Source organism: Sinocyclocheilus rhinocerous, unplaced genomic scaffold (genome assembly GCF_001515625.1).
Source record: "Sinocyclocheilus rhinocerous isolate Xijiao unplaced genomic scaffold, SAMN03320098_v1.1 scaffold779, whole genome shotgun sequence".
NCBI lineage: Eukaryota > Metazoa > Chordata > Actinopteri > Cypriniformes > Cyprinidae > Sinocyclocheilus > Sinocyclocheilus rhinocerous.
The window spans coordinates 1,361,392-1,431,167 of record NW_015652150.1 but is presented as its reverse complement, the minus strand read 5'-3'; the positions used below and the strand labels follow the sequence as shown (position 1 = coordinate 1,431,167).

The 69,776-nt window shown below is 36.1% G+C and overlaps 8 protein-coding genes across 11 annotated transcripts in view; 7 read left to right on the top strand and 1 right to left on the bottom strand.

The window, feature by feature from the left end:
• Nucleotides 1-20,470, top strand: part of LOC107713840 (calcium-transporting ATPase type 2C member 1) — a 42,067-nt gene extending 21,597 nt beyond the window's left edge. For all 4 annotated transcript variants that reach the window (XM_016519473.1, XM_016519475.1, XM_016519476.1 and 1 more), the window contains 22 exons: nt 80-141; nt 1,839-1,947; nt 2,410-2,565; nt 3,270-3,338; nt 3,442-3,517; nt 3,672-3,738; nt 3,841-3,965; nt 6,440-6,537; nt 7,893-7,988; nt 8,077-8,166; nt 10,333-10,437; nt 11,065-11,221; nt 11,875-12,045; nt 12,867-12,964; nt 13,257-13,307; nt 13,926-14,092; nt 14,202-14,270; nt 16,702-16,818; nt 16,939-17,086; nt 17,577-17,672; nt 17,912-18,053; nt 18,861-20,470. In XM_016519473.1, the coding sequence (XP_016374959.1) occupies nt 80-141; nt 1,839-1,947; nt 2,410-2,565; nt 3,270-3,338; nt 3,442-3,517; nt 3,672-3,738; nt 3,841-3,965; nt 6,440-6,537; nt 7,893-7,988; nt 8,077-8,166; nt 10,333-10,437; nt 11,065-11,221; nt 11,875-12,045; nt 12,867-12,964; nt 13,257-13,307; nt 13,926-14,092; nt 14,202-14,270; nt 16,702-16,818; nt 16,939-17,086; nt 17,577-17,672; nt 17,912-18,053; nt 18,861-18,982 (2,391 nt within the window). In that variant the 3' untranslated portion in view covers nt 18,983-20,470. The remainder of the gene's footprint in view (nt 1-79; nt 142-1,838; nt 1,948-2,409; nt 2,566-3,269; nt 3,339-3,441; nt 3,518-3,671; nt 3,739-3,840; nt 3,966-6,439; nt 6,538-7,892; nt 7,989-8,076; nt 8,167-10,332; nt 10,438-11,064; nt 11,222-11,874; nt 12,046-12,866; nt 12,965-13,256; nt 13,308-13,925; nt 14,093-14,201; nt 14,271-16,701; nt 16,819-16,938; nt 17,087-17,576; nt 17,673-17,911; nt 18,054-18,860) is intronic.
• Nucleotides 20,471-21,337: 867 nt separating this feature from the next.
• Nucleotides 21,338-24,628, bottom strand: LOC107713841 (protein asteroid homolog 1-like). Its single transcript, XM_016519477.1, has 4 exons — nt 23,282-24,628; nt 22,992-23,205; nt 22,580-22,739; nt 21,338-22,046 (listed from the first exon to the last, which is right to left on the bottom strand). Exons 1-4 carry the CDS (start codon nt 24,584-24,586, stop codon nt 21,602-21,604), a joined length of 2,124 nt encoding a protein of 707 aa, XP_016374963.1. The 5' UTR covers nt 24,587-24,628; the 3' UTR covers nt 21,338-21,601.
• Nucleotides 24,629-25,598: 970 nt separating this feature from the next.
• LOC107713820 (uncharacterized) lies at nt 25,599-33,662 on the top strand. Its single transcript, XM_016519437.1, has 7 exons — nt 25,599-25,613; nt 26,158-26,192; nt 26,957-27,024; nt 27,151-28,341; nt 30,527-30,688; nt 32,884-32,983; nt 33,433-33,662. Exons 3-7 carry the CDS (start codon nt 26,985-26,987, stop codon nt 33,590-33,592), a joined length of 1,653 nt encoding a protein of 550 aa, XP_016374923.1. The 5' UTR covers nt 25,599-25,613; nt 26,158-26,192; nt 26,957-26,984; the 3' UTR covers nt 33,593-33,662.
• Nucleotides 33,663-37,738: 4,076 nt separating this feature from the next.
• Nucleotides 37,739-40,216, top strand: LOC107713819 (IgGFc-binding protein-like). The gene is made up of 3 exons (XM_016519435.1): nt 37,739-37,812; nt 38,050-39,255; nt 39,495-40,216. The coding sequence occupies exons 1-3, from the start codon at nt 37,773-37,775 to the stop codon at nt 39,929-39,931; spliced, it is 1,683 nt and encodes a 560-aa protein (XP_016374921.1). The 5' UTR covers nt 37,739-37,772; the 3' UTR covers nt 39,932-40,216.
• A 3,088-nt stretch (nt 40,217-43,304) lies between these two features.
• LOC107713839 (ribonuclease P protein subunit p25-like protein) lies at nt 43,305-44,923 on the top strand. Its single transcript, XM_016519472.1, has 2 exons — nt 43,305-43,591; nt 43,986-44,923. The coding sequence occupies exon 2, from the start codon at nt 44,002-44,004 to the stop codon at nt 44,650-44,652; it is 651 nt and encodes a 216-aa protein (XP_016374958.1). The 5' UTR covers nt 43,305-43,591; nt 43,986-44,001; the 3' UTR covers nt 44,653-44,923.
• LOC107713838 (uncharacterized) lies at nt 44,115-52,807 on the top strand. The gene is made up of 4 exons (XM_016519470.1): nt 44,115-44,193; nt 47,772-47,876; nt 49,027-50,247; nt 52,082-52,807. The coding sequence occupies exons 2-4, from the start codon at nt 47,837-47,839 to the stop codon at nt 52,492-52,494; spliced, it is 1,674 nt and encodes a 557-aa protein (XP_016374956.1). The 5' UTR covers nt 44,115-44,193; nt 47,772-47,836; the 3' UTR covers nt 52,495-52,807.
• Nucleotides 52,808-56,413: 3,606 nt separating this feature from the next.
• Nucleotides 56,414-60,556, top strand: LOC107713818 (CKLF-like MARVEL transmembrane domain-containing protein 7). Its single transcript, XM_016519434.1, has 5 exons — nt 56,414-56,656; nt 58,394-58,570; nt 58,703-58,801; nt 59,071-59,152; nt 59,830-60,556. The coding sequence occupies exons 1-5, from the start codon at nt 56,540-56,542 to the stop codon at nt 59,841-59,843; spliced, it is 489 nt and encodes a 162-aa protein (XP_016374920.1). The 5' UTR covers nt 56,414-56,539; the 3' UTR covers nt 59,844-60,556.
• A 6,914-nt stretch (nt 60,557-67,470) lies between these two features.
• LOC107713799 (CKLF-like MARVEL transmembrane domain-containing protein 6) overlaps nt 67,471-69,776 on the top strand; it is a 3,904-nt gene continuing 1,598 nt past the window's right edge. Inside the window, exons 1-3 of the mRNA XM_016519412.1 lie at nt 67,471-67,500; nt 69,247-69,423; nt 69,696-69,776. The exon at nt 69,696-69,776 is cut by the window's right edge and continues 18 nt beyond it. Of these exons, the coding sequence (XP_016374898.1) occupies nt 67,471-67,500; nt 69,247-69,423; nt 69,696-69,776 (288 nt within the window). The remainder of the gene's footprint in view (nt 67,501-69,246; nt 69,424-69,695) is intronic.

Genomic DNA, 69,776 nt, shown 5'->3' with positions numbered 1-69,776 from the left:
GTCTCATAGATTAATGAGGTGTAGTGCGAGTGTAAGTGTGGTGGACATTTTCTGTCAGCTCTGTTCTGCATCATTTCAGGAATACCGCTCAGAAAAATCCCTGGAGGAGCTGGGGAAACTTGTGCCTCCAGAATGCCATTGGTGAGCATTATTTACAAAACTCAAAAAGTGCTGAAAGCTTTAATAGATTTCTATGTCAAAAACAAATGGATTTTAGAATTGGATCTAGCTTAACAAATAAATTACACAAACTCAGTCCTGATTTAAAAAAAAAAATATATATATACTACTGTTCAAAATTTGCAGTAGCCCCTCACTGCGGAACACAAGATCCAGGGGGGTTTCCGTGGTTGGATCCACATCTACGGGTGGAGATTGGTAGGTTTAGGGGTGGAGATGGGTGGGTTTAGGGATTAGGGGGTGGAGACGGGTAGGTTTAGGTATATGTAAGGTGGGAGGAGTTGGATTTGCATCCACGCCCCCTGGACTTGTGTTCTGCAGTGAGGACCATCTCAAAATTTGTGGTCAGAAAGATTTTTTAAAGTAAGTTTGTTTTTGAAGTAAGTCTCTTATGCTCATCAAAGTTGTATTTATTTGCTGAAAAATACAGAAAAATATTTCAATTTAAAACAACCGTTTTCTATTGTAATTTTTTTTTAATGAAATTTATGTAAAAAATTATGGAATTGATTCCTGTGATGGCAAAGCTGAATTTTCAGCAGCCATTACTCCAAATGTTTTTGGTGAAAACCGTGATACCATTATTTCAGGATCCTTTCATGAAAAGAAAGATTAGAAGAACAGCATTTATTTAAATGAAGATCTTTTCATCTTAAAATATAAATCCCCTATTAATCATTACTGTCACTTTTAATTTAATTCCTCCTTGCTGAACAAAACTTAATTTCCTTAAAAAAAATCTTACCAATCCCAAATTTTTCAACAGTAGTGTATGTTCCATTTAAATTATTTATTGAACAAAATGTCATTTACTTTTGATTCTGTTTAATGCGTATGTTTTTACTATCAGATTAAGATCCCACCATATGTGCCTCATGCCAGGATCACCGTGTGTAAAACATATTTAATTAGACTGTGATATTTATAATGAGAAAACTCCTTTATTCTACTGAAATCATTGATGTTTATTAAAAATGAATCTTAAAATATTTTATATATGTTTTTAGTAGAGATGCACCGATACTGAATTTCTTTGCCGATACCAACAGCCGATTATTCAGAATGATATCTGCCGATACCGATAGTTTGATTTTCTTAAGCAAAAAAATTCAGTGCATCTCTTAGTTTTTAGTTATTTTATCTATTATTATATATTAACTTGGATCTTGCCTTAAAAAGATAAGAAAGCTTTTCTTTCTTTCTTTCTTTCTTAACTACATTAATGATAAATGGTGTCAGGGCTGTGGGTGTGAGGTCTTGCTGTCTTAAGTGTATTTTCCAGAGCTTTACACCCACCAAATGCATAAAAGGCAGCCTTTCAGACGACATATGGAGAGAGTGAGAATGGGAGGCTTAATTTCCACTTCAAACACACAAAGTCTCACATTTGCACTTCAAAATGGGCCGTGCCACAGCCTTGAGCCCTGTTCCCAGACACCTGTAGAACATCCTCAGCGTACACCTCCATGTGTTATGCTGCTTTTTTCTGTCACTCTTCCTAATCGGGCACAAATTTCCCTCAACAAGCATTTTTTTTATTGTCAGGACTGTTGGAAGTACATTAATAATTCTGTTTGACCTCTGTCTAGCCCACAGGGCACCAATCTCGCCCTCTTCATTTCTCTTTCCAACTCATCTTGTCTCTCCCTGTACTCCAGTGTTCGAGAAGGACGTCTGGAGCACCTTCTGGCACGAGAGCTTGTGCCTGGAGACACCGTCTGTCTGTCAGTCGGAGAGAGAGTTCCAGCCGACCTGCGCCTGTTCGAGGTGTGAAAAGATATAGACACATAGTAACATCTCTAATTTTTGCTTTCTCCTCTTCCATGCACATACTGACTGCGTTTACATGCACAACAATATTATTTGTCATTTGGTCATATTCTCATTATGTAAGCATCATATAAAACTATTAACCTTATTAATACCATAAGCACATTATGCCAATACTCCAGTTTCTAGAAACACTTGATGGTAATTTTAGATAATTAAAGGTAGCTTTGGGTGATATTAGATAAAGGTTTATTCAGAGTTGGACTTAACTGGAAATTGATTCACGTGTAAACTGTTACTGTTACATTGTTGCAGTCAAAAACATCCTAGAACAATATGTGCTTTAAGATTTACCAGATTGCACATTCAAATGTCAGTAAGTGTAGAAATGCTTGTGCCTGAAATAGCAGCAGTGTTCTAATGGCCTGTTAGTGAAGCTGTCCCTTCACTGCCCTGCAGGCGGTGGATCTGTCAGTTGATGAGTCCAGTTTGACAGGAGAGACCTCCCCCAGCACCAAGACCTCTGCCCATCAGCCGGCTGCCACCAATGGCGATATCACGTCCCGCAGTAATATTGCCTTCATGGGTACGCTGGTGCGCTGTGGGAAGGCCAAGGTACAGTTACATCTGATACTTCACTAGACCTGCACCCCAATCTACCCCCCACAGAATTCCTCAGAGAACACATAATTCAAACTGCCTTCATTCATAAAATGTTACATATCCCCCACTGCTTGCTTGTTTGTTTTTCTTTTTCTTTAGTATAACTGAATTTTGAAGGGGTTTTAGATAAATGTTTAAATAAGATTTCAATTTCACTGGTGCCCTGTGGGAAGGCCAAGGTACTATTACATGTTTGTAATTGCTATTTGATGAATCGGACCACAAGGTACCACCAAAAATAACATCATTACCCATTGCAAAATGTACAAAAGGCCCCTTTTTAACATGTTTGTGCATAATTATTAGTGAGTTTTGATTTGTGTGAAATGTGCTGAAGTTTAATGTTAAGTCACACAGTTTGTTTTCCTGATCCTTCATTGCTGATGTCCAAGTACTGAGATATTTAATTAATCATTTGTTGTTTTATTTTTTTGTTTAGCGAGAATTAATTGAATGTTGATCCATTCTTTATTTTATTAAATTAAAATAGTATTTATTGATTGATTTAATTTATTTATTCTTCAGATTTTCCCACATAATTAGAAAATGTGAAAAAAAGTGATTCAAGATTCTGATTCAGACATGTCTATTTTTTTTCTTTGGATAAGACAAATGATTTACACACATTTGTAATCATTTTGCTTTTAAATTTGTAGGGCATTGTCATAGGTACTGGAGAAAATTCTGAATTTGGCGAAGTTTTTAAGATGATGCAAGCAGAGGAGGTAATCAAGCATAAACCAGAGAGATTGGCATTGTATATTAAAAAAAAAAAAAACATCTTTGCTTCACATTTAATTTTTTTCTTTCTTTTTGTTATTTAAACAGGCTCCTAAAACCCCATTACAGAAAAGCATGGATTTGCTGGGAAAACAGCTCTCCCTCTATTCCTTTGGGATAATCGGTAGACATCTTGTTAAGATTGTCCAATTAACATTCATTGCACTTTCATGAGTTAGTGATGCATACCATCCCATTAAATATGCAATCCCTAATTTATTTTCTGTCATGTCCTGTATTCATTCTCTGTGACGGCACTAATATATTTCCATTTTCAGGGGTGATCATGATGGTCGGATGGCTTCAGGGGAAGCACATTCTAGACATGTTCACCATAGGCGTCAGGTATGTCTTTAATCAGTGAGTCCAGCACAGAGACAGATGTTTTCGTGACATGTAGTGCAGGTTTTGGCCTTTTAAATGTTGCGTCATTGCTCTTCTCTTCAGCCTGGCTGTGGCAGCTATCCCAGAAGGCCTCCCCATTGTAGTGACGGTAACTTTGGCACTGGGAGTGATGAGGATGGTGAAGAAACGGGCGATCGTTAAGAAACTGCCTATAGTGGAGACGCTGAGTATGTTCTACATTTGTTTCATGACCCAGACTTTGCATTGGACATCATGTGGTGACCCAGTGTAGTACCAAAATTGTTTGGCTTGCAAAAAGTAAACAAAAGTGTCTTTTAAATCAAACGTTGAAAAACGACTGCATAGGTTTGCATTAGTCTCTCGTGATTTAATGGTTTCAAAGTACATTGTAGTGGCCAAAAAACAATGTTTATTCATCCAAGTTTGAGGGCATGACACGTAACCCGCCTGTGTTGCTATCTGGCTAATTTGGCTACAGTGAATTTGAGCAAAATGCCAAATGACTTTCCTTTGATGAACATATTTATTTTTCTGTGCTAATTACAGAATTGCTGTGGGTCTTAAAAAAATCTTAATTGGCCCTTCCACAAATGAACACCCCAGTATTTTTTTGTTTTCCAATAAAAAATCCAAACCTCCTTAAATTAAGATACATTTACTTGAGATGCAAATTAAACATATGGAGTCTTGTTTTCTGAGAAATTGAACAAAATTAAATGAGTTTATGCTTAAAACAAGATCAGACATGTTAAACTGTCAGTGGGGAATGAAAACTTGTTTTCCTTTTGTTTCAAGTGGATTTTTCTGACCCCGTTGGCAGGTATTTGTTCTAATTTTAATCATAAACCCACTTAGTTGTGATCAGCAGGACTTCTTCTCTTATGTCATTTTGCTTCTTAAGTAAATGTATCTTGATGTAAGAAGAAAAATTCTGGCGAAGAACATCACTTTATTGCAGTGTGATCAGAAGAGTAAAAGTTATTTCTGTATTCAGGTAGTTAAGAGCATATATATATTCAAGCATTCAAGCCATTTGTAAAATATAAAATATATTAACAAGTAATTGAGATCTATTGGAAATTTTTTTTTTTTACTTTGAAGTGTTGGTAATACAAGACATTTTCATTTAGAGACCATATTGGCGTATTGTTACATTCAGTTTATTTCTTAAATTTACATTCATAAAAGTTTTAATTTCCATTCTATCTGCGACCCTTTCAGAACAGAAAGAGTGAATGTTCACAAAACATACTGATCAATTGAATACAAGGGCACGCCATATATGATCTGTAATCTTTTGTCAAAGTACCTCTCATCTAATGTTCAGACAAAGACCTTGTGCAGTTCCTTCCTATTGGACAGCTCACAGGAGAACAAAAAGGTCACTTTGGTACTGAACTGCAGTGGAAACGCAAACCGAGCCGAGCCGAGCCGTGCCGTGCCGTACCGTACTGAGCCATGCCGAGCCGAGTCGTACCACGCAGTGGAAAAGCGCCAAAAGGCACAGGTCCCTAAACAAGGCCATATCTGCTGATGAAACTTTTTTTTTTGTAGAAGCATTTTTTAAATGTGAACTAGCACCTCATGACTACACCACATTATGTACAAGAAGCTGCAAAAGACACAGGCACAAATGGAATGTACAAAACATAGTGACATTGATTCTTAAGTAAATATAATGGGCGATATATTGCGTCACCAAAAATTATTGCGGTCATGTACATATATTGCGCGATAAGTCGATATATTGATTATTGCGACAGGCCTATTTGGTGGTTTCTTCCCTCAGTGGCATTACATAATGAGTCATATGAGAATCAGTCAGCCCACAGAGTCAAGTGACCAGCCACAGTCGCACTGAACATGCACAATTTGATGCAGAGTAGGCGCATTAAATCAGGACCAAATATTCTTGTGGATGTCAGTAACATTTTAACATTTTTATGAAATGTTTATTGCTATGGTTAGAACCATTTTCAAACGTGATGGACTTAATGGCTCTTTACTAAATATGAAACAACACTTTTGCCAAGTAGAGGAATAAAACCCTTGAGGCTACAGTATATTGTTAACGGGGTCACGACTAGGATTGTTTTGGCACAATTCACAGAAGAGTTTATCTACAAAATATTTGAATGTAGCTTTGTGTTAGACTAATTGCAGATGGTAATACAAGAATGCTTAGGGCCAAGGAGTGTAGAAAAGCTCTTGTAATAATTGGTCATATTTGATAAAATATATGTAATTATATTTTATGTAACTAAAAGTTATGAAATCAGTAGTTTCAACTCCAAAATCTTATTAGATGAGCCACATGTAAAGCTGTTACCACTTGAGACCATGCATTTACATTTTACCATAGTTAAGAGTGTGTTTTGTGTTCATATGTGAACATATCATTGTGTAGGTGTCTTGGAGAGTATTTTTCAATCTCTTGAAATGTGATTTCTGTTAAATAAAATATCTTCTTTTGAAGTGGACTTTGAGCTTTGTAACTTTGGAGGTCTTTTTTATGCTCAAACAGCAACATTACAGACTAACTAGAGTTGAAAAAGTGAAAAAGCATAATAGGACCTCTTTAATACTGGGCCTCATTTCCATTTTCTCTTGACAGATATGAATGATTTGATGGAAATCAGAATCTCTTGGTTGTGTGTATTAACCTCCCTCTCCTCCCTAGGCTGCTGTAATGTGATCTGCTCCGATAAGACAGGCACTCTCACTAAAAATGAGATGACAGTCACTCACCTGTTCACCTCTGATGGACAGCATGTTGAGGTAAGCACTACACCCATATGTGCTTTTGAATGCTTAATTTATTAATTATTATCTTAATTTATTGGCATTAACAGGCAGTTAATTAGTACTTCCCGCCAGCTCCCACTTCTGGATGATTTTTCCACTACACATTGTAACCTGAATGCAGGGATTTGCCCCCATTCAGATACATGAGCATAGGGTCAAACACTGATGGTGTCTGTTACTACATGAGGATTTGTTCAGTTTGCAAGAATGACTCGTGATAGTCTTGGGAGCATTAGTTAAATGTGAATGTGGGTTAACACTACTGTTTAGCAAGGACGCATTAAATTGACCAAAATCGACAGTAAATATGTCTCTGTTTCCACAAACATATTAGGCAGTGCAACTGTTTTCAAATTTGATAATAAGAAATGTTAATTGAGCAGCAGATTAGCATATTAGAATGATTTCTGACTGAAGACTAGAGTAATGGCTGCTGAAAATTAAGCTTTACCATCACAGGAATAAATTACATTTTAAAATATTGAAGATCGAAAACAACTGTTTTAATTCTGTAATAATATTTCATAACATTACATATTTTACTGTATTTTTGATCAAATAAATGCAGCCCTGGTGAGCATAAGAGACTTAAAAAAACATAAAGAATCTGTGAACTAGACATCAGGACAAAATGTTACCTGCTCTGTCAGGTGTCATTTGTCCAGAAACCAGCACCATATTGGCAATGTGATCTTAAGTGTTAATAGCTGCAATGTTTCATGGGCCCTATGGATCTGAAGAGAAGCCTCTGGGTTTCCCTCTGAGGAACAGGAGGAATGTCTCAGAGGCCTAATGGTATCAGTGCAGAGTCCTGAATTCATTGCCGCGCCATCGGCCTGCTCTAATAAATCTTCAAAGCAGACAGCTGAGGAGTAGATTGAGGCTCTCACTTTTCAAACTTACTAGGTCACTTCTCCCAGGTCTATTACATCATGCTTTTTTATTTCATATCCTGCAAACAGAGCGCTGTCAAAAGACTGCTAAAGTCATCTAGCATCAGTGTTCGAGCCTTGTGTGAATGTTAACATTTGTAATCTTTCATCAAATTGTAATAACTTCCTTGGAACGAACTTTCCTTTTCGGCTGACAACACCAAGCCATCTTATTTTTAAACCCTCACCTCCAAATACCTGTGTATATAGGCCACTTTTCATGTATCTTATAGAAACACTTTTCAATTTCTTATAGAAAATAAAGTCCCACCCTACATTCATATTCTGTTTCACTCATAAATGTCACATTACTTAAGTTAAATAGGTTGTAAATGCCATTTCATGTTGACTTTAAGGTGTTAGGATCTCCTTGACCTGATTTGTTTTCTTTTACAGGTCACTGGTGTCGGGTACAACAATTCCGGCGAGGTATTGCTGGATGGAGAGGTGGTGCATGGCTTCTCCAACACCTCCATCAGCAAGATTGTGGAGGTGAGGTTGAGCAGAGATGATTATGAAATGCAGAGCTGTTCAGGTACTATTATATGACATATTTCATTTGGTGTCTGAAATCCCGTAGGCTGGCTGTGTGTGTAATGATGCAGTGATCAGGAGCAACACCCTGATGGGCCGTCCTACCGAAGGCGCCCTCATTGCCCTGGCTATGAAGGTACAGTATGTTGCTGTTCTGCATGATATGCTGCTAATTGTTGTTTTTTGTGATACTACATGCAAATACTGTATCATAACTAAACCCAAACAATGTGCTTGGACGTGCCTGGTGGCTCTGGCCACCTGTGCAAACAAGAGGCAGCAGCCTGTGGGAATGATGTCTGCATGGTACTGTCTGTCACCTTATGTCACCTCATTTTGGCAAACAGTGTGTTTGAATCGATTCTGCTCACTCATGCTAATTAAGATGAGCAGACACGCTTTCACACCCCATAGAACAGGTTACTGTGGCTAGGGCTGGGTATCGTTCAAAAATTTTCGATACCGATACCTTGACTTTGATACCGGTTCCTGTACGATACTTTTTTCGATACCAATTTTATGAAATCAATTTTAACAAGATTACATTATCTAAAAAAAAAAACTTTGGTTTTATTTTTCAGCTTGTTGATGTTTATACAAACTCAAAGACTCATCTCCTGAGCCACTGCACAAAGGAACAAAATGTAACCAACACAATAAATCAGTGCAAAATAGTTTTAATAAAGCTCAAATAGTCTTCAGTTTACACATCTGTTAGGCTACATTTACACTAGTTAGTGTTCGTTTTAAAACGCTTAGCTCAGACAGAATCATGATTTCTATTTATTTTCCACTGGTTTACTGATGAGCATGAGCTTCCAGCTCTGTCTGCTTGTGTTATCTCTTCCATGATCGCTGCTCTGACTCAGAGGTAATAACATATTTAATTTCAGCAACATTACATGGCCAAAACACACATTAGACGGCAATCGGAAGTTATTACAAACACTCAATGGTGGTTTAAAGTGAGTTTTGAGTAAAAGCGGAATATAAATCTTATTTATTGTCTTATGTAGCATGATGCTACAGTTTGCATGAATGGTCACATAACACACGCTTTCGGTCGTGTAACGTTAGTATGAACGGACATCACGACGAGGATCGTTTTCATTTTAAAACATAAGCGCGCCAGTGTAAATGTAGCCTTACATCTATGGGGGCTGGGACGCATTCACACTACAGCTTCACGTGTACGCCACATCTCTGAGTGTAACCGGTGTAAACTAGTAGGTGTGTTCGACTTGACGCCGACCGACTGTGCACGCTTTCGAATTGCTCTCGTGGATGATCGATCTGAGCTGTACCTCTTCTAGTCGAACACACCGGCTAGTGCTGCAGGCTTATTGGCTCACTGACGCTGATTAGATTAACCCCTTAGGTATCGAAATTTGGTACCGAACGACGAGACGTTTTTCAGTACTCGATGGTATCGAGGCAATTTGGTCGGTGCCTAAAAAAGTATCAAACTCAATACCCAGCCCTAACTGTGGCAACAGTGTCTACCTTGAGGGTCCCAGTTGTGTTAACATCTGGTACACTAATAACATTGTTTTCTCCACAGGGATGTTTACATGGGGATTAAACTGAGAGAAATGTAATCCAAATTCAAGGATAAAAAGAACTAGATTTTTATGTTTTCTGAAGAAAATGTGGGTGGTTCTCTTCTGCACAGAACTCACTGCCACAATGCTAGAGTGTTCTGGGTCAGGCGAAAGCCAGTGCGAAAATTTCAGAACAGTTACTTGCTCTATTGGGCACTGCTTAAAGGGATAGTTCACCCGAAAATGAAAATACTGTCATCATTTACTCACCCTCATGTCATTCCAAACTTTTATGACTTTCTTCTGTGAAACACAAAAGAAGATATTTTGAAGAATGTTGATAATCAAACAGTTTTGGTTCCCATTGACTTCCATTTTATTTTTTTGTCCTTATAATGGAAGTCAATGGGAACGGAAACCAACATTCTTCAGAGTATCTTCTATTATGTTCCTAAAAAGAAAGTCAGTCATATAGGTTTGGAATGACATGAGGGTGAGTAAATGATGACAGTATTTTCATTTTTGGCCATCCTTGCTTCAGTTTTCCACAACGAGTGCATCTTTGCAAAGACTTTGTCTTGCTTGACCTGGCCTTGCCTTTCTTCATATGCTGATTTTATATCTATCCACTCTGTTTTATTTCATTGAGCCAGAACTGATAGGTATCTTTGAGATTACATCAGACTTTCTGTATTTTCTTTGAAGGATTCAAGGGAGCCAAGTATGTGACCACATGTGCCTTTGTTTTCTGTTGTTTATAGATGGGTTTGGAGGGGCTGCAGCAGGAGTTTGTGCGTCTGGAAGAGATTCCCTTCTCCTCAGAGCAGAAGTGGATGGCGGTCCGCGTCGTCCATCGCACCCAGCAGGTAAGCTGGTCTACATGGTAGAAAACACTTTGTAAATGTGAAGGAGTCAATGGTGCAAGTTACTGTAATTGGAGCTGAAAATTACTTAGCAACATCACAATAGTGCACGTTGAAATTCACTTTCACATCACTGATCCCATTGATTCACATGCAACACATGCACCCCTCCCCCCTGTCTTAAAATTGATAGAAAGTGCCCAAATGGTTTCCCTCTTTGCTGGCTATTTATCACTACTCTCAGGCTCACACTGAGCTCTCTCAAAGAACTCCTTCGAAATCTTAAGATCCAATCTAATTGTCTACTTTCATGCAGTTTATGGGTGTCAGGGTGCACAAGTGTTTATCAGTCCACCAGGAAACAAAAGTGTGTTTAGGCGCCAGGTTGCTGCATAGAAAGAACTCTTTTCTGGGTTTACTGCTTTGTTTTCTGTGTTATGTCTTGAAAATAATTTGTAATTAATAATTAGACTTAAATTCTGAGCATAGAGTCTACAAGCAATTGTTTCAGCTGTATTGTCTGTATGACCGTTCACAGTCAGAATAAGCTGTAAAATTTTGCTGGGAGTCAAAATTCTGGATATGTGAGACTAACTAATTATCTTTCATTAATTCTGATTTAAATGACAGGACAAACCTGGCATATTCTTTGTGAAGGGTGCCTATGAGCAGATCATCCGCTTCTGTACTACTTACAACAGTAGAGGCGATGCTCTGCCTCTGACCCATCAGCAGAGAGAACTCTACCAGCAGCAAAAGAGCTACATGGGCACTGCGGGTCTCAGAGGTACAGCACTTTCGTTTCTCCAATAAATGTCAAAGATCATAAAACAAATAAGATCCGCACACGTGAAATAGGCTGACAAAGCTCATATGTATTTATTGTCCAGAGGCCACAAATAAAGTGCAAAGTGCACATGTGTTTTCATGTTACTTCTGTCAGTACTTAAGAATGTGGCTTATACTTTATTGAAAGTTACTACTAGCTTCTTTATGTAAAGCTCTGATGTCCTACTTTTTTCCGAATTGTCTGAATCTTCAGTCACAGCTTGCTACTACTCTTAAGAGCATCTCTGAAAAGTTCTATACATAAAACTCAGCTCGTTTGGGTTGCTGTGGCTTAATGTCAAACAGCTTTCCTGCCATAATCATATCACACACAACTTTGAAATGACACCCAAGTGTTTTTCTGTCAACTAATGGTGCTGCCTCAGTTGCACCCTGGCAAGTCTTTCCCAGCTTACAGCTGTATGCATGTCATTTGGCTTGTTTTGATAAGATTAAGTTGTCTCTGAGGATGCGGAAGAAGTGCTTTCACTCGTTGACATTCCTCTCTATTAGCATCCTTTAATTAAAGCCATTTCATGGAGGACACAGTAATAATATTGAGGTCAAGCAGATTTTGGCAGCAGCTGATGATGATGTCTTATCCTCTGGCAGTGCTGGCGTTTGCTTCTGGATCTGAGATGGGCGCTCTTAGCTTCCTGGGGCTGGTGGGCATCATCGACCCTCCCAGAGCAGGAGTGAAAGAGGCAGTGGCGACGCTGATCAGCTCTGGAGTGGCGGTGAAGATGATCACAGGGGATTCAAAAGAGACTGCAGTGTCAATTGGTATGACATTCAACCATGTTATCCCTTTTCTGTCACAGTGCGTGTCTCTCCATCTTCAACGATTTATATAATTTACAGACATTTTCAACTCTTGAACATCTCACATTTTAGGCCTGGAAAATATAGCTACCATAGCTATAGCTAAAAAGTCAAAATCTATAAATAAAGGCATGGTTTACACTGTTTTGCAGTAAATGAAAACAAAGAAGACTGATATATTTTTATTAGATGCAGCAATATAGTGATATGTAATAAATTAAACTTCAGTATTAGTATAAACAATTTTTGCTTGCATATATTTTTGCTACAGCAGGTTAATACATTACAAATGGCTTTTGTGAGTAAGAATGCAAACAAGTTGTTGAATAACAGTTTTAAATAAATTAATGTAACAAATGATTCATGAAAATGAATCCATTCTAATGCAATTTCTTTCTACTTGGTTTATTACAGCTTGCTAAAACTAAAACCATAAAAATATTTTATTTCAGCTAGTTTCTTGATGATCTAAAATATCTAAAACTGAAATAATATAAACTATATAGACACATAAAAAAAGTACTAAAACTAATAAATATGACAACAGGAAAATTACTAAAACTAAAACGGGAAATATACAAATAAAAACTATTTCAAAATATATGCATACTATAATAGTATTTCAATTATACTAAAATAACACTGGTTGAATCAAGTGTAAAAACACAAAGATTTCTTTATAAATTTTTACCTTTCAGTTTGGACATTCTGAATCTACCTATTTTTAAATAAATAAATAATATATTTGCATATATTTATTCTGTTGCCTCTCTTCACCACAGCAAGTCGACTGGGCCTCAATACCAAAGGTTCTCAATCTCTGTCTGGAGATGAAGTCGACCAGATGGACATCCAGCATCTCTCTCAGATAGTGCCCAGGGTATGAACATGCTCTCGTACTCTCTAACCTTCTACTCTGCACAAAGATCCAAAAAACTCACAGTCAGTCTTTGGACAGTTTTCAAGTCCACAAGTGTTTTGTAGGCACTGTGGCACACAAGGTTTATGGTACCTTTAATTTTTAGGCGATAGTAAAAACAGGGTTTTAAATAGATTCATGCAATAATTGAATCTTGAACATAACACTTTTTCTCATTTGTATCTGCCAATGTGTAAGGCTGTCATGAGAAGTGAGTGGTGCCATGAAATGAATTTGTAACTTTTCTCCACAGATAGGGGTATTCTACAGAGCCAGCCCTAGACACAAGTTAAAGATAGTTAAGGTGAGTACAGCAAACTGATTGTTTGTGATCATACTCCACATACAACCAAGGGTTTCCCAATCCGACAGAACGCGTTTTTTGCAGTGAGAGGCACCTTTTTAAAATTGTTTACTATTGGCAGTGAGCGTTTTGCGTGCTATTTTAGCATTTTAGCCACCTGCTGCACCTCGCGTTTTTGTAGGAGCGTTCTGACCACCTGAAGTTAAAAAAAAAAAAAAATCTGAGCAGAAAAGCGCCCGACGTCATGCGCGTTTTTTCCCATTGTCCAATCGAATGAATGGAGAGGCGGGCCTTCCGTTGTGGTGATGGAAGTTTACATTTGCTTGGAACGACTGGAGCCTGCTATGATGGAGGAGAAACTTGTGGTGGCTGTCACGGGTTACCCGGAGCTGTATTTTTTTTAAGGTTTCCGCTAATATGAAGCTCTCATGCTATAATGCTCGATTACACTGACAGGACAGTTGATTCGGTGGTTGCCTAGCAACAACAACAACAAAAAACACAGCACACTGCTCTTTTATAAATTAAAAAAAGTCAACCCAAAAATGGCAGTGTTTTTCAAACCTGAAAAATGCATTCTGTCTGATCGGGGCCTTAGAGTGCTCTTTCTGGCTTCAGTCCTTACAGAACATTGGTGCAGTTGTCGCAATGACGGGAGACGGTGTTAATGACGCGGTGGCTCTGAAGGCAGCAGACATCGGTGTGGCAATGGGTCAGACTGGTACTGATGTCTGCAAAGAGGCAGCAGACATGATCCTGGTAGACGATGACTTTCAAACTATCTTGTAAGCATACGCTATCTTGGGCTTTTTTGGCTTTATCAGACTTGTGAGGATATTGATGTACCGTCTGATGAGTCTACATATGTCCTCAAGCCTTTGCTTCTCACTCTAGGTCTGCTATTGAAGAAGGGAAAGGAATTTACAACAACATTAAGAACTTTGTGCGCTTTCAGCTGAGCACGTGAGTTGGCATTTTTCTCATTTTGTATCAGAAATGAAATTTTGTTCTTTTTACATTTATATGTGGTGTACATGAAGCTAGATGGTTTGTGCTGTTTTTAGTTGTTCTGAAGATTTTGTCTAGATGAGCTTAAAATGGATTTTATCTAACAGTGTGATTTTGAAATAGTTTGTGGTCCTCCATAATCACAAAAACTCATGGTTTTTATTTCTCTCAGCTTTGGTTTGATTACTATGAATACACTACTGTTCAAAGTTTGGGGTCGGTAAGATTTTTCGGTCAGTAAGAGTTCTCTTAGGATCACCAGGGTTGTATTAATTTGATCAAAAAATCAGTAAAATAGTGATATTGTGAAACATTTTTTTATTGCAATATTTTTTTATAATGTAAATGTATTCTTGTGATGCAAAGCTGAAATTTCATCAGTCATTACTCCAGTCTTTCTAGTCGTGTCACATGATACTTCAGAAATCATTGTAATATGCTGATTTGCTGCTCAAGAATAATTATTTGTTGTCAATGTTGAAAACAGTTATGCTGTATGCTGCTCAATATTTTTGTGGGGAACAGGAATCTTTGATGAATAAAAAAAAGATACATTTTACTTTAATTTACTTACAATTTTATATTATTTATTCTTTACTTAAATAATATACAATTATATATACAGTGTATATATATATATATATACAGTGGGTACGGAAAGTATTCAGACCCCCTTAAATTTTTCACTCTTTGTTAATGTGAAAAAGTTACCCTATTGAATTCCATGTTTTTTTTTCTGTATAATAAATTATCTGGTCCTTGGCAGGTCTTAAAAAAATTATCTGGTCCTTGGCAGGTCTTTAAAAAATTATCTGGTCCTTGGCAGGTCTTAAAAATTGGAAAATAAAACCTCAGATCAACAACAACACATGACATATCTGTGTCACCGTGTCTTTATTTCTTAAACAAAAATAAAGCCAAAATGGAAAAGCCATGTGTGACAAAGTTAGGACACCCTATGATTCAGTTGCCTCTAGATCCACTTTTAGCAGCAATAACTTGAAGTTATCATTTTCTGTATGACTTTATCAGTCTCTCACATCTTTCTGGAGGAATTTTGGCCCACTCTTCCTTACAACGTTGCTCCAGTTTAATGAGGTTTGTGGGCATTTGTTTATGCACCGCTCTCGCCACAGCATTTCAGTCAGGATGAGGTCTGGACTTTGACTGGACTGCTGCAACCCCTTGATTCTTTTCTTTTCAGCCGTTCTGTTGTAGATTTGCTGGTGTGCTTGGGATCATTGTCCTGTTGCATGACCCAATCTTGGCAAAGCTTTAGCTGTTGGAGGGATGGCCTCACATTTTACTCTAGAATACTTTGGTATACAGAGGAGTTCATAATCGACTCAATGACTTTGAGGTGCCCAGTTGAGGTGCATCATCATCCCTCCACCAGCATGCTTGACTTTTGGTATAAGGTGTTTGTGTTGATATGCTCTTTAGGCTTTCACCAAACGCGCCGCTGTGCATTATGGCCAAACATCTCCACTTTGGTCTCGTCTGTTCAAAGGACTTTGTTCTAGAAGTCTTATGGTTTGTTCAGATGCAACTTTGCAAACCTAAACCGTGCTGTCATGTTTCTTTCGAGAGAAGAGGCTTTCTTCTGGCAACCCTTCCAAATATGCCATACTTGTCCCATATTTGTACTAATTGTACTGTCATGAACTTTATCGTTTAACATGTTAACTGAGGCCTGTAGAGTCTGCGGTGAAGTTCTTGGGTTGTCTGCCATTTCTTTGAGTGTTACACGATCTGTTCTTGGGGTGAATTTGCTGGGACGTCTACTTCTGGGAGGATTGGTGTCTGTTTTGAAAGTCTTCCACTTGTGAATAATCTTCCTCACTGTGAAATGATGGACTTCAAATTATTTGGAAATGGCCGTATTACTCTTCCCAGATTGATGGCAGCAACAATTGCTTCTCTAAGATCATTGCTGATGTCTTACCTCCTTGGCATTGTGTTAACACACACCTGAAGGCTCCAGACCAGCAAAACTGCCAAAACTTCTGCTTTTATAGAGCTGCTCACACTTGCTGATGATCAGATAATCAGAGGCATATGATTAGCAGTGCCTGACCGTTACTTACCCTCTTAATTCCAATGTTAACAGTAAGGGTGTCCTTAGTTTGTCACACATGGCTTTTCCATTTTGGCTTTATTTTTGTTAAATAAATAAAGACATGGTGTGATATGTCATGTGTTGCTGTTCATCTGAGATTTTATTTTCCAAAATTTAAGACCTGCCAAGGACCAGATTTTTTTTTTATTATGCCCTAATACAGAAAACCATGGAATTCAATAGGGTGTCCTTACTTTTTTTACATGACCATATATATATATATATCATCCAGTTTATAAATACTGTTGAAATGATCTCCTCCTTCAGGAGCATTGCTGCCCTCACCCTCATTTCCCTGGCAACACTTATGAACTTCCCCAACCCTCTGAATGCCATGCAAATCCTTTGGATCAACATCATCATGGACGGGCCGCCAGCCCAGAGGTAATAAACTGATTACCAGCAGATTTATCACCACCATTGATCAGGACTCAAATTTTAGTATAAGAACATTGAACATTGCTTATGTCAGAATAAGAATGAACTTTAATTTTCTTTTCCTAGTTTGGGAGTAGAGCCTGTCGATCGGGACGTGATCAGGAAACCTCCACGGAACGTCCGAGACAGCATCATCACACGCAGTCTGATAGTGAAAATCCTAGTGTCGTCCTTCATCATTGTTTGCGGCACATTGTTTGTGTTCTGGAGAGAGGTAGGCAGTGTTCATCTGATGAGGCCTTCCTGAACATTTGTGTTCTGCTTTGTTTTTCATTTGTGTTCCATATATATTCAAAACAGGCCATTATGTAAATGACTAAATGATTTGTTTGCATTGTGCCTTCTTTTTGTTTTAGAGGCATCATGCAGCTCTGTTTTTATATTAACTATGTGGTTTCTTTTTTTGTTTGTCTACTTGAGAATTAATATGGAGCCTTGGTACACAAGTGCTATTACCTTGCCTAGCCTCTAATTGGTCAGAAACACTTAAAACAGTGCTGTAAAATGAATATGTTGTTTTTTTCTGGAAGGAGCTTCGAAACCATTCTGGAAACTGTAGTAGTTAATGAAGTACATTAAATTTGATGAAATAATTGCCTCCCGAAAGCTGCAGGAACAATGCCAAAAGCTTTGCAAGGAACCGTAAAAGCATGTTCTAGATTTTTTCTTCTTCCTTTCAGTCAGTTTTTTTCTTTTTCTTTCAGCTGCGGGACAATGAGATCACCCCACGGGACACCACCATGACGTTTACCTGTTTTGTGTTCTTCGATATGTTCAACGCTCTCAGTTCCCGATCACAGGTATAAGCAACATCAAAAATGAACAAAATGCACATACATGTTTCCTGTTTACTTTCTCACGGGACATGTTAAGAACATGGGGGGAGCAGGATCTTAAACACTGCCACCTGCTGTATGGAGTAGTGTTGTTTAAAAAGTTCAAAGTGTCAAAGTGCATTTCGCTCTCTTTTATTAGTGTTTAAGTCTGGATTTTATGTCAGTGATTCATCAGAGGCCTCACTGTTTTTGTCATCCTGTAGACACGGATGGTGCACGAGATGGGCTTATGCAGTAACAGGATGTTCTGCTATGCAGTTTTGGGCTCCATCATGGGCCAACTCCTAGTCATCTACTTCCCTCCCCTACAGAAGGTCTTTCAAACTGAGAGCCTCAGCATTTTAGGTATGCAACCAAAAAACAGGAAACCACAGTACACAACATTTTTCACATCATGTAAAGCAGAGCCCAAAAATGGTATGTATAATGCAGAAGAAATAGATTCTGCATTATTTATAGGTCACAAAAAATTTACAAAATATGTCACATTGATCATGCAAGCTCCTTGTACAGACAGTCAGATGTTCTTGCTTCTACTGAATCGCAAGTTCTTTTGAACATTGAACATTGGACAACTTTAAAGGCAATTTTTTCAATATTTTGATTTTTTTGCACCCTCAGATTCCAGATTTTCAAATAGTTGTATCTCGGCCAAATATTGTCCTATCCTAACAAACAATACATCAATGGAAAGCTTATTTATTCAGAAAATTATTTAAAAAAAATTACCCTTATGACTGGTTTTGTGGTCCAGGGTCATATATGTATGTGTGTGTGTGTAAATGATTTTTAATACGTTAATTTTAAGTAATAATAACAACACCGTCCTAAAGAACATTTATCAGGCTTTACTCAAACTAACTGGATTTTCGAGTGCTGCTGTCATGAAAGCAAAAACTTTAATATCAAATATGAATTCTGAAATTAATGTTGAAACTTTTCACTTAATTTGTTGAGCTGGTTAAATGATTGTAAAATTTAAAATCCTTTATTAAATGAAACTATTTTTTATTGACATCTTGTGATTAATATGAACAAAAGTTTTATTTTTTGTGTATTTCATTGCTATTTTAGTTGAGCACTTATTGTGTTTTGGATGTGCGTGCGTCACGTGATTTGTTCACTGATTTATGCACCGCCCTCTCCGTGCAGATCTGCTGTTCCTGGTGGGCCTCACGTCCTCTGTTTGCATGGTATCGGAGGTCATAAAGAAATTAGAGAGACTCAGAGGAGGAGAAAAAATGGCAGACACTGACGATTTCCATGACGTATGACGCACATTGTGTCCCGTGCAGGAGATGGAGGGTGGGGCTGGGGCACGTGGTTTGGAATGTCGCTCAGGCTGGTCTCATACTGTACAAAACTATCAGTCAGGTCCGACCTGTATGTACAGTTCCTTTTTAAGGTCAAGACCAGGAGCTGATTGTGGAGTGATAACCTGGTCCTGACTGAAATGTCGTCTCTGACATGTGCTCTTGCCCGTGGAGATGCTTTGGTGTGCTACTTTATGACTGTACTACTTCCCATAGCATCTGGACGACCTTTATTTATGAGATACTGTATCTGTCCATACAGTGGCTGTACTGAATTCTTGATTTAAGGGATGTATTATGATTTTTTTTTATATTATAATTATTATTAAAAGGATTTTGTGTCTTTTAAATCTCCTTTTGTTTAAGCATTTCTGGTTAGAGGTTTGTGGAACAATGCCTTTCTGCATTCCAGATTCCAAATTATGCTCGAATAATCATTTATTTTGCATTGGAGACTATTGTAAGCTTGTGCCCTCTTAAACCATGAGTGGAAGGTCCAGTGTTTGGTGGAACGGACCACTTAAAGTCTCATGTTTTGGGTCACGATGACACTCGAGGTGTGAATTAAGACACACGTGATATGCTAAATCGTCACATAATGTACTTATAGCATCATGGATGCCATATTTATTTTATAACACCATGAAACAGGCACTGTTTAGGTTCTGATTTATAGTGAAACACTGCAAAGGCTTTCTCGTAATCTGCTTTTTATAACGATTTTCTATTTGAAGATACAGGATCCCACAATATGATGGTGTTACGAGATTACAGGGTCCCACTTTTTGAGTTACATGCACTATTAGTTCTTATATTAGACTGATGATTAATACAACTGGCTTGTACAATTCCTTATCAGTTCCTCTGTATTTACATAGTATCAATACTATATTGTTACTTTCCTTGTGTTAATACACTGGTATTAGGGCCATCTGAAAATAAAATGCTTTTGCCTTTTCACTTTACTTTGGCTTTTCCTATAGTGATATTTATTTTCTCACCTGTTTGGTGCTCGGTTAGGTGAATGCTTAGTTCTTTAAAGGTTTAATGATGTAGTTGTCAGTTAAATGGATGCTCATTTTGGCTGTACAGAAATGTTCGACTAACCAGTCCTGACACTACCCCCCCCCCCCCTCCACCCACCTATGCCAAAATACCTCAGTGTAGCCCACCGGCATTGTCTTATTCCCTGCCAACACTGTATCTTGTTAATAAGGTACAGCTAAAGATTATATAATTGAGTTTTTGCAGTATGCGATCATGTTTGTCCTTTCTATTGCAGGTAGCGTTTCTTTATCACTTTGTCCATATTTATTAATTGGTGAGATTCCTTTTCTGCCCTTTCTGTTTTCTGGCATTGCTGTTGCTTTGAAAACAAACAATGTAATACACTGATATTAAACCGTATAAACATTTTCAATAAAGGGTGATAGGTAAAAAGCTTATTTTTAATTTGATGGGTTTTTTTTTCTGTTTTTAAGATTGTATTTATTTTATTGTGTTTTGCACAGCTGAAACCAGTAATCTGTTGTGGTCATTTCAGAACACAATTGTACAATAAAATTTTTACAAATTTAAAAAAAAATATGCATCTGAAGTTGATCATTGATTAATCTGATTATTTAACTATGCATTTTGGAAAACAATGTAATGCATGCAACTACATTTTCAAGTCAAGTCAGATTTTATTCCATTCAAATCATTGAAATCCATGATGTTAATGTTTATAATACCTAAATGTTTACATTTAACAGTTTAGTGCTAGGCGATAGGATCATTTACATATGGTGATAACATGAAAAATAAAACAGTTTAGAGTTGATTTATAACACTTTTTGGGATTATAGTCTACGTATGTGGATAACAACTTGTAGAACTTGTAGTTACAAGTTAGAGTTATTAATACATTATGCTGTGATATAGAAATCTGTAAGGTTATTTACACACAAAAGAAAGATTAAAATAGAAAAATATTTTAAGTTGATACTTCAGTTAAAATGCTCATGTTACTTAAAATACTCTGCTGAATAGGTTGAATTTGCACTGACACAATCATAGTCCAAAGGCCCATTCACACCAAGAACAATAACTATATTAGTGTCCACCTGCGACTTTAAATTCTCAAGCTCGTTATAGCAGGATTGATTCTGATTGGATGTCAATGTTTTTATCGTTCATCAACTGGAAAAAAAATTTCTGAAAGTGATTCCAAAGATATCGTTTCGCTGTGCCTTTATAGCTGTGGTGTGGACTCTGCTAGTCTGTAATATTGAGAATGATTTTTAGAACTATATCTTTATCATTATCTTTATAGTTATCGGCCTTGGTGTGAACAGCCCTTAATTCACCAAAATCCCAAAGTCCAACACCTTAATGCAAATATCGTACAATGATTTTTAGCTTAAATCAGGCAGTGATTATCAATAAATAATACAGGATGGCAGGACATGATGTGATTGTGATATACAGTAGACAAGCTGTCATTTTTTTTCTGGTAGCATGTCTTGTCTCATTTCCATTAAAAGTGTATTAGTGCAAACACGTTTCTTTTTGTTGTTGTTTTTACAAGTCCTTTAAGGTCTACTCGAAGCATCTCCTCTCAGATTTTTTAGAGGGATGATTAGCATTGCGAGCTTTAGCCTTGTGTCTGGTACGGATGGTGTAGGAAACGTCAGGCATTTCACTCTTGTGATCCTTGGCTTTACTCTTCCTTCCTTTCCCATTAAGATCATCATCATCTTCACAGTCATTAATATCCTCATACATCAGATGTTCAAAGGAACTGCTCAGTTCATCTATAGGCTGATTCTGGTCGTTGTAGTCTCTCTGTGTTTTCCCAGCAGCTCTGTGCTCGAGCCCGGTTCTCATTTTCTTGATGAAGTCTTCACCCACCAAGCTCACAACTGCATCCTGCAGCTGTTTGAAGAGCCGCTCGGCGCTCGAGCCCCTCACCAGCAGACAGTCCAGAGTGATGCCTCTCCTGAACTCTCCGACAACATGGTGCACCAGTGTTCCACGGTACAAACTAAACAACATGAGAGCAACACATTTAGTATTCATGTGCAACAACACCGGTGGACACTTTTAAAATGTAAATTTAGAATTCATTCTAATATGCAGATTTGCTAACATTTCATATTATTATAGGTGTTAAAAACAGGTTAATATTTTTGTGGAAACCATGATAAATGTTTTAGGGCTTCTTTGATGAATTGAAAGTTAAAAAGAACAATATTTATTTGTGAATTTTAAAGTATTTTAAAAAGTACTTTTAATCAATTTAATGCATCCTTGCTGATTAAAAGTATTAATTTCTTGAAAAAATTTTTTTTTGAATAGTAATGTGTATATATGGTGTACACACACACGCACACACATATATATATATATATATATATATATAAAAGAATGTTTTTTTTTTCAAGCATTTTAAATTACATTTGGGAGGTTTCATTGAGGAAGCAGAATTTTTAACATTGGAAATCAAAATGATAATTATTATCAAATAATGAATGAAAGCTTTCAAGATGGTTTATGAGTAATAAACAGATGTTGTACCATGCAACCTCTGGTTCAGATACAGGAAAACACAGTAAACTATTGAGACAGAGACTCCACTTCAGGCAGGACTGCCACTGGCTATATAGATGAGCCGTTTCATGCTCCAGATCCATCCTTCTTCCAGCAGCTTGTGGTTTCTTAGGTGTCAACAGCATGTCTAAATCCCCAAACCAAAAAATATCATGTTTTCACACTTTTTTATGTTACGTACTGGCTTAACACATTTCAAGAACCTCAGCAAAGTTTTTGCCATTTTTCCCATTCCATTTAGGTAATCAGTTCCTCATATCACCATTACATGACAATGGTGGCATACACAGTATGTGCCTGAGGTTGCTTTATTACTTTATTGCATGCTATACAGTATATCTTCTGTTAACATTATAATGACATATGATAACTTCAATACCTCTATGTCTTTTAGGTGTACTGCTGAACTTTCCATAGACCATTCCCAGCAGCAGCCCCCAAAGATGCACTTGGGATGGCTGAGGCTGTGCGTTTACTAGCCAGTAATGTGTCACAAACATTTGCAGATGTAGAGCCGGTTGGATCCCTCTGAACATCTCAGACGACACACCCAAAGTGTCCAGGAGCACCTGAAGTTGCACACTGAGTGGTTCCTACATTAGAATGACAAATACTGTAAACCACACAATTTCATTTCACTTCAAAAGAGAGCTAAGACATCTTCATTACCTTCCGTAATGTTTTTAGTTGAAGTCCTTCCATCACCCCGGTCTGTATGGCTTCAACTTTCTGACTGCTTAGTTTCGATTGCTGTCTGCCGTATTCTTCTACATAACACTTACTTGTGCCAGTAAATGTTTTTATGTCTAATGCTTGTTTATCTGCTGTCTGTTGTTCTCCCAACAAAAGTAACCCGTAGATCACCTGGCGTATGGGACGAGAGGTTTCACTGCTACAGGGGAGTTGGAAATCTTCAACCTGAGATGTCATAAAAACCCTTTGATGTACCAATGCATCGATAATGGAGGAGCTCATCTTTCCCTCAAGTAGGAGCTTCAAGGTCCATTTAGGTAGAACTTGCAGAGGACCTGTACGAGCTGTACGGGGAATCGTCTTTGAGTGGAAGAACTGGGCAAGAGAGCCAGGGAAGAGCTTGTACTCGTGGATTCCCTTGGAAAGTGCTTCTTGGGTGATGGCTTTTTCTTTGTCGTCCGTTCGTTTCAGCAAAGCACTAACAGCTGCTTCTGGCTCTGGAAACTGGCATAACCAGTTAAGCAAACCATCAATGTGGGCATGATGTGTGCCAGGAACTGAGTACTCAGCCCAAGTCAGGCATTTGATATTTTGCAGCTTCACATAATCATTGCCTAAGATGGAAGCAAAAACTGGTAGAAGGTCTATGTTCATATCGAAAGATGCACAGAATTTGCCCACTGTAAAGTGTTTGGCTTGGATGAATTTTTTGTTTGTCTGTCTGTGCACTTTCACATTTTTCCACTGGAAATGTGTGATTGGCAGGAGTCCCGCCTTGATGTTGAATATATAGAAGTCACTGTCATTGGACAAAACTGGACAGTTCCACTCTTCAGCCAAAGCAGCAATTTCCCAGTCAGCCTCTTCAAGACACTGAACCAGCGGTACCTTGAGCTTATGAAGGAGCTGTCTGAAGACACTTTTAACGAGAATAGGAAGGACCTTCTCTTTCTTCCCCACAGACAGGGCAAAGGCCGCATTTATTTTGTCCTGTTTTCGTTGCCTAATAGTGTCCCATTTTTTGTCAGTGTGGTCAGCCCCGCCATCAAGTACAACATAAGGGCGAATGGCACAGGCTCTGAGGTTCTTAAAGAATTGAATGATCAACTCCTCAAAGGCGTCATAGTCTCCTCCATGCATCTGATCCAAATTACAGTCATAGTACAGGGTGTAGTATAAGTTACATCCATCGATTATAAGTTGTTTGTCTCTAAAAGCCCAGCTCCTTAAATCATTTCTGTTCCTGCTTTCAATGTAGGTCTTCAGTCCTCTGACTCCCATGTTGACAAAATGGTTATGTCACTAACTTTAGCAATATTAAGTCTTTACTTGCTGTGAAAGTATAATAAATAATTTTCCAATTATTCAATTGTAATTATTTATTCATTTATTATTTAAATTGTATAATAAGTTAAATTGAATAATGAAATTTAATATCAACTATTAAACATAAACAAATGCGTTGTCACGGTGACGATAATGATATGCAGCACAGTGACAGCTACGGAACTTTCTTCAAACAACAGCAGTATAAACAACTACATAATTCCTCTGCTATGCCAAATGTCAAATATCGTTCTTGCTTTGGACAAGATGTAACTCTAAAGTAATATGTTTAAGCAGAAATAATATTACAGTAATTAAAAAGAACTTACCGAGTGGTGTGCAAGTGTGTGAGGCGTCTGTGCGCTGCATGTATCTGGATACGATGTAGATCTTATTATATAAAACTGACTGGAAAGCGAAACTTACGATCTTAGGACGTTAGGTATTTCCACGAAAGCGAAACCATGGCCTCAGGATCATAAATAAAAAACATGACCGTCATGGATACTTCTAATATAAATATATTCATGAATCACCTGGGTGTGTGTGTATGATGGTATTTATCCCTGAAACATGATTCCTAACAGGCAGTAGCCTATTTCGTTTTAAAGAGACACGTGAAGCAACAAATTATTTTTTAGATGCATTACTCTCCAAAAGTTTCGTTTGTTCGTTCATTCATTCTGTTTATTTATTTATTTATTTTCAGATAAATACAGTGGTGGTAAAATGTTAAAAGAACAAATTATAAACTAAACTATATTAGTTTATTTATTAGTAGGCTACTTAATTAGCACTCTTCATGATCAATACCAGTTTGAGGCAGTTTATGCAAAGCTGTGAAAAGAGCGTGCATTTTGAATGACAAATATGCTTTGCAAAAAATGACGTGCTTCATTTATAACAAAGCATATTTGTCATTCAAAATCCCAACCACACGATGTGATTTGGTTCAGTGAGAAGGCTGTGATACGCTTATGAGGTAAGAATATCTTTATGTGGAGATATTAGAGATTAGATATTAGATTTTAGAGATGTATAACAGTCAGCCCAATGAAGGATGACAATATGTCTTGTTGAATGTATAAATGTTTTTTTTATTATTATATTTTTTTTTTACAATGAATACTGATATTAATATATAAAGACTGGAAAATACATATTCAACTTTTAAAAAAGCATGATACATTAAGAATTTTGGAAAATATATCAGATCAGATGGAGAATTGTTTTTTGGGGGGGGGGGATAACTAGTTTATATTATTGAAACATTTCAAAGTAGGATATTTATTAGTTCATTCTTATTATTGACAGTGCTTATAAACAATCTTCATGAATATTTAAGAAAATTGTTTTATTTACATGAATAATTATTTATTAGTTCATTCTCAATAACAGTGCTTAAAACAATCTTCATGAATACTAAAGAAATTGTTGTATAACAAAGTAAATGTAACGTTTCATTTAATGAATAATTATATGGTTGCATTATTTACATTTTAACAAGGTTACTCTTGTCTTAAAAGGTACGTTTTGTGAGTTCATATGAGTGAGTTGACGAGTGAGTACGTGTTTTTTGTCTCATAGGTGTTCATGTATTGTCAACTGTCAATGTGCTTTGTACATTTCATTAGATCAATCACATTATTTAAAGCCAGATAAAGATAATTTTTTAAAAGTTGTACATTTTCTTAAAGTAAACTTTTTAAGTTGATACAATTTAAAATATTCTTAATTTAATTTAATAAAACGGATAGTTTCGGTCCTTGATTCTGATTGGCTGAGCCACGTTCGAAGCTGTTGTAAATTACTCTACAAACATACACCTTTGTTTACGTTTGTGTGTTGCTCAGCAACCACTTTGTTGCAACCACAACTGATTCTGAGGAGCTACATTGTTTGGTGGAAGAATAATGTTTTTATTAATATCATTACACTTTATTTGCTCTGTTTTATTTTGTGAAACCTTACTACGTATATGGAATAACCGTTTTATAAAAGCAATAAGCCCCGTGAAGCCGTGGTTTACAGTGAACTTATAACAGCTAAGGGGGTTTTAGGCACTCCGCTTCGGATGCAAACTGCAAACTGTTGCCTTTGTTTTTTACATTTCTAAGTACACTCCGTTGTTTCACTGCAGCAAATATATGCTAATATAAAAACAAGTGCTCCTGTAGCTCTCACACTATTGATTTACAAAGCTATAAAACAAGCAGTGTGAAAATGGTGTAAAATGAGAATGGTATATTGCAAAATATCAAACAAATTATTTAATATGTCTGACACATAGGGTCACATGTTTTTTTCTCTCTCTCTCTTTTTCAGATCACTGACTAAAATCAGGACAGAAATCATGCTGACTATTCTTCTGATTATGGCAATAACTGGCCAAGGTAAGAAATGCATCATTAGTGCTTTCTAAATAGATCCATTCTTCATATATTGCTGTTTTAGTCCTCTTGAGGCCTAATAAAAGGCATGTTCTGTCGGCATGATATTAATAACTCTTGGTTTAACAGGTCAATCATGGGACAGCCTTGGAGAAAGCTTCGTCACAATATTCCCAGAGAACATAGCCTTCTACTATCCACTTAGTCCAGTGAACGCTCTCAATATCACCGCTGTCCTTCCCAACACTGTGGTGGAAGTCTTCATCTCAGGGCAGTTGACATACACAAACACACTGCCAGCAGGAAAGCCTGTAACTGTGACCTTGCCAGTGGATATTGAGGAATACCAATTCGGTGAAACTTCTCAGACTGTCAGAATCAGCAGCACGAAGCGCATCGTGGTGCAATCAATCAGCAAGAAAGCAGACAGTGTGCAAACTAATGTCATTCAGCCTCAGAAAAATCTTGGTACAATTTATACCATCCCCTTGCTGAATTACAGACAGATGATCAAAACTTTTTATCAATCGGCAAGAAATGTCAGCAAGAGATACAGCTCCTTCAGGCTGGTTATTATCAACGGAGAAGATCGGATTAATAATGTCAGAATTGTAAAAAGGCCTACAGACGAGATTTACATACTCGATCCGTTCACCGCTCTCCAGCTTCAAACTGATGGGACAGAAACTGAGATTTATTCTGATTATAAAGTGGCTGTGATGCTGACCCATCCATGTGTAGAGGTGGAAGAATGCAGATGCAACATGGTGCTGAACCAACTTTATCCCGACGCTCAGTGGGATAGCAGATTTGTTGTACCCTCAATACTCAACACCAGCAACTTTTGGCTACATGTGACGTCCTCAATGAAAACCAGTGCCAATGGCGGGGATCTAGAATCGAGTACTGTGGATGCCTATTCCTCAAAACTCCTGTCCCTTCCATCTCTGCAGTTAGGATCCCAGTTCATCAACACATCGAATCCTGCTTCCCTCAGGCTTGTCAGTCCAAGCGGCATCATCATTGAACCGATCTCCCAATATAGGTTCTCTGCGTGCTACCTAGTGCCTGTCAGCTCGACAGATGCCAAGGCCTTAATCATAGCAGAAACATACTACAGGGATAGTGTGTATATAGATAATGATTTGCTTTTATCTACTAAATGGAGTCCCATCGCCAATTCAGTGTACTCATCGGTGTCAGTGTCTCTTGATGACACACACATCATTTGGCACCCATCCACAAAGATCGCCGTGTACGTGTTTGAGAAGAGCACAAATGTGTATGGAGGCCCGGCTATATCTTTAAGTGCAAAGCCAGGTAAGAAGTACAGTATATCTGTTGATGGTTGCTTTTTTTTTAGAGGGGGATGGTGATGTCAGCTATATTCATAATTGTTCTTTTTGTATTATGTAATGTATTATGCTAACATCAACACAAGTGCATGAATTGCTTCATAGAGATAGTTCATCCAAAAATGAAAATTCTGTCATTACACTCTTAGAAATAAAGTTTCTTTATTGGCATTGATGGTTCCATAAAGAACCGTTAACATCCATGGACACGTTCAACGGGCAAAAGGTTCTTTAGAGTATTAAAATGTTCTTCACATTAAGAAAAAATGGTTATTTTAAGAAAGGTTGAAAGGTTCAACCCAACCCAAAATGGTTCTATGGCATTGCTGTGGAAACAACGCATTTGAAATCTTTATTTTTAAGAGTGTGTTTACATTCCCTCATGTCAAACCTCTATGACTTTAAGATATTTAAAAAATGCTTTAGTGTTTGTTGTCCATATAATGAAAGTCAGTGGGGCAACATTGAAACAACATTGGACCCCACTGACTTTCATTTTATAGACAACATTTTATTGACATCTAAAGCATTTTTCATTGTAAGGACAAAAACAGTTCTTCAAAATATAGATTTTAGTTATGGTCCACAGAAGAAAGAAAGTCATATAGAACATGGAATGAAATGAGGGTAAGTAAATGACGAGAATTTTCATTTTTGGGTGAACTGTCCCTTTAAGTAGGGGGAAATTGGTATAGTTCAGGGTTCCTCAAATCTTGCCCTGGAGGGCCAATGCACTGCAGAGTTTAGCTCCAACCATGATCAAACTCACCTACCTGTGATTTCCTAATGATCCTGAAGACATGGATTAGCTTGCTCAGGTGTGTTTGATTCGGGTTAAAGCTAAACTCTGCAGGAAAGTGGATCTCGTGGGCCAGATTTGAGGATACCTGCTCTAGTTATTACATTACTATTTCTAAAGTTAGATACATTTTTTTTTAAAGTCAATTTCTGTACACACAACTTGTTATCTTTCCACTGTTATTGCAAGGAAAAAGTTCATAGCTCATTGAACGTTGACCCAGTAGCAATGCATGTTGTCACAATGTAAACCTCCCATTAATAGAACCGAGATTTTTTTGCAAAATTTTAGCAGTAAAATAATTAATCAGCAACAAAAAGTACAACGTAACCTACAAACATATCCAACCATTGTTTTTGCTAACAGAACTTGTAATTAATAAAATGTATGAAAGATAAAATAATATGTGACAACATGCCCTGATCTGATATTTACTTTTTAAAAGTACATTTGTCATATAAGCAAAGTTATCCTTTTGGTTAAAATCTGCCATAAGTTAACACTATCCTGAATGTGTACTAGTGTGGTTTTATTGTGTTCACTTGTTTAATCTGGAATTAAAGCAAAAAATAGGATGATATCGGAATTTGGAGAAGTAAACTGTAAAAAAAAAAAAAGTATTCTAATTTATGAAAGTATTGAACAAAATTTTTTGAAGCAAACTTGAAAAACACACACATTTGTATTTGATTTTTGTCTTTAAATCTTTTAGTTACTGAGTGTGGCAACTACACTCTTAAAAATAAAGATTCTTTATTGGCCTCTATGGTTCCATAAAGAATTTTTAAAAATGTAACTAAGAAAAAATGGTTCACTCTTAAAAATAAAGGTTCCAAAAGTGGGTTTTCACAGCGATACCATATAAGAACCATTTTGGGTTCCCCAAAGAACCTTTCAGTGACGAGGTCTTATAAAAGAACCATTTTTTTTCTTAGTGTGAAGAACATTTTAATAGTATAATGAATTTTTTTCACTATAAATACACTTTTGTGCAATGGAAATGTTCCTTGGAAGACAAAGGCTCATGGAACCACAGATACCAATGAAGAACCTGAATTTTTAAGTGTTCTTTTCAGAAGTCTTCACTGAAAGGCTCTTTGGGGATCCAAAAATGGTTCTTCTGTGACATCATTGCAAAAAAAACAAAAAAAAAAAAAAAACTTTTTGGACCCTTTATTGTTAAGAGTGTATGATAATTCTATACTTCCAAAAGGAGTTTTCACAGTGATGCTATAAAAAAAAAAAAAAAAAAAAAAAAACTTTTTGGACCCTTTATTGTTAAGAGTGTATGATAATTCTATACTTCTTATGTACTTACTCAAACATTAGTGTTGTGTTTGTGTGCATTTAGACCCTTTAGGCTGTGCGTTTGTTCCTTCTAAGTTTGACATCATCGTTACACCTCAAACCTGGCCTGAATCTCATCAATACTGTAAGCTCATGAGTGACGAGTTATTCAGTCCCAGCAATGAAGAGGCCCAAGAGGAGATGACCAACATTCTGAATAATGAAGGTATGAATGAGAGGCTCTGGATCGGTGTGCGTCGCAGTCTGATGACGTTAGAATGGTACCGGCAGAAAGGTAACAGCTCACACAACTTGCCATACACTTGGTGGGGAACCGGGGAGCCAGGTGATGCTGTGAAGGGCATGTGTGCTTCAGTATTCCCAAACCCAAGCATGGATTTCCATTGGGAAACTACGCACTGTTGTACTCAATTGAAGTCGATCTGCTACACAAGGGCTCAGTACTTTCTGATCTCAAATGAGACAGCTAGTAATTCTCATGTTCCAGAAAATGAAGCTTAATAATAAAAACTGGCCAGGGAAAACAAGTTGCCAGAAGTTTAAGGTAAAAAAAAAAAAGAGGATGACATTTTTGTTTCTTTATAGTTTACCATTTATAGCTGTATACATTAAATGATATATTGTTAATATACAAACCTCATTAACCCTCATGTTGTGTTGCAGTCATTTTGACCCAGAGAGAATTTAGCTTTTCCTGAAAATCAGTTTTTGGAACTGATCGATCATAGGCCTCACTGATCTGAGCTTATGAACCTCAGTTTTTGAGTGAATATTGCCAAAATTATCCACAAGTAATGTGGAGGTGCATAAACTTAAAGCCTACGATCAATCGGTTCCAAAAAGAAACTAAGAATCTGTTCTAATTAAAAGAAAAAACACGTTGACAAAAGATTGAATTCAGGTTTTGGTGATAATATAGCTTAACGAGAGATTTACAAGCAATATTGGCTGGTCATTTTTGACTGGTTTTCAGCACAGCATAAGGGTTAAACCAAAATAAGTCTAGTTTATGTTAATAAATAAGACAGAATAAAGATGTCAAATTACATATAAGTAGACGTGAAGTTGTTTTGTCACAAATACCTCCAGAAAGTTCACATTACTATTATAACCATGAATACTGTATGCAGCCTTATCTTATGCTCTTATTCACAATGTTCACACTGTTTATCTAGAAACATTACTTTTTATTGTTATTAGCACTTTATATTTCCAAAATGTGGATATATGCTTTCAGAAGTTTTTTTTTTCCAAATAAACTTTCAGACCGCAAACCTTGTGCATGCATTGTTTTTCCTTTGCATTTACATTTATGCACTTAGCAGACAATTTCATTCAAAGTGACTTACAATACACTCTCAGACAAAAAAGGTACAAAAGCTGTCACTGGGGTGGTACCTTTTCAAAAATACACCTTTGTTACCCTTTCTTTACCCCTAAAAGATGCATATTGGTACCTTAATCTCATAAGTACCTTGGTACCTAAATGGTATTTTGGTATTTGGTACCTAAATGGAAAAGATACCTCCTCAGTGACAGCCTTTGTACCTTTTTTTCTAAGAGTGTAGAGGAGTGAGGAATTGAGTGATGACTCTGCTGTGAGAATATATAGCAAGTGTTATATGACTAATACTAATGTCACCAGCTCATTAGGCAAACTTGCGTGGAGGCACTAAATGTGTTTTGAATGCAAAATGGGCCTGTTGTTGGAAAAACACACAAAAGAAGATTACTTTGCTCAGAGAGTGGAAGACCTGTGATCTTGAAGCATCAGGTAAGTCATCAGGTTTACATAACAATATGTTAATACTGTACTACATGAGTATGTTTATGATCTGTCTGTTGTTGTTGAAAATGCACTATGGGAATTCAGGAATAATTTCTGTCTGATTTAGTATTGGAACTACAAATTTAGGAACATTTTGAACTAAGAAGTTTAACTCTGACTCGGGCTGTGTCAAGAAGTTAATGATAAACTTGACAATTATGCATGGGTTATGTTTGTGACTTCATAATCCATGTTCACTTTTATAGCACTTATAAATGTAACATTGACATTAATCAGTTTTGTTTGAGTCAATTATATTATTTATTATGACTGAATCAAAAATAAATAACTCATTCACGTAAGAACTGCACAGCTTCACAGCTTTATATTCCTCTTAAACTCGTTTATGTACTCTTTTATTTTACTCTTTAAATTTCAGACATGATTATTATCTCTGCTGGAAAACAACAATGAAAACATTTGAAAATCAGCCTAAGCTGGTTTGTTGGTCTTCCAAAACAAACCAGACCAGACCAACAAACCATATCAGGCAGCTTTTTCAGCACAGGAGCAATAAAAGACAAAAAAAGACCAGTTTTATGTATCAGATTTATCCATCTCTTTTTTTCTAGCTTGGTCAAACACCAGTAGCTGCTCAAATCAACTGTCCTGGAAACCGCAGAGTGACCGTGATGCTGTTTCATCTTATCTTCATGTCATTGGTTTGCTCGGGTAAATCATCTTTCACATTTGCACAGTTGCACACGTACAAAGTTGATGTAATCACTGAATATATAAATCTCATTGGTTTTATTGTTGTTTTATGCGTCATTACACAAATTGTTCTGTATTTTACAACATAAAAACTGCATGTAAAGGGTAGTGTATACAGTCAGCTACCATTGACAAGATGGTCAGGTCTTCACCCTGTTTTGAGTTTATTTTGCTATTAAACTGACTGACTGTACATTCTCTAACCTGTTACACAGCTGCTTAGCAAATCAGTGGGCATGACATATTGATCTGAGTCGAAGTTTTTTGAGAAGAAAGAGTACAGAGTGACACATGAGAAACTAGACCTTAGGCTCACACTGTGGGAATGTTATTTCAGAATATATATACTCTACAGAGAATATCTATATCTGTATAAAATTCATTATTTTAAACTGATGATTTGATAGGGCTGTCAGTGGAGAGCTATGGAAGACACTTCATCACGGCATTCCCAGAAAACACTGCCTACTACCATCCACAGGAGTCCTCCAACACGCTCCAAATTACTGCTTTCTACGACAACACCCTCGTCTCAATCACCATCAACTACACAAAAGTGTTCTATGATAAACTACAATCTGGGCAGTCTAAAATTGTGCATTTTCCCAAGTACATCGAGCAATATCAGTTCACAAACTCCCCTCTTTTTGTCAGAGTCAACAGCACCCAAAAGATCGTGGTGCTTTGGCTCAGTCAGCGTGGGGACAGCGTGCAGTCTAATGTTGTTCAACCTGTAAAAAATCTCGGAAAGTGGTATTCAATCCCATTGATCAATTACAATCAGATGATGGCATCCTTGTACAATATGACAGATAAGTTAGCTCCAGACAACTGGAGATACAATTCGTTCAGGCTGATCATTATCAATGCTGAGAACTCCGTTAACTTAATCACTGTCCGAAGTATCAGCCCGGATGGTCCAAAAGCATTTAATATTACGCTCAGGCCTTACGAACTTTACCAGTTCCAAACTAACGGTTCGGAGATTCAATTGGACTCTTTTGGCACCATGGCTGTGCTGTTAACCCACCCGTGCGTAGAAACTACAGGATGTGATTGCAATATGGTGGTGAGCCACGTTCTCCCCCGAAATCTGTGGGGTGACACGTTTGTTGTGCCGTCGGTGAAGAACCTGAATACAGCTTGGCTGCAAGTGACTAACACAACGAAAGTGAGGCTCAAAGGCGTGAATATAAAAACTCAGCAGTCCAATTCTTCAGAGCTAATTCCCTTCCCGGAACTCAAGAGTGCGTCTCAGTTAATCAGTGCATCAAATATGGTGTCCATCAGACTTATTAGTCCAGGCTTCGTCTTAGAACTCATTCCAGAAACCATGTTCGCCGCTTGTTACCTGGTTCAGATGAACTCGACAGAAGGTGAGGCCGTTATCATAGCTGAAACATCCCGTAAGAACTATGTGTATATAGATGGCAAATTACTTCAATTCACTGACTGGAAACCCATTCCCTATTCAAACTACTCTTCGATATCTGTGTCGCTTAGTGGCACGCATGTCATCTGGCATCCAACCTCCAAGATCGGAGTGTACATGTTTGAGAAGATGGAGGGTGGAATTCCTTACGGTAGCCCAGCTGTCATTTTAAATGATGACCCAGGTAAAATTATACCTTTTTTTTTTTATCCAAGAGTAAATTAAAGTCAACATCAAATGATACTTACCACCTTTTTTACTCCTATTTTAGGAAGGATGCAATATTATGTGGTTTATGAAATCAGGAATTGATTGAATTGTGATTGGATTTGCTAAATTAGGATATTATCATATGTCTGAATGGCACATGACATGAAATTGGTTTCAATTGCAATATGTTTTATATAATTATATTCATTTATAATGCATAAAATAATAATACTACTAAACACTACAGCGTAAAACTGGTATTTTATTAAAGGAATCCATGCTTTTACTCAGCAAGGATGCATTAAATTGATTTAAAAAAAAGTAACGGTAAACACATTTACATTGTTATTAAAAAAAAAAAATTCTAAAACAAAAATGCATCACAGTTTCGACAAAAATATTAAACGGCATAGCTGTTTTCAATAAGAAATGTTTCTTGAGCAACAAATCAGCATATCAGAATAATTTCTGAAGGATCATGTGACACTGAAGACATGAATTAATGGCTGATGAATATTCAGCTTTGTCATGATAGGAATAAATTACATTTTAAAATATATTACATTAGAAAACAGTTATTTTAAGTAATAATATTACTGTATTTTGATCAAATACTGTAAATACTGCCTTGGTGTGCATAAGTGACTTTTTTTTCACAAACATTTAAAAAAATCTTACTGACCCCAAACTTTTGAACAGTAGTGCATACAAATAATTTTGTCATTTTTAGAGTTTGACAGTAAAAATCAGTGTCCACTTTTATTGTATGGAAATGACTAGCTCAGAAAATGTATATTTAAAATATCTCTTCCTGACATTTCCTTATGAACATGTAACACACATTTTCTTTGCAGTAACATAGACAGATGAATCATACAAGACCAAGAATAATTTTTTAATTCATTTGGATTTCATGCTGACTAATATACATAACATCATACTACTTGAAGTTACATTAAAATGTGAATGAAATCAAAATTCACAGTGCAGACTGTAAATGTGTCAACGTATGTTTGTGTGCTCACAGATCGTGATGGCTGTGTGGCAGATTCTGCACATTATAAGACCACTACTGATGTCATGACATGGCCCGAGTCCCATCATTACTGCTTAAATATATCTTACCAGCTGAGCACACCAAGCAGCGAAATGGCCCAAAAAGAGATGACCAACTTTCTGCAAAACAACAGAGGTCCCGGGTATCTCTGGATCGGTCTGCGGCGCAGTCTGTTCACGTCAGAGTGGTACTGGCAGAAAGGCAATGATAGCGAATCCAGCGTGAGCTTCACGAAGTGGGCCGATGGGCATCCAGATATGCCCTGGAAAGCTTTGTGTGCTGCTGTGTCCCAAGACGCCAACAAGGAGTTTTCCTGGAAGAGTATGTCCTGTTGCTCTAAGCTTGGGCCCATCTGCTACAAACAGGCCAAATACTTCAGTGATATGACCTTTAATAGACTATATGATCATTTTAGAATTACTTACCCAAAGGTCTGTCCTTCATGTCCAAATTCTTGACCTTTTATTTGAAGTTAGTAACTGCAATAATAAATCATATTACAAAAGTTTAATCATGATTCTTAGTAAAATTAATCAAATTGCTTAATTATAGAAAAGCTAACTGTCTATTACAGAGCTGTTACTTTATAGTATTTTTTGTTGTTTTATGTGCATAATATAAAGCAATATTAACATTTAAAAATATATGGATCTTCTGAAAACACAATAAAAGTATATATATATATATATATAATGGCTTCACATACTGTTATTGCACAAACCAAAACTGAATATCCTCTCAAATATGACAACTATCAAAACTTTAATGTCTAATGTAATGCATGGTGATCTGAAGTGAAGACAAAAAAAGTGAAATTAGCTCCTGTTGTAGGTGAATACAAGCATATGTCACAAGATCACAGTGCTCTTAAAAGTCACTATAGACACCTTCAAGCCTATTAGGCTTGATTCTGGTGCATTATGGTTGACTCTTACAGCTCACCATCGCCTCCATTCTGTGATGTCATTTAGGCAAATCAGGGGTTGTAGCCTTTTAATCACAGACACCTATAGACAAAACCAGGCAACAGTTAGCATTTTACTGAATTATAAATGTGGTTTTGCTTGTAATTTTGGATCACTTGTGCTGCTTTACAGATTCAGCTGTTTTCAATAAATGTTCAAATTCATAATCTGTTGTAAGTATTCACCTTTATTGCATCCTATCCATATGGGACTAGTTTGTGTTTTATTTAATGCGTGTGTTCATCATAGATGTGACCTGAGCATCACATGTGAGTGAACTTGTGTCGCAATGTACTCTGCTGTCTTGTTTTCATCACTTTTCATCAGTTACATTTGGCTGTGGTAATGCACTAAATACCTATAGCAAAATGGTTGCAATAACAATTGAAAACATGATTTTAAACACTTTGAGCAAATCTGTTTGATGTACAGTATGGTGTTTTATTATTAGGAATTGAACAGCAGAATTTTGCATGGTGAATGTCATTATAGCAAATCATGTACTGAAGTCTTTTGTTTAGCCAGGATCCTATGCAAATCTGAGAGAAAATCAAGCATTTTGAAAGTCAAATGTTTCTAAACTAAAATAAAGCCAAAGAGGTGATTTTTAGAGAGAAGAAGAGTACTGACCAAGACATCAGGTAAGAGATTTTGTTGTAGTTAGAGGTGTTAAGGTCAGCATAGCAGATGACTTCTGTGGATAATTGCTGTTCTGAAATGTGTCCTTTAAACGGTGTACAATTTCTGCAAAGAATATATATACATAGTTGCCTTGTGCTGAGAAATTTTTAAAATGTGAAAAATGCTTTTTTGTTTGTTTGTCTTGGCTGATTTTTTTTATTTTTTTATCTTTAGATATCTTTACAAGACATTTCTGACATTCTGAGGCTTCAGAAAATCTTTTTTCGTCATCAGTTTAAATTACTTTGTTCTAATTAGTTGCTTTATGACGGTTTTCTTTGTTGCATGTAATTAAAACATTCATCTATACACATTAACATGTACCATAACATATTTAGCAATCATTTATTTCCATGCGGTTTTTGTCTGTTCTAGTGCCCAGAGAAAGTTAAAGCCACAATCATGCTTATCTTTCTGCTCCTCGCATCAATGTTTCACCGAGGTAAGGGAAGAACATTTACTATATCTATGACAGCAGTTTGGATAAAAACAAATAAATGTAAATGTAACTAATGATAACTAATGGTTTCCCCCAAATTGGGCAGTTTTTGTGGGCAGTATTGTTGTTCCACCTGAAAAATGTTTTAGAGCTGCAAGTGATCTGGGATGCAGTATAGCCATTGTCAGACTGATGTGTGAGTGATCTCATGCTCATGTTCAGTGAACACTTTTATTTAAGGTCTTACTGTGGTGGGCTATGGAGACAACTTCATCACTGCCTTTCCAGAGAACATTGGTTTCTTCTATCCGTCTGGTACCATAAAACATCTAAGGGTCACGGCCCTTCATGACAACACTAACATCAAAGTCTTCTACAAAAACACACAGAAAGACCAACAAATTCCAAAGTCAGGGCAGACCATGAGTGTTGTGTTTCCAACGTCTGCTGAAATAAATCAACTAGGCTCCTCGATTTTATCTGTCAGAATTACCAGTGACAAAAACATCACAGTGGTTTCTATAAATCAGCGGGCAGGCAGCATCCAGTCCTATGTCGTCCAGCCAACGGTAAATCTCGGCACAAACTATTTGATCCCTTTGCTGGATTACCCAGAGTATCTTGAATCTTTCAACCTACCTAGGCTTGTCAGTACAACCATGAGATACAGCTCATTCAAGTTACTCATTATCAATGCGGTGGACAGTCAAAACGATGTCACTATAGTCAAGCAAACATCAACATCAGGTACTCACGAACAAGAGACGTTCAGTATGGATTCCTACCAGCTGGTCCAGCTTCAGACCAACGGTTCTGTTTTGAGGGTCAAATCGAGCAAAGAAATCGCTGTGATATTGACCCACCCATGTGTAGAGACTCAGCGCTGTAACTGTAACATGGTAATAAATCAGATTCTTCCCTCAAAGTTTCAGGGTCGGAGCTTTATCGTACCTTCCATCTTCAACAGTTCCGAGACCAAGTTACTTATGCTGTCAGAAAACACGTCCTCGCTATTTCACAATGGTAACCAGCTACAGGCTACTCCCTCAACGCTTCTGCCATTTTCAGACCTGCAGAAATCCCAGCTGGTAAATGCAACAGAGCCAGTGTCCCTCAGGCTTTTCAGTCCGGGCGTCATTGTGGAGTTGATCCCAGAAACCATGTTTTTTGCTTGCTTCCTGCTGCAATTTTCTTCAACAAATCGCAAGGCATTGGTGATCGCTGAAACAGACAGTAAAGATGATGTGCACACACATAGTGGTTTGCTCTCAGCATCTGACTGGACTGAAATCGCTGGCACAAACTACTCTTCGGCTGTTGTAACTATACCAGATCAAATTGCCACAATCTGGCATCCAACATCAAGGATTGGCGTTTATATGCTGGAACATATGTCTGCAAAAGTAATGTTTGGAGGCCCGGCTATACCAATCAATGAAAAACCAGGTAAAAGATCTCATTTGAAACGAATATCTATCTATCTATCTATCTATCTGTCTGTCTATCTGTCTATCTGTCTGTCTGTCTGTGTCTGTCCGTCTGTCCGTCTATCTATCTATCTGTCTGTCTGTCTGTCTGTCTGTCCTTCTGTGTGTCTGTCATTTCTAATAGACATTCTCAATTCAATTTTGAATGGCTGGTGGAAGGCAAAAGGTAAAAATCTGTTCATTTGTTCATGCATTCAGATCTTCATGGCTGTGTGTTAGTTCCTGGAGCATTTGCAATTGGAAAGGACCCTCTGACTTGGAAGAAGTCTCGTGAGTACTGCATGAATAATGGAAATCAGTTTGCCTGTCCTATAACTAAATCTGTCCTTAAGGACATGGCTGATAACCTGACCAAGGAGGATGGGGATGGCTGGATCGGTCTCCGCCGCAGTTTACTAACTACAGACTGGTACTGGCAGGAGGAGTATGAGCCCCCAATCTCTGTGAATTACATTAACTGGGATGAGGCGCATCCACTGGACGTTTTGAAGGGCTTATGTACTTCAGTGTCCCTTGACCCTAAAAATGATTTCAAATGGCACAGTGCACGCTGCTGTGACGAAAAGAAGCCAGTCTGCTACAAAAGGCCAGCATACCTCAATCCTTCACAACAATTGTTGGAAATGTACGTTTAGTGCTTGTTAGTAATGCTATTCTTTAGGTTCATTAAGTTCATATTTGCATAACCACCTGCATATCTGAGCTGTTAGATTTATTTTATATACATGATAAAATTATATAAGGTTAAGGTTATATTAAGCAGTTGTGTTGATACCATAAATGTATAGAGGCATTTTGAATTCAACTGTTTTTCAACTTAGCTTAGACATTGACTCAAATGGAAGCAGGAAGTAGATCTGGAAGTTATGAATGCCACATCAACATTAAAATGTATATCATTAATAAAATGAACAAAATATTATAATCAACGTACAACTTTAAAGGGTTGTATATAACAAATTGTGTATATAACAAAATAAAATTGTATAAAGCATGACATTTAGAGTCAATCATGAGATATAATGCATTGTTTTTTTTATGCATGCAGTCCTTATTTGTTCCTTATTAAGTATTTATTTTCATTGCTGTCATACAGTGTTACATAGTTCTGTATGCTTGAACCCAAACCATCTACATTTAGGCCTATAACTTTTGAAAACTATAAGATTTAAAGATATCTGTTGATTAAATGAAGAAATTAGCTTTCATAAAACAGGAAATTTCACCAGTAACATGCAAATCTGCCACCTTTATGTTCCCTTGTATAACACATTATGTTTTGATAAAATATTCTTCACTAGAGGCAGTGTTGAGTGCTTTTTGTGCAAATTATGCATTCTCCTAAATGCAAATTCTCATTGACCAAGGCAGGATAGATGTGGGTATTTATAAAAGCACTAATCTGTTGGAAAGCTACTTTACAAATATGCATGCAAAACAACTATATGACATACTGTACATTTAGGCTACTGATGGCTGAATAGTGAAGATCAAGATTTTGTCCCTTTGCAGTGTTTCAGTGGTATGGATGCTATGATCAGTGGTGTCACTAGACCCTTTTTACTGGGACACGAGCCCCAGTCAAATATTAGGGTAAGATGGGCAAAGATGCCTCTTTTAAGAACAATGTGCATTTACTTTTAAACTGTAACAGATTGAGATATAAGTTTAAGATGATCATGCATTTTGTTATTAAAAGCAGGGCAGGTGATTTGGTTAAAAAATTTTTTTTGTTATGCTGGTTGAAAGTCTCTTGACATCCTGATAGCAAAGTTAAGTGGTTTTTATTGTAGGCTATTTATATGTATTTATATAGTCTGTGGAAGGCGTAGGACCATAAAAGTTCGTCCAATCATATAGACTGTCCTACCTGCCTGTCAATGTTTGTATTTGTTTGCATACCTCCATTGCAGGGAGGGTGGAAATTATGCTTTCAAAGCTAGCTTGCTATTAGCCTCTCCGAAATCGCCTACCCTACCTTTAAGGGAAATAAACAGAAATATTTGCTCATTTGGTTGCTATAGCACAAAATGTAGTAAAATTATTCAAAAAGGCAAGAAGCCCCTCTGCCTTGTTTTAACAATTTTGTTAAATAATTGAATAACGGATGACAGACAAGACAGAATCCAAGTAAAAGAAATTAATCTGAGAGGTAAATTTATTCAATGGCTTGTACTTCTATGCAAGCATATGAAAGTTTACATATTTAATTGACTATATTTTAATCAAAGATATGTCATAATAGCAACACTATGATTCAGATTAATTTAATAAAAAATATATAAAAACAATAAAAGGATAAAAATATTACCTCTTTTTTCTTACTTCAAAATGAATATCTAAAAACACTGATGTCGCCACAAAGATCACTATTTTTTTAAGAGAAATTTGATAAATTAACCTCAAAACTGTTTCGACTGACTAAATCTCAAAAACTGTTGTTGATATTCAGATAAAATGACAAAATTGAAAAAAAGACTAATGTCTATGGTCAAGAGGAAAAAATAAGTTTGAGGGGTTATCGTGCCCCTGGGCACAGGCCCACACTGGGCCCCGAGTTATGACTTACTGCAGGGCCCCCCCTTCACAATAATGATATACATATAGCTTTAAATAGGATTTTTAACTTATCAAAATTTTTGATACCAATTTCAATATCACACACGCATACACAAAATAATAATACTAGGCTAAGTAAAAACAAGCTTACTGAATACAAGTAAACAGTCACAAATTGAACTAAGATACATAAGAAATCAACCTATTTAAAAAAATTCAAGAACTGACTAAGAAATATTATATTGTATAAAGTAAATGTGCAAATAGACTGAATAGTCTTCACTCTATAAATTCAAAATACATTCATTCTTATTTATTTTACAAAAGTGATTCAGTCAAGGACAGTGAGTGATTTTCTTTCTGATGTTTGATTTACATTATTGACGCAAATGGCAACAGCAGCTATATTAGGCTGCTTTAGAGGAATAGTTCACCCAAAAATGATAATTCTGTTGTTGTTCTAAACCTGTATGAGTTTCCTTCTGCTGTTGAACGCAAAATAATATATTTGGAATAATACTGGTAACCAAGCAGTTGCTCGGCCCCCATGACTTCCATAATATGAAAAAAAAAAAAAAAAAAATACACTATTGGAGTCAATGGGGATCAGAAACTTTCTGGTTACGAACATTCTTCAAATTCAAAATATCTTCTTTTATGTTAAGGAGAACAAAGAAATGCATACATGTTTAGAACAGCTTGAGGCTGAGTAAATGATGACAGTATTTAAATTTTTGGGTGAACTATCACTTTAAGATCTCATCTACTACTACACATGCTTTATCTTTAAAAACCCTCGTCTGATGGTGGAGTTTGGTTTACTGACCTAATAACTAAGCAGTTTCCCTCATAAAATTTCAGCAGTCATGTCTATGTTTTCTATCAGTTGTTTAGAATCAGAGATAACAATTCGAGAAAGAATCACTATCGATCTATTCGGTCAAATGGGTTTGTAAAAAGTTTGAAATTGTTTGGGATTCACGTTGATTCATTCAGACAGTTCGCTCATGCATGGAATCGGCTGTGACACGTTCCTGATTCTGAACGCTTGGTGGCGCTGTGTCCTAATAAATAACTCTTGTTGACGTTCTGCGCTGTTACAACATTTCTTTTAAAAGGAGCAGCAGAAATGTAAAAATAAATGAATTTGATAAGTAATTTGACATCTTAAAGTGATTATCCTCCTCGTGCCATCTGTGGTCATTGCTTGAACTGGCCTGTTATTGCACAACAAAATATTAAATAAATGCATATGATTAATGCATAAGTGAAAAATAAAGTAAAAATAAAGAATATTAATAGGCAGAATCGATAACTTGAAAAATTAAGTTACAGTATATGCCAACAAGACGTGCTATTTGCACTTAGTGTAAATAGACACTCCGAAATGTTTTCTTTGACTCGCTCGGGCCCGTGCCCATCATGCCCATTGGATAATCCGGCCCTGAAACTACACTTCCCATGAACATGTGCGGCACTTTACGGCATATTGTCACATAATCGACAGCGTACGTCACACGCTGTTACATGTGGATTGTGTGAATTGTAGCGTAACATTTTAATTTCGTAAACTGTGTCGTTTTGGTTGTAGTTAACTCAGTATTTTAAAAAGACTGTCGAATTTCAGAGGCCGCAGTTTATTCATATGGAACGACAAAAGCCCGCATTTTTCAGAAAAACAGCTGCAGATATCTGAACCGGTTAGCCAGATCGCTACTTTAACAAAGGACGATAAAGTAAGTTTGCAATACATTTAATGTGCCACTCTGAATAATAATGCTGTTTTCGAATGATTAAATGTATATTTTAAATAGAGAACACATTTTTGTAATAAACTATTCATTTAAAACATTTAAGTCACTTACCCCGAGCTGTCATTGATGAAAATCACCCTTGTTCAAGAGTACACTGTCACAAAAATGGTAATTTATGAATTAAATTTAAAAAAAAAAATGGACCTGGGTGTTTGGTCTTTGAAACCAACATACAAAATAGTTGGTAAAGAAAACACACTTTACCAATTGGTCTTATACTGGTACAGTTAAAGATTTTTTTAAGGGGATGTTTTTGCAAAACAAACTACTCATACACAGTCATTAGATTTGCCTTTTGTCCTTTTTAATTTCACAGGTAAAGGCTACATGATATGGAGAACTATAGAAAAGCACGTACAGTCGAGCAGCCCTCCCTGTGTCCATTCCCCGACCTGCCCAGCGACACTCCAGAAGTTCGAGTGAAGGATGGCAGCAAAATCCGAAACCTCATGAGGTTTGCTTTAAGCCGTATGGAGGAGAAAACTGCCTCCGCAGATCATCCAGGCCCTCATGAAGGCCCAGAGGTGAGCGTTGGGTCGGGGGAGAATCTGTGCCGTCAAATCGTGTTCACGGGTGTGGGTCAGAGCGTGGCTAAAGCCATCACATGCGTGGAGATCATGAAACGGCGTGTACACGACCTACACCAGCACACCAAACTGGTCTATCGCACAGTTCAGGAGGTCTGGGAGCCCCTAGAGCCTGATGCCGGGTTGGACAGTCTCACAGTCAGCAGAAATGTACCCAGTATATGGGTTCTGCTCTCCAGAGACTCACTTGATAAGAACCAGCCGGGTTACCAAGCTCCAGGTTCTTTTGATGCTTTGTGGGCTCAGGCTCTCAAAGAGGAAGCAGCAACTCCGAAACATGGACAGAGAAGGAAGAGGGGTGGAACAGGGACTGGAAGGACAGAAGGGGCTGGGAGAGGAAAGTGTCCACGCAAGCCACGAAAACCTTTCGGTCATGCTGGGGGTGGGCAGGATTAAATCAGTGTTGCATCTTACTGCCATAGCTTGGTTCATAATGAGTATATTTTCCCTTTTGAAGTACCATATCTTGAGAATGTCTGTCATAAAAATGGGAGTTTTAAAGGGTATGTAATGACAAGTCCCTTTATAGCTCACCTAAAAATAAGATTCTGTCTTTATTTATTCACCCTTAACTATTTCTGTAAATAAATGAGACTGACTTCAGAAAAGCCTCACTCTAAATTTCTCCATTGAACTATTGTGCCAAAGAGACAATAATTTTTAAACATCAGCATGTTTTTTTCCATTAAAATATCTTACTGGAAAAACAGTTATTCTGTAGTTTTTTTTGTAGAGATGTATTGATTATATATGCTGATGTTTTTCAGTAGATATGGTATAAATTGTTAAAAAAAACTGTGTTAGAAAAATACATATTTGTCCAGATTGGTGATCATATGTAATCACTGTTGAAATATATGTATATATATCATTTAAAAAAAAAATTTTTTTAGGTGAAACCGGTGGATTTTTATTGGTGCTTCAGGAAGAAATTCAAACCATGAAGCAAACAAACACCATACACTTGATATTTGTTTTATGTTTTTGCAGATTTGATAAACAGAGTAAGTGCCAGGCTAAGGTTTTCATGTCAGAAGAATGAAGATAAGTAATGTTTAGCCACTAACCCTTTCCATTGTTTTATGCAAAGGAAAGGAAATTGTGTATTTTGAATACCAAATATGTCTGTGCAGAAAATACACAAATGTGGCCTTGAAGGGCTGTGACCAAACGCCAGTGTTTTTAAATGGCACAGCTCAGAAAGTCTGAAAGCATGCAGATTTATTCAGTGGCATAAAATGGTCTTTAATATGACAATATCGCTTATCGCAATTATTTCTGGGGCAATATATCGCACAACAAAAAGTTGTTATCGTGACAGGCCTAGATTGGGTGTTATTTTTTGATATAATTCAGTTGAAAAACATATGTTGTTTGCTCAGATTTTAGGCATATCAGCAGCAGTGGAGAACTTAAGTCAAAACTTGAAACAAATTTCATGCTTTCCCACCACAGACTGCTTGTCAGAGTAAAGTACAAAGACAGTGAACGCTTGAGAAAAATATGGAGCTTTATGTTGTATATTCATTAAGAAATTTCTACTTCGTAAAATTCAGAAAAGAAATTCAAACAATATAATTGAGGGTTGTGATGTGTAGATATACAAACAATTATCAGTTCGGTTGCTGATGAAATTGTAACACTGTTTTCCTTTGAGGAAAATTGACTGTTTTGGAACTGAAGTATTTTGAGTGAATAAAGTGTCTTACGAAGGTTTTGGTGAATTTCTAGATCTGTAATATGAAACTTGTTGATCTTAAGACACAAACCTTTCTAGAATCGTATGCAAAACCACATGGGGAGAAGAGAGAGGAGTTTTTGAATGTCAAATGTTCTTTTACTGAATGAGCAGTGAACGCACGGCTTATTCTGTTCAGATAGAGAAAGAGTGCTGACCACGATAAGGTAGGATGTTTTATCGTTTGAGGCAGTGAAGCAAACAATCTCATTTATTAATTTATGTTTGAATTAGGTAAACTGTAAATATTTCTGAATGTTCTCCTTAAAAGTGATCTTTGGGATGCAGGCATAGCACTTTATCAATATTTAGAGTAGTATTTTTCTTTAGAATAGAATTTTTCTAATCTAAGCTTAAGCAGAACAATTGGTTGTCTTTATAGACCATTGCAAAGTCTGTAGAAATTTAATAACAAGAATTTAAGCAAATGACAAATCAGTGGAAAAGAACTCTTGTGGTTGCTGTTGATTAACTTCAACTGATGCATTTATCTGAAAGAATCAAAAAGATTTAATACAACCTCCTAGATATTAACTAATATTTGTTTCTAGTTTTTAGTGCACTTTGTATGAAATTCTAAAACCTTTTAGTATTTAATATATGTGACCCTGGACCACAAAACCAGTCTTAAGTGTCAATTTTTCGAATTTGAGATTAATACATCATCTGAAAGCTGAATAAATAAGCTTTCCATTGATGTATGGCTTGTTATGATTGGACAATATTTGGCCGAGATACAACTATTTGAAAATCTGGAATCTAAGGGTGCAAAAAAATCTAAATATTGAGAAAATCGCCTTTAAAGTTGTCTAAATGAAGTTCTTAGCAATGCATATTACTTATCAAAAATTAAGTTTTGATATATTTATGGTAGGAAATTTACAAAATATCTTCATGGAACATGATCTTTACTTAATATTTTAATGATTTTTGGCATAAAAGAAAAATTGATAATTTTGACACATACAATGTATTTTTGGCTATTGCTACAAATATACCCCAGCGACTTAAGACTGGTTTTGTGGTCCAGGGTCACATATGACTACTCGATGTAGGGCTGCTCAACACAATTTTATAGGCTGAAGAGTAAACTATTAATGTTGTTCATCAGGATTATGTTTTCTATATTCTTGATAGCTATAGTAAAAAAAAAAACAATTTATTACTTTTTAAAATTTGTTTCTTGCTTGTGAAATGTTAATTTAATTTTCAGTGCTTTCTGAATCTGAACACATCTAAGGACATTAGTGTCAGTAGATGTACTTCTGAATGAATTGTATGTATTTGAAAGAAATTAATACCTTTGTTCAGCAAGGCATTAAGCCGATCAAAAGTTACAGATATTTCTAAAGTTACAAAAAAATTCAGTTTCAAATATACGCTGTTCTTTTAAACTTTATATTCATCAAAACATTTCTGAAGAATGAAGTAATGGCTGCTGAAAATCCAGCTTTGCTTAGGAATAAATTACATTTTAAAATATATTAAGACAGAAAACAGTGATCTTTAAATTATAATAATATTTCACAATATTACTTTGTACCATATTTTTTACTCATCCCCCCACACAAAAAAGAGCAACTTCAAATGAAAGACAAAACATATTGAAAGCAGGTATTTTACATAGTATTGTTTCGAGTTTGACTAACTGTAAGAAGAGCTTCCTCAGTGGAAAATATGGTTTACTGTTGTCTGCATGTGAATTTTGTATAATAAGTACTGGATCAACTAAGCGTTTTTAAAAATAATTTGTCATTTACTATTTTTTTTTTGGCAGCTTAGTGCACAGCAACTGAAACCAACTTCACACAAGGTGGAGCTGCACATACAAAATACGCAGTCATGTTGGCTGTTCTTTTGACCATTTTGATGTTTAGTCAAGGTAAATAATGCATATAGACAAATCTCTTTTGTTTTGAATTATTTAAAGGAACACTCCACTATTTTTGAAAATAGGCTCATTTTCCAACTCCCCTAGAGTTAAACAGTTGAGTTTTACCGTTTTCGAATCCATTCAGACGATCTCTGGGTCTGGCGGTAGCACTTTTAGCTGTAGCTTAGCATAGATCATTGAATCTGATTAGACAGTTAGCATCTCGCTCAAAAATGACCAAAATGTTTCTATATTTTTCCTATTTAAAACTGGACTCTTCTGTAGTTACATCGTGTACTAAGACCGACGGAAAATGAAAAGTTGCGATTTTGTAGGACCGATATGGTTAGGAACTATACTCTCATTCTGGTGTAATAATCAAGGAACTTTGCTGCCGTCAGGGCTGGATTGGTAATCAGGCATACCGGGCATTTTCCCGGTGGGCTGACGCACTTAAGGGGCTGACAGAAGTTTTTTTTGTTTTTTTTTGTGCCGAGGACCATCACATAAGGTAAGCGAGCAGCCAGTGGCCCATTGGTTTGTCTCCTGTATTGACAGCGTAAACATCCAATCACAATGCACTATAGACAGAGCGATGAAGTATTTTGCTCCGCCTATATAAAGATCGCTTCACCCCAACTTCTTCCTCGTCGGCTTTTCCCACGTTTTCGTGCCCCCTCAGATTTCTGAGCCAAGTGGATTTTAAATTCAGCTTCCAAAAGACAAAAAAATCGCCGAATAATATTTTTACAACTGTTTAACTCTAGGGGAGTTGGAAAATGAGCTTATTTTCAAAAATAGTGGAGTGTTCCTTTAATATAATTACTAGGGATGCACCAATACCAATTCAAGACACCAAACATTTTGAACTTTTTTTTTATTATTAAATTGATTGTACTCAAGTCCTATCCTTGAAATTGCTGTTATAAATATTGCAATTGGCCATCTTTTTTATCGTTCATGTTTAAAAAATGTGATGTTCTCAAATTGGTTGAAATTTTAAAGTGCAATTATGCCAATATATTCAGAATACTGATGATTATATTGATACAAGATACAAGTAATTACCCTGTTGGTGCATCTGTAGTGATTATCACTGGCTGAAAATTAGTTTGAAATTTGAAACGAACATGATTATTAGACTGTTGAACATTCACAGGGCTTTCAATGGACAATCGTGGGACGAGTTTCATCACTGCATTCCCCGAGAATATTGCTTTTTATTATCGGAAGACCTTTAACCTATTCAAAATCACTACCCTTCACCCAGACACTACGATCAATGTTACCTATATGGCCAGCGGCAACGCCACCACAAATACAAGCCTCGCAAATGGAACCGTTTGGACTTTGAATTTGACGAAGGAGATTGAAGAATCCCAGTTTGTGTCTTCCAGTAAGACGTTTCGAATCACCAGTGATAAAAACATCACAGTGGTTTCTGTGAGTGGATGGAAGGGGGGATTCCAGTCTCACGTTGTCCAGCCTGAACAAAATCTGGGAAAGGTGTATCATGTTCCCTCTTTGAATTACACCAAGATAGCCGTGTCCTTTAACCTTATGATGACATCAAATGTCAGACTCCTCCCTTTTAGGCTGATGATTATCAATGCAGTGGGCATGGACAACAATGTCATCATCAAACAGGTAGATGAAAGAGGTCAGAGCCAAGAAAATACAATAATGCTCCATCCTTACAATCTTTACCAGATTCAAATTAATGGGACGGTGAGAGAAATCAATGCAGAGGACAAAGTGGCTGTGATTCTGACCCATCCGTGTTTTGACAGCAAAAACTGCTCATGCAACATGATTCTGAACCAGCTCCAACCATTTGTGTTAAATGACAAGACAGACATATTCCCCATGCCCCCCTTCTTCAGGGCCAAACAGCTACTTGTGACAACAAATCAACCCTTCAGGGTCTGCCAGGGTTATTTTACTACTTGTACTAATGTCATTGTACAAAATTCTTCAGACATCCTGCCATTATTACCAAATTTTATGAATGGGGCCTCACTTATTTCTACTTCCATGCATGTTTCCCTTCGATTAGTTAGTCCTGGGCTCATTCTAGACCTCATTCCGATAAGCATGTTCTCTGGGTGCTATCTGGTAGATTTTAATTCCTCAAGCAGTGGGGCCTTGGTGATTGCTAATACACCCAGCGTTGATGGTGTGCGAATGAACGATCAGCCTTTGCCTTCATACATCAACTGGACCGTTATGGATGACACAGAGTACTCTTGGGCTCTAGTGGTCGCAGAAAGGTTAAGCACAATCTGGCATCCTTCTGCAAGGATTGGTGTATATATGTTCGAACGCTTGGAGTCTAACAATACCTATGGGAGCGCAGCAACAGTTATAAATATGGACCCAGGTTAGTGTTCGTGTTGAAACAATTGTGATGTTTAACCGTAATTATATTCTACACATATTTGCTACTATATTTATGTATTTATATGTACGGGATACCCTAATGCACGGCTACCTGCCCCCTTTAAATCAGAAGTAGTTTTAAGAAGTTTCAATCTGAAGTAGCCTAACTAAACACAGCTTTATTGTTTGCAGAGAGAGAGGTGCAGACGCAGGTAGCCTAACTCACACAACTGTTATTTCTCTCTCTCTAGATCGATCAATAATTAATTCAAATAAATGTGGTCTTACCGCACTATTTCATCTCTGTGTCTGATTTGAAGGGGGCAGATAGCTGTGCATTATCCCTTACATATAATTATATTTATATATGATTTATATTATATATAAATGTATATTATTATATATTTCTTAAATATATACATGTATGTGCATGTATTTATATATACACATATAAATATACACAGTACACACACATATTATGTAAACACAAACTTTTATTTTGGTGTGATTAATTGTGATTAATCGATTTTATAAGCCATATATATAATTAATCACACCAAAATAAATAATACTATTTCAGTTCTTCTGCTTTAAAATGTTATGTTTATTTCAGTTTATTGCAGTTTCTTTGTAATTAATTGTGCAGTTTACTAGCAACTTGAAAATGGTTTCCACATTTTTTTCAGTGTAGAAGATGATTATATTCTTCAAATATTTACTAAATATTTACTATATCGTAATAATAATATACATATATGATATATATATATTTCTTTGTTTATAATATACTCTTTATTTGTAATATATATAAAGATTATAGTAATTATATAACTTTTACACAGTACACACACATATTATGTAAACACAAACTTTTATTTTGGTGTGATTAATTGTGATTAATCGATTTTATAAGCCATATATATAATTAATCACACCAAAATAAATAATACTATTTCAGTTCTTCTGCTTTAAAATGTTATGTTTATTTCAGTTTATTGCAGTTTCTTTGTAATTAATTGTGCAGTTTACTAGCAACTTGAAAATGGTTTCCACATTTTTTTCAGTGTAGAAGATGATTATATTCTTCAAATATTTACTAAATATTTACTATATCGTAATAATAATATACATATATGATATATATATATTTCTTTGTTTATAATATACTCTTTATTTGTAATATATATAAAGATTATAGTAATTATATAACTTTATATATAAAATATGATTATATACATTTATATATATACCTTTTTAAAACATTTTTTAAAATGAGATTGTTTTGCTGTTGCTTTGCTTCTAGCTTTTGAGTTAAACACAAACTTTTATTTTGGTGTGATTAATTGTGATTAATCGATTTTATAAGCCATATATATAATTAATCACACCAAAATAAATAATACTATTTCAGTTCTTCTGCTTTAAAATGTTATGTTTATTTCAGTTTATTGCAGTTTCTTTGTAATTAATTGTGCAGTTTACTAGCAACTTGAAAATGGTTTCCACATTTTTTTCAGTGTAGAAGATGATTATATTCTTCAAATATTTACTAAATATTTACTATATCGTAATAATAATATACATATATGATATATATATATTTCTTTGTTTATAATATACTCTTTATTTATAATATATATAAAGATTATAGTAACTATATAACTTGCTACCCCCTTTCTAGTGGCTGACAGTATAATAATTGACCGCTTAGTCAGGTTAATTGGTAGCAGTATGATTATAAATAACATTTATAAATAATAAATGTGTTTTTTTTTTTGTCTTTTTTTAAACAATCATGTATAATACTAACTGAATATTTGTTTGTGTGTGTTTAGATCGTTATGGCTGTCTGGTGACTCCGGAGATGTTTGTACTTGGTGAAGATGAAATGAGCTGGTCCATGTCCCATGAGTACTGCACGGAAAATGCTGATCTGTTTGCCAGGCTCAACAATAGAAGCAGCCAGGATAAGATGGCCTCAAACATGGCAGTCATAGACCCCACGGAGGGCTGGATCAGTCTGCGCCGCAGCCTGTACTCAACAGAGTGGTATTGGCAAAACGAGGACAATTTCTCATCCAATGTGGACTTCACTTACTGGGAGAACGGACAGCCTGAAAGGCCGGAGAAAGGCTTGTGTGCCACAGTTTCCCTGGATCCCAACAAGAACTTCAAGTGGAAGAGTGCTCGCTGCTGTTCTAAAAAGAAACCTATTTGCTATATCGAACCAAAATACCTCACCTTTTGAGATACTTTGTAATAAGCAGATGTCTTAATTACAATACTTGTAAAGGGATCTCCAAAATGTCAATGTTTAATTTTTTGCTTTCAGAACTGTGTTTAGGGATCAATATAGATTGGTTTTACTTTCATAATTAACATTTATCTGTCTATACATAGTTAGGCCCCTATATTAGACTAGATTTAGAAAATGTTATCTGGTGGGCAATGAAATTGATCTAGCAATGTAATTAGCAGTGAAAGAAAAAATTGTACTGCAAACTTTTTAGTTTAAATAAGACTATTAAAAATTAGTAAGTGGAGATGCATTTTGAGGTGTATCCAGGCTAAGATTTAAACAATGATTATTATCAAAGAATGTTAAAATAGATTATTAAAGAATGTTAATAGAACAACAATGAGTCCTGTTGACTTTTTTAAATAATGTCGTAAGCTTTATTTTATATTACTTTTTAGCCCTTTATTTTAAAAATCTTTAAAGTTATAAAATGGTACTGCAAGAGTCAAGTTGCAAACAAGTTCAAACTGACTTCAAAATTATCACAAAATCTAAATTTAAGATTTAAATCCTCACAACTGGTCTTTTTCTTGAATGATTCATTGGTGCATGTTATTTAAGAAAAAAAAAAGCAATGTTTGCTACTGCTTTTCTTTTATTTTCTAGAAAAATATCAACAATGTTGACTTGAAACTGTCAGTTGAGAAGACCGAAATGGTTATGATGTTTTGTAAGTACTGGTGGAAATAAATAAGAAATCAGTCCTTATGAATCAGTGCAGTAGATCCCAGTTAAAGGCAGATTTTTTTTTTAAATTCTTTATATTTTCCAACCCACTGATTTTTTTTACTTCATTTGCAAAACTTATTTGACAGATGAATGCACAAAGATAAAGATTTATATTTTTCAGTTAGTTATTATATTAGTTGGTATATAAGTCACTCTGTGTTAAATTGTCCAGTCAGGTCAGACAAAGACGGAAGTCAGAGTCTTATGGCTCACTTCAGAAGAAGTTTATTTTAATCCTTTGTATTTTTAACAACACACATGGGACAAGAAACAGCTTTGAGACCAGAGTGTTCTGATTATGTGAGCATGACATTTGTGTCTTTTCAGTGCTCCACGCTGCTAGCTCTGACACTAAACCTCCTCTTGATCACCCAAGCTCCCAAACCCAGAGCCAAAAGCAGCTTGGTACTCCACGCCAGAGTAAGATGCAGCACAAGGAGCGACAAAGAGCTTTTTGCGGTTGACCTCTCTGAACTGGGGGGCAAAAGTTAGAGCGTGGCTTGATCCTTCCCCAAAGAGTTTGAAGCCGCACAGATGTACTGTCGTCCAGGTTTCAAGTCCAGCAGTTGGCTTGAAGCACGGTATTGCCCGGTAGTGTCCTGAGAAAGAGGGAATGAAGTATCTCCCTTCTGAACACCATCTGGTTCTATCCATTGAACGTCAGGAAGAGGGGAACCCTGAACATGACACACGGCTTTGAAGCCAGATGCTTCAGTCCCCTCAGCTGACAAACTTAGGATTCGTGGTGCAGCTAATGAGCAACATAAAAACTAGCCTGTCAGAATATAAGAGTTGGCTCTCTATTAGAAATTTGGAATTTGAATTGTATAGGCCAAACCCCATTGGAATTTGAATTGGTATGATTGGAAAATGACAGGAAGTGAAATTTACTGAATTATAACAGAGCTCTGCAGGAATAAGTTAAACTCCTGAAATTTTTGCACTTTTGGTCAATTTTTATTATTTTTTTGGTGGTATTTCAAGCTTTACAGGTCTTGAAAAAGGCAGTTGAAAAGAGGTTAAATGGGTCTACAGAGATTGTTTAAATTAAAGGGGTCCTATTATGCTTTTTCACTTTTTCAACTTTAGTTAGTCTGTAATGTTGCTGTTTGAGCATAAAAAAAGATCTGCAAAGTTACAAAGTTCAAAGTCCACTTCAAAAGGAGATATTTTATTTAACAGAAATCACTTTTCAAAAACTACAACGAACGACTCGTTTGGACTACAACGCATATTTTCCGGGATTTGTGATATCACAAATATCGACGAATGGGACGAGACCTGGTTGAGCTGCACTAGAGAAGGCAACGAGTGTTATCACTAAGTCGGAGACATGCTGGCTTTCCCAAGGCAGACGAATTTAGAGTGGTTACTCGCAGGGCGGCTATGGTAGGGGGCATGACATTTCCCGACCAGGCGCCGAGTGCTGCCAATCACAACACACACTGGCCCAGCTAACCAATCACAGCACATTTCGTATTTCAGAAGGCGGGCCTTCATTTGATACAGGAACTATTCGAGCCGTTCATGCCAGACTGGGGAGAGAGGTGTTGTAATAATGTAAAATATGTGAAAAAGAATGTGTTTTTCGAACAAACTAGTATGAGAGCATGTTCTAGTACACGCCCAAAACAAAATCAAGACTTTGAAAAAGAGCATAATAGGACCCCTTTAAATGCCGAACGGAAACTCAAATACTCACTAGTCCACTTTCACATCCTCATTGTGATGCTCATGCTCTTTCAAACTATTCTAACTAGATTTTAAATGATGATTGAAAGAGTTTTTGAAAACTTGGTGATGACCTTTAAGTCATGTGACCATGGTGTGGTTTGTTTATACCTTTTTACTTCTACTGATTTTGTTTAGGCTTCAAAATTAATGAATGTTGTGCTCATTTGTGAAGATTATCTTGAACAAAACGTGTAAGAATCATAAACTTTTGTTTTACACAAAGCTTATTTTCTGTAATAATCAAAAAGCCAGTGGAAAAATCCTGTTGGGTTTTTGTCAGAGGAAATAGGGTGATGGAAATTTCTGGGTTGGCCTACAAAAATATGCCATCTCTGCAGTGCTCTATTCAGAGAAATTCGACAGCCATTCAGAGAAACTACAGTGCTTTTCCTGAAAGATGAATATATTAATTAACTTCAAAATTTATAGGTGACATTTCAAACATATTTGTCTATAAGGTCTTTAAAATGTTCAGGACTTTTTAAATGTAATTCACACAAAGCTTTATCAAGCCTTCATTTAAAATTTGTCTTGACAAACCTTAATTTTTCAGTTAACAATTAAGCTTATAGCCGTTACGGAAGTGGTTCCATCGCCCGGACCTCAGTGGGCGCTTTCATCAACCAGCCGTCGTCATCTTTGGCTATAGCTAGGGAAAGAAGTTTACAAAGCTTAAAAAAGTTCAAAGCAAATTTATCAGTTCTATTGAGTTAATCTATTCGAACTCTGTTTAGAATTTTCTTCCAAGACTTTCCCAGACTTTTACTAAAGCAGCGTGCATCCATTGCAGACGTTCTGGATTTATGATTCAGTATGCAAAGAAAAAAGATATTCAGATATTGCAGTGCATCAGAGGTAAAAAACGATATAAATACTGTTCAGTTTCTTGCGCAGACCGATCGTTTCGTGTCTTTACACATCAATGTCCCGTCACGAGCCGCAGGGTTTAATTTGGTTTTGTTTGTGTGTTTTTTTGACTCTCAAAGCCGTGATTCCAATTCACTTACATTATATGACTGACAGACTGCAACGGTTTGAGTTAAAAATCTTCGTTTGTGTTCTACTGAAGAAACAAAGTCACCTACATCTTGGATGCCCTGGGGGTAAGCAGATAAACATCAAATTTTCATTTTTGGGTGAACTATCCCGTTAACACTTGTTATCACGTGATATCTGTTTCTTTTCTAGGCGCTGATTCAGATGGACCAATCACATTCGTTTTTGATTACTGTATGGTAATTTTTAAAAGTCATTGTATTTGAGATGTGTATGGTGTATTTTGCTTCGTATTTCAGATATATGTAATTATAGCAAATATGTTTACATTTATTTTCGTGTATAAATGTTTTCAATGCTTTGAATGGAGCCTATTTGGGGATTTTGAGCCTCCACACGCCCTTGTTTTATATCCCGTGGAAAGTCACACCCTGTTGTAGTTGACGCTTCTCCTGACTCAACTGCTGGTTCAATGTGAGCGGTTTTAAATAAATATTATCTTAATTGTAAAGTTCCTCAAATATTATATACCAGAATGCCTCACACTGTTGTTACTACTACAACCACAACAACAACATCCACCTCGGATGGAGGATTTTGCAACACCGGTTATGCGCGTTCATTTCAAGGATTACTGAAAATCGGCCAAGTGGTAAGAGAAAGTTATACTTATATCAAATTTATTTTATGAAGTAAACGTAGACGAAAGTATAGAATCCTTAATGTAGGGAAGATCAATGGTTTAAAGATGGTAACTGACTGTTTTAAACCACGACGCTACATTGACCGAGTAACGGAACTCTTCACTAAACTTTCCATGAATAGGCTAACGTTACATTTATTATGCACTAACACTGCAGGATACAGTAGTCAGTGCATTTATTTACAGCAGCAAGTCTAATATTTCTTTTGGGGAAACGTTGGACAAAAGTCTTCGAGAAGTTACACATGATTTTCAGTGCTGAAAAATGCTGAAACGTAAACGTTACTGTAACATGATATTACCACGTTTTTTGTTTGCTTGTTTGTTTTTACATGCATTAGGCCTATGTTATAATGTTTTTGGGCAGTAGCCTACCATGTTATTCTTTAGAAGATAAATCTGAAAACTTCTGCTAACTAAAAGTTTTAATTTAAATGTACACTAAAAAAAACTATCCCAAATCCCAATCCCAAAAGAATGCTGGATTAAATACCATGGTAAATGAATATGATAATCATTCAGTAGCTATCATGGTGTATAATCACAATTAGGCTTATCTACTTCATCAGTTCAACAGGAAACAACAGAGTTCACAGGAAAAAGACACTTTTTTGTGTGTTTGCATAAATTACTCAACCTTTTGTTAAACAGCTGTTGATTCTGAAGTGGGAAACACATCATATTTTAATCTTAAACAGTAATATAGGCCAAAACAAACAAATCCTCAAAATAAAGAAATTAAATACTGTCTTTATTAACTACTTCAATAACAGTAGTGTTTTGGGGTTCAGAGTGTGGTTTAGGGTGTGTGTAGAAGGTGATGACAGGCAATGATAATTTGTTAAGACTCACACACCCCGGCTGCTCAGGAACAGCCGGCTACTAAAATGGTTGCAGTGATGAGAGAGATTTAGAGAGATTTGCACTGCAACATGTGGGGCCTCTGTGTAAAAAAAGGGGGTTCACCACAAAACCCACCAAACCCAAAGATTATAAATTCACCAGAAAAAGATAGAAGATAAGATAGATGATAAGTGGTTTGACAACAGAATTCAACAGGAAACAGGTTCAATAGGAAACACCAGTGTTCACAGGAAAAGAAACTTAGTATTTGCATAAATTATTTAACACTTATGCAACAGCAATTCATATTGAAGTGGGAAATGCTAGCCCTAAACAAATATGATTGCAAAACTTAAAATAGTAATACTAGAGCAATGTTATTGGTTTGACTTGATTATTTTGAAAATATTAATCATGCATATATTTTGTGTTGATTTCTAATGTTTATATTACACTAAGAAGCAGAAATAGGACAATAATTGCATTTTTAATAATTTATTTTAAAATATTTTTTACATTTTAACATTCTTAATTCTTAAATATGTTTTTAATTAAATTTTTTAAATATTAAATAAAAAGTTATTAAAAATCAGACACTTAAAATATCAGAATCATAAACATGTCACAACTTCTAATATTACTCAAAAAATTTACAGAAACTCGTTTCTACTTGTTTTATTTATCGAGTTGAATTATCTTGTTGAAATCTTATTTAAGTTAATCCAAGGTTTTACTGAGCAAAAGCATCACTACTTTGTTCTATGTGTCAAACTAAAATATTAGTATTTGCTGTGAAGTGCACAAGGGATTTTTAAATGAAAATTACTACCTCTAATTTTGCAGGTGATCCTCCTGATCGCTTTACTTTGTGTGCACTATGAGCATCGGCGGATTGAATACTCTGCCTTCCACTACTTTGAGGTGGTCACTGCATGGTTTCTCATCGTCTTCTCAATCTTCTTCCTCATGCATTTGTTTCGACTTCAAAGCAAAATCACATGCATCAACTGGACATTGACGGTAAGTGGTCACAGTTCACATTTCACTTACGCATCTTCTCACCAAAGATCATGGCATTAAGTGTCTTTTGTAATCTTTCAGAAAGTTTATGCTGCTTTTTCATCTCAAATTGGCTCTTTATTGCTTTCACAGGAGTTTTTACATTATGCTGTGGGAGGAATCCTGGTCTTTATCGCCTCAATAGTTGTAGCTGTGAAGAGTTATGGGGTCTCAGCTTTGATCGCTGGATCTGTGAGTGCCTTTTTATGCTTGCAATATGTGCAGTGCATGCTGCTGACTGGCCAGGGAAATGCACAAAGCTTTCTTGTGTAGGGATGAGAAAGCAAGAAATGTGAACCGTTACTGTTGCATTACATTCTGTTATTGGGCAGTGCATGTACAATTCTTATAAAAGGTCTTTTAGGCATCAAAAGCAAATGACATTTCATGTTTAGTAATAAACTTTATGAATATAGAATGTTGTTAATATGTTACTAATGCCTGTTTTTACATAAATGCAGGTGTTTGGCTTTATAGCTACTTTTCTTATTGCGATCAGCATATGGACTTCTTATAAGGTCACATGTGGCTCTCAACCAACTGGTGAGTCTGACCCCGTTTTAACCATGTAATTTGTAAAATATGAAAGCAGTGAACACATTTTAAAGGAATAAAAATTACAATTTTTAATTTGCTGAAAATTCACCCTCAGGCCACCCAAGATGTAGATAAGTATTTGTTTATTGGAACAGATTTGAAAAAATGTATTACATCACATTACATCATCACCACCAATGGATCCTCTGCAGTGAATGGGTGCCGTCAGAATGAGAGTACAAACAGCTGATAAAAACATCACAGTAATCCACAAGTAATCCACATAATTCCAGTCCAACCATTAACATCAGAAATCAGTATTATGGATTATGAACTTGTATTTTAGCTGGAAGCAACGATTTGAAGTTAAAAGTGTCTTGAAGATGAATTTGTTTATTATAAATACCCAGTTTTTCACTTCACAAGACATGGAGTCTGGACTGGAGTCGTTTTAACTTTCATTCTGACGGCACCCATTCACTGCAGAGGGTCCACTGGTGAGCAAGTGATCTAATACTAAATTTCTCCAAATCTGTTCTTATGAAGAAACTAACTCAGCTACGTCTTTGATGGCCTGAGAGTGAGTAAAATTTTAGCAAATATGAACAAGGGTGAACTATTCCTTTAACAGAAAGGACCTGTTGAATTTCATTGCATAATCTTCTGCTAATTCTCTCTTGAAGGTGCTGCAGTGTAACTGGATGGAAGAAACTTGTCTTATCAGCTGGAAGTAGCAAGAAAAATTCTCAGTTTGTTCTGGAGAGATGATGAGTTCTTTAAAGACATTAAAGGAACATTTTTGGTTGTTTTTGAAGGTGCTGTATATGCTTCAAGAGTGGATTTCTTCATCAAAACTTGAGTGCCTCAGTCAACTTAATCGGCTGGGATCAAACTCAGAATTTTTCAGGAGTAAGACTGGTTTATTATAAGAGTGGAGTTTTGGTATATTTGTCAACAGTGTCTGAAACTAAAAATGGCCATTTATTCAAGATAATTTTTACATTATTTATTTGACAGTATATTGCGTGATGCGGATTTGATTCAGTGCCTGTGATCAAAGAATATTTTGGTTTAAAAATGAGATGTTCAAGAAGAACTGATGCTGACCCACAGTATTATTATTACAGGAGTTGAAGTGAATTTTTGCTTTTCCCAGTATCTCTACATATGATATTATGATATGCAACTGTAAAGTTTGAAGAATGTATTTTTGGCTTTCTAAATGTAAGTCCCTTTGTTTTATATACACTGTGATAAAAAGAAAAAGTCTCCTTATGTTGTGTATATTGTGTTGCGTCTTCATTGATTCAAAATCAGAATTTGAATCAGAACAAGACTTTTACTCTTTCCAAATTTTCCAAACATTCCAAACCTGTATGACATGCTTTCTTCTGTGGAACCCAAAAGAGGATACTTTGAAGAATGTTGGTAACCAAACAGCTTTAGTTTCCATTGACTTCCATTGTATTTTTTGACCATACAATGGAAGTCAATGGGAACCGAAATGTCATCGACATCATGGCCGCCACGCCAGAGCCTCGTCACATTTACATTTACATTTAATCATTTAGCAGATGCTTTTATCCAAAGCGACTTACAAATGAGTAAGTCGCTCAGCGCTGTCCAAACCGGAGGTCCTCCCTCTGTCAGCTGTACTGCCCATGATGGCGGTTGCCATCTTGTGTGTGCAGGCTTCACCTTGGTCACGTGCTCCGCTCTGGTCGCCTGCTCCACCGGCTCCTCCGTGGTGGTCATCTGCTTGCCGCCTGCCCTGGTGGTCTTCGGCTCTGCTCTGGCTTCCAGGCCTGCCATTGCTCCACGGTCCAGGTCCTCCACTGCTCCATAGACCAGGCTTGTTATTGCTCCACAGTCCAGGCTAGGGCTGAACGATTTTGGAAAATAATCTAATTGCGATTTTTTTTTACCAATATTGCGATTGCGTCGCCTGTCACGTGACCGTGTAATCGCAGCCTCTGCGATTGAAAAATCGAAATTTTTCATATCGCGATATTATCGCAAATGCAATTAATCGTTCAGCCCTAGTCCAGGTCCACCACTGCCACCCTTAGAGGGGGGAATATGTGACGTGGGCTTTGGTTTTTGTTTCATGTTCATTGTTTTCATATCTTTAATTTAGTTTTGTTTCTTTCATAGTCATGATTTCTGTCATGTCATGTGTTTCCCTTGCCCTCATGTGATCCTGCTATTGGTTCCTTTGTTCTATGTGTCATGTTCTGATTGGTTGTCTAGTTCATGTGTCTTGTTCTCATTGGTTGGATTGTGTCATGTGACCACCATTGTTTGATTTATATAGCCCTCATGTTCCCATTGTCCATTGCCTAGCTTTGTTCGTGTAATCCACTGTTTGGTTAGTTTGTTCATGTTTTTTGCCAAGCCAAGTCTTGTTCATTGTGTTTCTGCTCACTTTTGGTTTTAGGATGAAATATGACCTCGACAAGTTTTTGTGTATTATACTACGGTTTAGTCAGATTGACTTTAATGTAGCAAAATGATCAAAGTAAAATGAAGTTTATTAATCATGCTACCCATTCATATTTAAATGTTTAAGATATCTTGCAGAACTACTTAACACAGAGTGACTCACCATGCTCACTACTTATGGTTACAGGAAACCCCTGACCTCTATCAGGGGAGGTGCTTCCAAAAGAGAAAGAAGGAAATACAGTGACATATGCTAGATCACTTATGGGTTGTTTTAACTCTACTGCAGTGTGGAAGAGAATTAAATTCCTTGGGTATAAATGAAGCCATTATTTATGGAGGGAACGAGTGAAATGGAGCGAGCTGCCATACTAAAGAGATTCCATCCTAGTATTCCAGCTAATTTGGAAACATGACTCATGCACATCAGAACCCCTCCTTAAGGCTCTGTTTAGAGTACTGCTGAAGTAAATGGCACTTTAGTAACTGATTATGTTCACAAGCACAACACTGAAATGCCCAAACAAACAGGAAAAAGAGCTGACTGGGATGCAATAGAGGAAGAAATGTACTACATTTCTCACAGTTGTTGGTCATACTTTTCGGAAGTGCAATGGTGAAAAACAAACTGTGTGTTTTGTTTAAGAGAGCAACCATACATTTGTGTTGTGTTTTACTTTTTTCTTTTTCATTCATTCATTCATTCATTCATAATAATTTGTCATTTTAGTATTCCATTATATCATATAATAATTTATAATAATCATTAAAGCCATTTATATACTCATCACGTTGATTAGTCATTTATTGTTGTTTTTTTATATTATTTTTCCATTGTTGTTTAGTCTTATGATGTGTGATTTCAAGGGATGATTGTCTTTATGAGTAAGAGATAGGAGAATGTCTTCATTTCAAGGCTTTTAACATCACATGTTGTTGTGAAGCAGTGATTTTCCATTGCTGTGGTTTGCGATATAATAACACTTGTTGATTTTTGGGTGCCAGACATGATTTCCTGTTAACAGGATTTGGGTATTAGACAAATTTGCTGACTAGTTGTTCTGTTACCAGACAAAAAAACGGATATTTTCTGACAGGATCTGGCATCCTGGGCTGGATCTGATATTTCTGGCGTGGAGGCATGATCTAACACACATTAAACTTGATGTTATACCTCCAGAACATAACCTGCATATGCTGCACCATGTCATTGAATTAAATACAAGAACTTCTACAGCACTTTGTGGATTCTGGCGTGCGTGTTTGTTAGAATGAACGTATAGTCTGCACTCTTGTGGTCTGCTGCAGTCTTCAGTGCAGAGTTACATAATAACTCAGAGGTACATAATAATCATAATAAAAAAAAACTTATTATTTTATTAATAAAAATAAATTATTTAATAAATAAATAATTTAAAATAAAATAAATTATTTTATTTTAGCTGTAGTTGCCAGGACATCATTTCTCATTTTCATTTAGTTTAACTTTATGTAGGCTATAAAATAACTAAATCTAACTAAAACGAATATGTATAAAAACGAATAAAAACTGTGCATAATAATAATAAAAATGTCTAAAACACTCTAAATAAAATAACTAAAGCTTTAACTACAATGGAATTTAAATATGAAAGTGAAATAAAATCTCATTTAAAATATAAAGTATAAATATAAATTATACTAAAATAACACTGCTTCTGTGACACTTATTTATTTTTTTAAATAAGCCTTTATTAAATCTCTTCAAAACACAAACAGGCATTATAATTGTTGAACAAGTTCACAATGAGTCCAAGCAGCATATATTGAAAGATTATATATACAAACAAAACAATTACTTGCAAATAATAAATACAGAAATATCTAAAAACAAACTATGTATAAACTAAATTTAAGGGGGACTAATCAATACATACTGCAGTAATTTAGAGAGTTTTAAAATGTTCCGTTTTTCAGCTGCTTTAAGGATTCAAATCAAATTTTCAAATAATTTTTAAATGCCACAAAACTTGAAGCAACTTAAAACTTGAGTCGACAGGATCTGGCGTTCGGGCTGGATCTGATATTTCTGGCGTGGAGGCATGATCTAACACACATTAAACTTGATGTTATACCTCCAGAACATAACCTGCATATGCTGCACCATGTCATTGAATTAAATACAAGAACTTCTACAGCACTTTGTGGATTCTGGCGTGCGTGTTTGTTAGAATGAACGTATAGTCTGCACTCTTGTGGTCTGCTGCAGTCTTCAGTGCAGAGTTATTATCATTGATTAAAACTAAAACTAAAACCATAAAAACGTCACTTTAAGTAAAATTGATGTACATAATAATCACACACATTAAACTTGATGTTATACCTCCAGAACATAACCTGCATATGCTGCACCATGTCATTGAATTAAATACAAGAACTTCTACAGCACTTTGTGGATTCTGGCGTGCGTGTTTGTTAGAATGAACGTATAGTCTGCACTCTTGTGGTCTGCTGCAGTCTTCAGTGCAGAGTTACATAATAACTCAGAGGTACATAATAATCATAATAAAAAAAAACCTTAAACTTATTTTATTTTAGCTGTAGTTGCCAGGACATCATTTCTCATTTTCATTTAGTTTAACTTTATGTAGGCTATAAAATAACTAAATCTAACTAAAACGAATATGTATAAAAACGAATAAAAACTGTGCATAATAATAATAAAAATGTCTAAAACACTCTAAATAAAATAACTAAAGCTTTAACTACAATGGAATTTAAATATGAAAGTGAAATAAAATCTCATTTAAAATATAAAGTATAAATATAAATTATACTAAAATAACACTGCTTCTGTGACACTTATTTATTTTTTTAAATAAGCCTTTATTAAATCTCTTCAAAACACAAACAGGCATTATAATTGTTGAACAAGTCCACAATGAGTCCAAGCAGCATATATTGAAAGATTATATATACAAACAAAACAATTACTTGCAAATAATAAATACAGAAATATCTAAAAACAAACTATGTATAAACTAAATTTAAGGGGGACTAATCAATACATACTGCAGTAATTTAGAGAGTTTTAAAATGTTCCGTTTTTCAGCTGCTTTAAGGATTCAAATCAAATTTTCAAATAATTTTTAAATGCCACAAAACTTGAAGCAACTTAAAACTTGAGTAAGTCTGTGAAACTATGATTATAAATGTGGCATATAATGACTGACCTCTGGTGGTGGCACTGCAGGTCCAAGATGCCTTCATATTTCATTGTGGTCAAAAATACAGTAATTGTTCAACTCCCAGTTCAGCTGAATTTTTATTATTCCAAGATTAAAGAGCTGGTAACATTTGTCTAACTGGAATCACTGTCTCTTTAGTGAAAGAAATTGGCAGGATTCATTTGTAAACTTGTTCAGTTAACAGAATCACCCACTTATACTAATTCTTTCTTCTTTTCTACCAAAGTCTGCCCTGCGTACTAACTGGCAAACAGCAGTGTGTGATCATCTTAACACATGAACCACAGTGGACAAACTTCTCCAGCACGCAGAATAACAAAACGCTCAGTATATAATCAGGTAGATTTAGCTTTTTAAAACTTTTACAGTGACAAAGTATGTATAACAAATAATACAATAAGAGATGTAAAAGTACAATAGAGAAATAAAAAAATTGAAAAAAGTTAATAATTTGCATAATAATTGCTTAAAATAGATTAATTATTTTGAAGGGTGTGTGCATTATTACTGTTGATACGCTGAATTTCTTTGTATTGATGGTACAGTTTGATAAGATAAGAATGTGTGAGAGTCTCTGTGTACATTGGCATTTATTATTGACTCCAAACAGTAAGACAGTATAAAAACCATTACGCCTATGGGGAGTCCCTACAAGGATAGTGCACCAGACTGTGTGTGTGTGTATGCTGAGACACAAAATGCATTAAAATCTTCTGCCTTTCTCGCAGGATCAACTCTAGTTTGTAATATGTCTGGATATTTAGAGTTCATGTTCTTGGATTTGGGCCAAGTGTAATTGATGTGTATTTATGCAAAGTTAAAAAAAAAAAAAAACAGGGTTTCCACGCTGGACACAAATGTGACCGCATGTTTACATGTAACTTACTGTGATCATAATCTATTCGACATCTAAATAAATGAACAAAATAGCCTTAAAATAGGCTATTCTAATTTAGCATATGCACTTTTCTTTGTAGTAATGTAAAATGCTTAGCAACTTTTTTCTAAACCATTTAAACCAAAGTACATTTGGACATGGATTGAGTAAGAGGTCTTGTAGCTAAGTGGTTAGTCCGGTTTAAATACAGCACAAATCAAGTCAAGCTGGCATTATTGGAAAAGTGAGTGAGTTTCCATAAAAGTGTATAATGGTAAACAATAATGCTGACAGACAGTTCATTAACATGTAAAAGGTGGGGCTAAAATATGACTGCTGATGTTTTAGTGTTCATTAGAATACTGTGGTTTCTGTTATGAAGGATTCTGCTGAATGAATCAATCCACTGCCATGTCTCACACATCCTGATAATGCAAATGATGTTTAACAAGTCCTTGGGTGCCAGTGAGGGTAGCAACTTTTTTGTCTCCATTTAATAATGACAAGCTTATTTTCTAAACAAGCTTGGCCATTTCAGCTTTGCAGTCATATGCTGCTTGGTTGGTGCTCATGGGGCTTTTTGGACTGTTGGTACTAGGCTGTTGGTGTTTGAGTTCAAGTTAGAAATTCCCTCCATTTCCTTGGTATCTTCTATATGTGTCAAACTGATTTCTATAATTGATGACAAAGCAGAGCATGCATGCATGCATCCTTGTTCACTCGGGAATAAGTGTTGGCGTATCTACTGTTCGAGTGGCCATTTAGTAGATATTACTTGTGCTTTGCAAAGAGATGCAGTCAACTCCTATGAGGCGAGGTCTTGGTTCAGCATCATTCATTCACTGCAGTGTTTATGTTACTTAGCACACAATAAGCATTAAAATATCTTTTTAATCCCAAATACTGGCATGGGCTCGACAGGTTTGTGCTCCATTTCTTAAGATATGAGAAATGTGCTTTAATGGACGCAAGGAAATCTGACCATTTGATTTGATGAGTGACCTAGAAATGGTGCTGAATCCAATTTTTTTCAAAGTGTTTCTTTGTTTTAAAATAAAATCCAAAATACTTTTGGTTAATTTTCTGGGCTAAATTAGATTTTGAGTCCCTGATTCTCAGTGAAGTCTGAAATTTTCAGACTCCGTACGTACATATTTTCATCTTGATCTTTAGCTTTTAGCATCAATTCTCAGGTTGTCACTAATTGGTTGTCACTTTATTTTAAGTGTTTGAATTTGCAAGGTCACGGCTGAAAAGACCAAAGGGCATTGTCTGCTTGCATGTGACAAACTAAGTGATATCAGGTGTAAGAAATGACTGTCTGTGTCTGCCTTTAAACCGTAAATGCAGTTAGAGAGCAGATGCTAAATTCAATTACCCAATTCTTATCTTTCACAATATGTTGTGGCGAGTCAAAAGTTTAAATGACATTGAAATTGCATACTAAAAGCAAGAATCTTTTAAGTACAGGAAAGTACTCTTCAGAACACATTAAATTTAGCCAATAATTACCACATAGAGGTCAACATTGAGACAAATACACTCTTTATGAGTAAATGCCCCTACAGTCCAGGGCCTGGTCTCATGTTTATATATATATAATTTTTTAAATATATATTTTTATTTTTTTTAATGATTATGATTTTTTTATGTACTGATTTCTTCTGGATGCCCTTGAAATTCTCTTTTTTTAATTTCCTTTTGCACTTAGCCAGTGACATAATAACACTGGAACACCTTGGTACTTCCCCGATGAAACCTCATCTAGATCAATTGCCATGCTGAAGTTAGTTCTTAGAGGCCCTGCAGTGAGAAGAGTGTCTTTCCTCATCTACCTCCAAACCACTTTATCAAATTATTGCCCACAAACCGTAGCGTTTGTTTTTTGTGGTATATAAACCCAGTGCAGTGTACAGTATTAGTAATTTACCAGTGGGAGTTTGCAGCTGCTTTGGTTCAGTATAAAAAAAAGTCAGCAATTTTTTTTTCTCAGTTCTATCGGTAACACTTGATATTCTGTGTATTAAAAAAAAAAAAACTGTTTTCAGTTTCTTGAGTTTGTAAGACAGATTTTTTTTACTCTGGTTTTGTTCAGGAAATCAATCTACCCACAATGTATTCAGCAGAGCAGAGACGGTTGACCGCAATCAAGTGACTGTACTGTATTGTGAATAAATCCTTTGATTTTACTGTGGTCGGTTTATTCCAAAGTACAGATCAATTTTAGCACTTAAAAATAATTGAAAATCATTTTTATGCATGTTTTCCAGGAGTGAAGCTTTTTGTGTTTCGGTTTTAGACTGAAATCGTTTCTGTATGGTTTCATTTTACTTCACCATGCTTTGTTACATTTTAGGTCATTTCACTCATAAATGTCTAAAATAAGCCCCTTTTTGGGTGGTGAGCGGGCAGTGTCTTTATTCTGTTGAGTAGCAGCTGTGTTCTATCCGGCTTGTTTGGATGGAGGATTTCGAATGGATTCTGTGTGGTAGCGATAAGGTTGTGCTTCTTAAGCGACAATAACAATTGCATGTGAACCTGCCCTGTTCCTTCCTAGCAGTCAGGGCTGTCAGAGCTCAAAACAGACGTTATGAGTCAGACGAGTGGGCTAGTTTGTCATTTTGACATTGCTTCTCATGAAATTGTATTTTGTGTAAATGAGAACACTGTTACGATTTCCTCTTCCTCCATACTGCCAGTTACTACAGATTTTCCCATTTTGCCCTGAATCTGTTCTCTTTTTATCAGTTGAATATCAAATACCAACTATTTGTTATACGATTAATAAGATTTTAGTTTTATTATTATTATTATTATTTCCTATACTCTCTTCCCCTTTGTCATAGTGATTATGAATATAATTGTTATGTGTTTTATTAATGGTTTAAAAGAAACTAATTCATCACCAAGTCCAGAGTTTAATAGCAGAAATGTTATAGAAATATTCGTCACAACAAACAATGGAGTTATTTTGAAGGACTTCTCTATAAAGTATATTTGAGTAACTTTAATAGCACGAGTGCATCAGTTACAGTTTTTTTTTTTTTTTGCTAGTTTCAGTTCGCTAAAGGGAAATGGAGTGGAAAGTCTCCTGGTATTGATGTAACTGGTGTAATTTCACCCTTGGACTGGAAGACCTTATAATTGTGCACATGTGACTAAAACATAGAGTTCTGGATGATGAATATCAGGCTTGTGATGTTAAAGGAAACATGAATAATTAAACATAGTTTGCTTGGGTGTGTATGTGTTTTCCCCGAGTCAGTGTCCTGGGTAAATAGCTTATTCTCACCTTCGGGAATCCCCCTACCTGATGCTGCTGGTGTATTTACTTCACACCTGTTTTTCTCTCAGTTTCGAATTGTGACTGAGGATGAATGTGCTCTGACTAAGCAGCATTCATCACATTAAATACAATATTTTGTCACTTAGGAAACACCCAAATCATTCATATTGTCTTGTATACAGGATAGAGTTATCGAAATAAAAAAATAAGCTGATCCTGCCACCTAGTGGTTAATTAATGCACTTGGATTTAATTTGTGTCCCCTCAGCTCCTCTCGTTTGTGGCTTTTGTGATGGAGGAGGTCGTGTCCAACTGTTTGCACTGTGGTCCACTCTACTTTTTTGAATTTGTCAGTTGCTCAGCCTTCCTCTTCACGCTGTTGCTCCTCATCCTCCTGGCCACAGTGTTGCACCAGAGAATTGGAATTAACTGCTGGCCTACTCTGGTAAGTCAAAAAACACTGCTAATAATAATATAACATCACTATTATTATTAAATTTTTTACAATGTATAAATGTTAAATATAAAAAATATATATATATATTATATTAATAATTGTGTATAAAATGTAAAAGCCTGTAAACACAAATAAATTTTAGTTTCTATATTATGTTTTATATAAAAATATTTGACCGCTCCTGACCAGTCAGAATCACCTATTCCAGAGGATACAATTTTATCCAATTTACAGTTAAGCTACTTTTAATTTTTCCATAGGATTTTGGTTACACAACAGGCATGGCAATCCTGTTCCTCCTTGCCAGCATTGTGTTTGCGGCAGACAATGGTCAGACTGAT

Excerpts from the sequence above, each read along its gene's own strand:
- LOC107713841 (XM_016519477.1), bottom strand. The coding sequence starts at position 24,586 with ATGGGAGTCAGAGGACTGAAGACCTACATTGAAAGCAGGAACAGAAAT. Across the intron at positions 23,206-23,281 it reads AACTAAAAACATTACGGAAG|GAACCACTCAGTGTGCAACT; the intron begins GTAATGAAGATG and ends ATTCTAATGTAG. Across the intron at positions 22,740-22,991 it reads TACACCTAAAAGACATAGAG|ACATGCTGTTGACACCTAAG; the intron begins GTATTGAAGTTA and ends TTGGGGATTTAG.
- LOC107713820 (XM_016519437.1), top strand. The coding sequence starts at position 26,985 with ATGCTGACTATTCTTCTGATTATGGCAATAACTGGCCAAG. Across the intron at positions 28,342-30,526 it reads ATCTTTAAGTGCAAAGCCAG|ACCCTTTAGGCTGTGCGTTT; the intron begins GTAAGAAGTACA and ends GTGTGCATTTAG. Across the intron at positions 32,984-33,432 it reads CATGTCATTGGTTTGCTCGG|GGCTGTCAGTGGAGAGCTAT; the intron begins GTAAATCATCTT and ends ATGATTTGATAG.
- LOC107713819 (XM_016519435.1), top strand. The coding sequence starts at position 37,773 with ATGCTTATCTTTCTGCTCCTCGCATCAATGTTTCACCGAG. Across the intron at positions 37,813-38,049 it reads CGCATCAATGTTTCACCGAG|GTCTTACTGTGGTGGGCTAT; the intron begins GTAAGGGAAGAA and ends CTTTTATTTAAG. Across the intron at positions 39,256-39,494 it reads ACCAATCAATGAAAAACCAG|ATCTTCATGGCTGTGTGTTA; the intron begins GTAAAAGATCTC and ends TCATGCATTCAG.
- LOC107713839 (XM_016519472.1), top strand. The coding sequence starts at position 44,002 with ATGGAGAACTATAGAAAAGCACGTACAGTCGAGCAGCCCTCCCTGTGT.
- LOC107713838 (XM_016519470.1), top strand. The coding sequence starts at position 47,837 with ATGTTGGCTGTTCTTTTGACCATTTTGATGTTTAGTCAAG. Across the intron at positions 47,877-49,026 it reads CATTTTGATGTTTAGTCAAG|GGCTTTCAATGGACAATCGT; the intron begins GTAAATAATGCA and ends GAACATTCACAG. Across the intron at positions 50,248-52,081 it reads AGTTATAAATATGGACCCAG|ATCGTTATGGCTGTCTGGTG; the intron begins GTTAGTGTTCGT and ends GTGTGTGTTTAG.
- LOC107713818 (XM_016519434.1), top strand. The coding sequence starts at position 56,540 with ATGCCTCACACTGTTGTTACTACTACAACCACAACAACAACATCCACC. Across the intron at positions 56,657-58,393 it reads TACTGAAAATCGGCCAAGTG|GTGATCCTCCTGATCGCTTT; the intron begins GTAAGAGAAAGT and ends CTAATTTTGCAG. Across the intron at positions 58,802-59,070 it reads CAGCTTTGATCGCTGGATCT|GTGTTTGGCTTTATAGCTAC; the intron begins GTGAGTGCCTTT and ends ACATAAATGCAG.